A 70515-nucleotide genomic window follows, 5' to 3' on the forward strand; every position below is an offset into this window, starting at 1 on the left:
GCTCCAGGTAAAGCTGATCCAGTGGCTCAGTGTGTCTCTAAATCCGTGATTGATTTTCTTCCCCTGCTGTTCTGCCTTCTGTAGGATCAAGCCTGGTCCACCTCATGGCTGCCAGCACTCCTAGGATTACACGTTTTCCTCATTTATGTCCCGCCAGAAAGAGAGGGCATCTTTGTGCCAGGAATCGTAGCAAAAGCCCTAAGATTCACTCTGGTTAGGCCAGCCTGGGTCACATGCCTGCCCCTAACCAATCGCTGTGGCCAGGAGTTTGGTAAATGCTAGTTTGCTTATTTATTCTACATCATGGACTGTACCTTTTGAAAAATGGGCAGGATCAGCCTCCTTAGAATCACATAGATCCCTAAATGGAAACTGGGAGTGGGGAGTTCCTGGGGAGACAGCTGACACCTAGCCACTGCTATGACGTACCTGTGGTTTTAGCTTGCTAGGCTGAGACCAGCTATACCTGCTTCCTCTTTTCCAAATAGTCTTGCATTTTCCTTGCTGCAGCTATAATCTCTTTCCTCTTGTTCCAGTCTCAGAAGGAATGAGAGGGAAATCATTCTTCTTTAGGGACTATCTCTTTAGTCTCGTTTAGATGACAGTCCCCTTTCTTTACATCTCAGAGATGGATATCCTTCCTTCTCCTGTTTCCAAATTTTAGGTTTCTCCTTATTCCTGCTTCCCTGTCCCCCACCCTACTGCCTCTTTCACCGTGTAGAGTGAAAGATTTACTCCCTAGTCGTTTTATTAAATTCATTCTGTATCCACCAGGTGTCAGTCTCTTGTCATGTACGTGTCAGGACTTAGCCAGGATTGTGGGGCTTAGGCTATGTGTATGGAAGGGGGTAGCTGCACATATCAGGGAGCACCAGTAGGAAGGGAATCCAGGTATGTATTTGGAAAAAGCAGTAAACCAGCTGATATTACTTGAGGACCTACTGTGTCTTCTGCATAGGGTAGCTTCTGTCAGGGATTCTCAGTTTTCTTTCAGGGAGCCTTCACTCATTTGTTCATTTATTTCCACAATTGCAGATTTTTAAAAATTATAATATGTAATGTTTGATATCTATAAAGAATATATTTAAAATGGATAAATTATGAAGCATAATAATTAAATGACCTATCACCCAATTTGTACATTAAAACATTAGAAATACCATTGAATTTCTTGTGTTCTTCCCCTGTCCTATCCTTCTGCTTCTCCCTAGAGGTAACCACTATCCTTAATTTCGTGTTTATTAATTACCTGCCATATATATATATATATATATATATATATATCTTTCCATATATGTATATATTCTTTAAAAATGTATTGTTCAGTTTTGCTTTTTAGCTTTACAAAATTTTATTCCCTAATACTCCCCTGTGGTTTGCTTGTTTATTTCACTTAACATTATTTCTAAGATTCATCCATGTTGTTGTAGATAGCTATTATTTGTTCATTTTTATCCATGTAATATTTCAAGTGCATAAACCACAATTTACCCATCCACCTATCAGTGGACATTTGGGTTGTTCCCAGTTTTTTGCTGTTACAAATGATGCTGCTACTAATATTCTTGTACAGGTTAGTGCCTTTGTCTTTATTTTTATTTATTTATTTATTTTTTGGCCATGTTGGGTCTTCATTGCTACGTGCAGGCTTCCTCTAGTTGCAGTGAGCAGGGGCTACTCTTCGTTGCAGTGCACGGGCTTCTCATTGTGGTGGCGTTGAGGAGCATGGGCTCTAGGCACGCGGGCTTCAGTAGTTGTGGCACACGGCCTCAGTAGTTGTGGCTCACGGGCTCTAGAGCACAGCCTCAGTAGTTGTGGCGCATGGGCTTAGTTGCTCTGCGGCCTGTGGGATCTTCCTGGACCAGGGGTCAAACCTGTGTCCCCTGCATTGGCAGGCAGATTCTTAACCACTGTGCCACCAGGGAAGTCCCAGTGCCTTTGTTTTTAGTAAGATTTCTAAGATGGTTCCTTTGGTCTGTACACCCTCTGAGTTGGAGACTGTTCCCTCTTGTCTCATTCTCTAAAAGGGTTTACATCAGATTGAAATGAACTGTCCCTTGAAATTTTGATAAAACTTACTTGGTAAGTCCTCTGAACCTGGCATTTCTTTGTGGGAAATATTTTAACTATTGATTTAATTTCTTTAATAATTATAGGCTATTTGGGCTTTCTATTTCTTCTTGAGTCAATTTAGGTAAAATGTTTTTCTAGAATTTTGAGCGTTTTATGTCATTTTTTTTAAATGAAATTTATTCCATGTTCCTTTTTGCCTCTGCTCCCTGGGTAGTTGTGTCCTCCTTTTCATTTCTTCTGTTTACTTGCACCTTCTTTTTTCCCCCCTTGGCCAACTACACCAGACATTTATTTTACTTGTCTGATTTTAGCTGCCACTTTGGGTTTTGTTGATCTTCTGCCTTATATATTTGTTTTCCACTTCATTAATTATGAATCTTATCTATAGTATTTCCTTCTGCTTTCTTTAGATTTAATTTTAGGTTCTTTTACAACATCTTAATTTTAATCTTAATTTTTATCTAATTAATTTTCAAGCTGTCTTTTTTCTATTATAAATTTTAAAAGACCCACTTCCCTATATTCTCCAAATTTTTCTGTTTAAAGTATTTAAATTATTACTTAGTTCTAAGAATATTTAAATTACCTTTATGACTTTTTTGATTCATGATTTAGAAAAGTTTTATAAATTTCCAAAATCTGGATATTTAAAATTTTATCTTTTTGATACTGATTTTCAGTTTAATCACTTGTGCTTAGAAAATGTGGTCTCTATGATACCAATTCTTTGACGTTTGTTGGGAGTGTTATTTTATATTCTGTAACTTATCTTGGATGTCTAAATCTGTTGTTCTGTTTTCTGCTGACTCCTGCCCATGGCAGCTTATTTCCTTGTATATTTTGTATTTTAGTATTTTGAGCTCCTATTTTGAGCTCTTAATCTTAGATTAAGATTCCTTAATCTAAGGGAATCCAGTAGGCCTAAATTGGGTGTACTTTCCTCCAGAGAGGATATGCATTTGTTTCTGCCAGGAGACAAAGGGTGCTCCTTACCTGGGACTGTGTTAGCCCCTTCAAGAGTCCCAATTTGGGCTTCCCTGGTGGTGCAGTGGTTAAGAATTTGCCTGCCAATGCAGGGGACACGGGTTCGAGCCCTGGTCCGGGAAGATCCCACATGCTGCAGAACAACTAAGCCCACGAGCCACAACTACTGAGCCCGCGTGCCACAGCTACTGAAGCCCGTGCGCCTAGAGCCTGAGCTCCACAACAAGAGAAGCCACTGCTATAAGAAGCCTGCACACCACAACGAAGAGTAGCCCCTACTTGCCGCAACTACAAAAAGCCCACACGCAGCAACGGAGACCCAACGCAGCCAAAAATAAATAAAATAAAATAAAATCTATCTTTAAAAAAGAAAAAAGGTCCCCATTTAATTAAGGAGTCCCAGGTTTTCTCCCCTGCTTTGGCCAGGTCCGGGGCTTAGCCTCTGTTCACAATAATGATACTGGCATTTGTGCCCAGGGCAAGCCAGCTTCTCCTACTGCACGTTACTCATCCTTCATAAGGTTTCAGCTCAATGTTATTTTTCCTTCCTCTAGTGATCTCTTCTACTTTCTGATGAGGACAGCGATGTGCTAAACATTATGTTTGCTGGAATTTATCCAGGATCCAGTTGTATTCTAATGGGAGAGCCCTTTTTCTTCTCCGTGCTGCCAGAAGTAGGAGTCCATTACTGTGGTTTTGACATTTCCCTTCTTGTTTTTTAAAACCTAGGCACTTGTTGGAAGCTAGTTGACTTAGGCACTGTCTTCAAGTCAATAGTGATCATAGCACAGTGTGAGTTATGTTAGCAGTAAGCACAGAGAGGTATGGGAGCCCAGAGGAATAGCATATAGATCAGAAATGACTTCCTAGTAAAGGTGGGTAGGACCAGTCTAATTCATAAAGCAAGGACAGAACAACAGAAGACATGGTGAAAAGAACTAAATCATGATACTCATTCTGCTGCATAAGAGGTGTAAATTCAAAGAGATTGAGTAATTTGGGAAGCCTTCATGGAAAAGGTAGGCTTGAGTTAAGCCTTTAAGGTAAGTAGAGCTTAAACAGATAAAAAAGGAGGGCATTCCAGGAAAAGCACGGGTTTGGGGATAAGGGACGTGAGCAAAGACATGGCAGTACAACCCAGTAAAGACACCTGGCAGAAGGGATGTGTGTGAACAAGAGTGAGAAACTGGAAGAAGAACACACAACGATTGAATGAATGGTTGAAAGTTACCCATTGATTGAATGAATGAATGAATGAAAGGTATGAAGTTTGCATTAGAGGATGGAGGAACTGAAGTCAAATAGAACCAGCCAGGCAGCTGTTGCCATTATCCACGTGGGTGGAGATGAGGGACTGGACCAGGCTGCTGACATGTTAGAGATCATAGGCATATGGAAAAATAAACCACTGGTGCTAGAATAGATAGAAGCATCCAAGGAAATATTGCCCTCACCATGACTGGGTTTGGGGATGTATCCATTCACTTTGGGAGTCAAGACCACTGGGTGATTTTGAGATTTACATGAATATTAGGGGGCTTTTAAGTAGCCTATTTTAAATCTTTACCCTATTTTAAAAATCTAACATGAAACAAGTTAATCTTCTGTAGTTCAGGCAATCTTCAGTTTATTAGATGAAGTGCTAAACTAAGGTTTGGGGGACTGCCTACTGCTTCCTCCCTACCATTCCCTATTCTCTCCCCAATACCCTGTTCCCCACTCCCATTGTTGTCTTTTGTCATTGTAGCCGTATCGTAAATTGTTAGAGGTAATTTATAATTTACTAAAATTTGAAATAATCTTTTGCTATTAAACCAAGTCAAACTCAATATGTTTAGTCTATGGCCTCAAATAAATGAATTTATTGTTTATTTTTGTGGGTAACAATCAATTTTCTTAATAAAATCAAAGCAAATACCACATGCTAAAAGGAGGAATTAATGTCATTATATATTTGTCTAAGTATTTTGTCTCATGTTGTGGTTCATCAGTAGGCCTAAGTCCTTTGTCTAGGATCATCCTGGCTGGCTGCACCCTATGAGGTAAAGCTAATCTGAACATATATATATATATATAAAGTGCAGTATTTTTTAACATTTTTATTGGGGTATAATTGCTTTACAATGGTGTGCTAGCTTCCGCTTTATAACAAAGTGAATCAGCTATACATATACACATGTTCCCATATCTCTTCCCTCTTGCGTCTCCCTCCTTCCCACCCTGCAGTATTTCTTAAGAAATGTTCATGAAGAAGCATTTGCTTACTGGAAAGAGCATGAATTCAGTTCAAATCTTAGCTTTACCAGTTTCCATATGATTTTGAACACTTAGTCCAGTTTTTTCAAACAGGAATCAAAAATAGATCGCAACTCATTAGTGGGTTGTGAAACTGATTTAGCAGGGTGCAAAACAGTGTTTTTAAAAAGTGAAATAAAATAGAATAGAAAATATCAACATGCATTGACTATAGTAAGGGTAAGTATTGTTTCATGAAACCTTTATTTCAGTGAAGACATGTCTAAGTGTGCTTCAGTGGTCCTGATTATAAAATCTATTTCTTACTGTGGGTTGAAGTAAAACAGTTTCAAAAAACAATGACTTAACCATTCTGAAGCTCAGTCTCCATAAAATAAAATCTCTTTCACAGGGTTGTAAGGAATAAATGAGGTAACGTTTGTATTCATACACAGTAGGAGCCTACAAGCAGTAACTGCTAGTAGCTTCTTTTTCTTTTCTCTGAAAAAAAGCCTATAATATCTATGGTTCGGGAGAAAAATTACTCTTTATAATTTCTTTAACCATAGGGGTATTTAAAATATAACTGGAGCTGTATTATGACCTGGGTCCTCTAGTTTTACCAACTTTTGATGAAGAAGCCAACTTCTTTCCCCAGTTTGATGACATTTAAATAAATAAATGACATTACTTGACGCTGTTGGTACTTTCCTGCTCTCACACCCCAAGGTGCCACATGCGTACATGCTTTCGCACCAGAGTAAGAGGCTTCACGTGCATACAGGACAGTATGGGGTTCCTATAGAGTCGCCATGTACATGGGTCATCCACGTACAACCATCTATACCTGTAGCAGCTCCCTGGGACCTAAGATAGAGGTAAGTGGTGTTTTATTCTATCGAAAGAGAATCTAGAAAATAGTTTCAGTGTGGTGAGAATATTATAAATGTTATGCTTTTAAATTAAATATGGGAAACAGAATAGCATTCAGTTTTATAATCTGACAATTAAGGAGCAGGAGAAAAGAAAAGCAAACAGGAAGGGAGGGGAATAATTTAGTCAAAACATTTGTTTGTAAATATTTTATTAATTCATTTAAGAAAGATAACTATTTTCCCAGAACAACTACGACAACAAACAATCAGACAATTGTCCCTGTTCTGCATTTTTGGAAATCTAATGCTTGACTGGATTCTCGTATCTGCTTCTGCATTCAATCTGTTGCTGTATCAACAAACATAAACATTTTTTCCTGTGGTAGAAACTAAGGATACAGCTAGGATACAAAGATAAATCCTCTCCTGCCTTGAGGAGCTCAGACTAGAGGAGGTTGGAGATCCAGAAATAGAGGGAAACAAAGAAAATTCCAAAAGAAGGCAGAAAGACAAAGTCATAAAGAGATGCACCGAAATTTACACATAAGAGCCCTTAGAGCTATGAACACAGAAAACTTGAAACAAAATTTCTACCTAATAATACTGTGTGTGTGTGTGTATATGGGGTGGGGGTGGGTCTCAGTTAATAAAGGACTTACAACTGCTGTAGCTACAAAAAGTTCCTACTTAGTTTGAACAGAGATGTTACTGGAAAATAAACTTCCTACTATAAAAAGTAAGCTTGTCACATCTCTTTTTACAGTGTTTCAAAAAGCCGTCTTACAGCCCTTGGGATCCCTATCCCTTGAGGGGATGGATGTGTGACATTTTAAACTCTAGGGTAAACCAGGGTCATCACCTCTCCATACTTGCCAGACAGCCGACTGGGAGTTGCCCAAGAGCTGCTTGGCCTAACAGATGGACTGGTGATTCCCCACTCCAGACGAGCGGTGACAAATTTAAACTATCTTTGGCACTCTTGGCCTCTTTCTCTGCTCATCTTTCCTTACTGTACTCCTGATTTAACCTAGCTTATCAACTTGCCCTCCCATGATATGGGCAAATTCCCTTCAGGATGCTCGCTCCTCTTTTTTCTTTGGCTGGATCATTTCTAGCAACTCTTCTTTGAGCTGGCTCACAGTATTTCTGAGAAACCTTTCACTCATTCATTCATTCATCATATGCAGAGTGGCCTTCTGTATTAATTAACAATATGTTCCTTCAGCAATCAGGTACCCCATTTGTTCTACTTTTGTACATACTGCACGTTTTACATAGGTATTTTCAAGCTATTAATCTTTATTCTGCCTCCCGAACACTGAAGCAGTGATCCTCTTTCCTTTTGTCATCTATCCTATATTATTGTCCCAATAATAGAAATATAGTACTATGTATAGTAGTAACCTGTACTCTCTTTTAATCCTCACAAAATCCTGTAAAGTGTTAATATTCTTGGATCCACTTTGCAGACACAGAAACGGAGGTTCACAGAGGTTAAATCAGTCATTCCAAATCAAACAGCCTTTAAGTGGCAGGGAAGGTGGCATCCAGGATCTGGGCTCAAACAACTAGCCCCAATGTAGAATATTAAGTAAGGCCCTGTGAGGGTTGGGACAGAGGTTCTGACGTAAAGGGTTCCTAGTCAATAAAGCTATCTAATAAATACACAAAAGCAACACCAGAAGTCCATTTGCGGGGCGTATTTTTTATTTGTTTAGTTTTATATGGTTTTGTTTCGTTTGGAAGGAGTGATTATGCCCTCCAAGCTTTTTTCATTTCACTCACCTCTCCCGACCTGGCCCTGTCCAGCCCCTCCCTGGCTGGATCGAGGTCCGGAGGCTGGAGGCCGAAGGCTGCCCAGGCAGGTGGTGACCTCGGAGGCAGAACCGCCACCTCGAGTCGCGCCGCTAACGGCGAAAGACTGACGCTTTTGGACCGCGCCATTCCCCCCAAGCGATAAGGGGCGTAATCTTGGCATCGTCCTTAAAGATGAGTAGAAAAAGGATAGTGAAGGTGACTATTTTCCCCGCCTGCCCTTTGTCTTTCTGCTGTCCAGCTGGATCCCCAGCGTCCATCCCCTGACCTGATTTACTTAAGGAAGTCGTGTGGAATAACGGAGGGGGAAAGCCATTGATTGCAATTACGGTAACTCGGTTGCTAAGCCGAACGGGCTCATTTACATATAATTTGCATGTTCCTGTGCTTTCTGAAGTACGCGATAAGTCTGCACTCCTCTAACAGGGCACCCACGCCCGCCTGCCACACTGCCGCTCTCTGCTCTAGCTCGGGAGCCCCTTCCCCTTATCCAGCAAATTTTACTTCCCTTTCGGCTTCCTTAGCCTCGCAAACGCTGCCTCTTAAGTCCGCCTCCCAAAGGTTGGCCCCTCCTCCCACCCGTAAGCTCCTCTCCCCGTCTTCTCCTCCCTCCCGAGCTGCCAAATATCTCTTCCCCGCCCCCTTCTCTATTTCTGAACAGGCATGTTCCAGGCAGCTCACCCGACTCCCTACATTACTATGGGATCAGTAGGGTCCTGAGCGTCGGAGAAGCAAGAAAGCATAGCCCACGAAGAAGGGCCTGAACTCAGAAGAAAATCGAGATCTGCTGGGGATTTTTCTTTTTTTTTTTGGTCTTGGTTGTGCGAGGGAGGAAGAAAAAGTTGTGAGGCCCGGTCGAAAGTGAGGCAGCGCGAAGGCCCCCTCAGGCGGCGCCGAGGGCAGCCCCGGCAGCCGGGGCCTGGTGCAGCCGCCGCGGCCGCTGTCAGGGAAGCGCAGGCGGCCAATGGAACCCGGGAGCCGCCGCTGCTGCTGAGGCGGCGGTGTCGGCAGCCCGACCCCGACCGCCCGCACCCCCTCCGCCGGGGTCCCCCGGAGGTGAGCTCCTCCTACCCCGTGAGTGCTCCCTGCCCTGTGTGTGAAGGGGTCCCTCTCCCACCCTGTCCCGCACAGCGTCCCCCGCCCCCACACCTGGGTTTGACTACAAAACTGCCCTCCCGGTGGCAGCTGCACCCTGGGTTCCTTCTCCACCCTTTCTTCCCAAGCCTGGGGTCCTCCTCTGCTTTTTGGCTTCCTCTTCTGTTTAGCTCCTCCCTCTGCCCGGGGATTCCCCCCTCCCTCACTCTTATCCCTGTTGCCGCCGTCCCGAATTATTTTAAGTCGTCAACCCTTTCCACATCACGACGCCTTTTATAATGTCCATCCATGCTGTCTTTCCTCGTTGTCTGTGCTCCAGCCCCGAATCTTTCCATGGCCTCTGCCTTTACCCCTTTTCCTATTTTGTCCCTTTCCTCCGATGTCTCTATGCCACCCCAGCACTGGGTTCCCCTTTCCCTGATCTAAAGATTGTGGCCCTCTCTTCCTCTGCTGCTTCTGATTCCGTTACCCCACTGCCACCCACCCACCCAGCTCCTGGCTTCCAAGAATTGTCTGTTCCCTTCTCCTGAAGGGATCTAGGCTCTCCCCATCATTCCCAAAGTACTACTTACATTCTCCTTTGACCTTAAGCCTTACCCTTCTTCTCTGGAGTGCTTTATGATTCCTGTAACTTTCTTTAACTTCCCTCTACCCTTCCTCAATTACCCCAACCTCTGTAGAGGAGAGATCTGACAGTGCCCCTTCCCATTCAGGATTTCCAACTTCAACACCTCCCTCGAGTTTCAAGGGTTTTGCTGATCCTTGTGACACTTGGTTCTGTTTTCCCTATGATCTTTACGTGTTCTCTGTCATACTCTTTACCTTTACATACCACTTATTTCTGGATCAGCTAAACCTTGAGCTAAGAAGAAAATGTGTTGGGAGGAAGGGGAGCCTCAGCTGTCTCAGGCTTTTCTCTGGACAGTAGGGTGTTTCTGAAGGATGGAGCAAGTTTAAAAGAAGTTCCCATCAGATTACACTTTGTTGGAGGAACGAACAGTCCTGCATGGAAACTGAATGAGGCTGTGAGAAATTTTGTTTTGGATTATTTAATTTTAGGCTTGTCTTAAAGGGATCACAAATTCAGTCTCCTCCCACTCCTAAGAGGAATCAGTTTACTGTCTGTGGCTTCGCTAGAATGGTTTTGGTTGATTCCTTAAGAGTTTAGGCCTGGAGTGGGGTTGGTCAGGGGGTAACTGGGAAAAGGAACATGAGACAATGGAAAGAGCTTGTATATTCAGAATCAGGACTCCTGAGTTCAGCATGTGACTTCTTCACTTGACCTTTAGAATGACTTTTTTTGGGAAAATGGTCCACTGTATAGGCATCAGTGCAGTAATAGGCTTATAGCAGGATGTGGGTTGGGGGAAAAAATTAGACTTAATTATTTGTTTACAAAACATTCTGGGTTCCTCAGACACAAGGTATTTATGAGTAGTGATTTAGTTGTTCTGAGAATTTCCTTTCATTCTGGTCTCTCTGTTGGGCCTTTCTAGTCTTACAACCATGGGAGTAAATCAGTTTGAAAGACAAGCTCCAGGCCAGCTTCTTTCATCTGCCTTGCTTTTTTCCCCCACTGCTGTAAGTTGCTGACCACCTTTGCTGTCCCTCTTGTACTTGAGCCATAACTCCAGATTCTGTAGATGGAAAGTATGTTTGTGGGAAAGTCCTTTGAAGAAACTGGCTGGAAAAGAAAACTTGGAGTGAGTTAGGCCTTAGGAAACTAGTTGCTTCCTTGTATGCCATGTCTCTTGGCCTGCGATAGCGAAGAGAGCATATGAAGTTCCATTCATCTTCCTACTCTACGCCTGTTTGAAAGTCATCATGCTGCCTCATCCCACTTCTCCCTTTGTCTCCCTCCTCGTTAGCCAGTGTCCAATCTCATAATTCCCCTTTTTAGGAGCAGCTTCACTCCTTGGAAGCACCCCCAAAGAGAAGTCATATTTCCCCTAGTTTCCCTGCTTCCTTCTCAGCGCTGGGTCCACACTGCACAAGAACATGTTTGTTGAATGCCATCTAAAGCAGCAAATTGAGATTCTTTGATTTGGGGAAGAAGTTTGAGAGGGACCTCTCAGTAACTGGCATGAGACAAGAGAGGGCCTAGTTCAAGTGCATTTGGAGCTTGCAGCAGGAAGGAACAATTCAGAGAGAGGTGAGTGTACAGGTTGCTTTCTTTGCCATCTGTCTGTTACAGCAGGGGCTCCCAGAGCTGGCTTGGGCTGTCTGGCTGGAATCTGCTTATACCAGCCCTATAGTCCTGAACAGAATTCTCAGCCTGATTCAATATTGACTTAACTACCCAGAGACCACTGCTCTCCCTACCCTCCTGTTGGTAGCTTGAGAATGCCCTCTCCCCTGATGCCACCCTGCCTTGGGGCCTTGGGTAAGTGTTTACCTGGTTCCTGGTAGGGCTTGAGCCTGTTTGACTGCTCGGCTCTTTGTTTCTACAGGGAGAAGTTTGTACTCAATCTCCGTGTTTACCGTTAAGGTTAAGGGGGAAAGATGAGCTCAGACCTCCTTAAAGAAAGGTTTGAGTTAAACCTTGAGACATGAAGAGGAAATTCTCAACCACAGAACAGGCAGCTTAGGATGATTAGGAGTCTCTTTAGAAGAGCAACTTCTTTTAAAAATTACTACTAAAGGACTTCCCTGGTGGCGCAATGGTTGAGAGTCCGCCTGCCGATGCATGGGACGCAGGTTCGTGCCCCGGTCTGGGAGGATCCCACATGCCCCAGAGCGGCTGGGCCCGTGAGCCATGGCCTCTGGGCCTGCACATCCGGAGCCTGTGATCCGCAAGGGGAGAGGCCACAACAGTGAGAGGCCCGCGTACCGCAAAAAAAAAAAAAAAAAAAAAAATTACTACTAAAGGCATACATGCATTTGAACAAATCCAATTGTACTTAAAGAGTTTATGATGAAAATCAATACTCCCTTTCCCTTCATCCCTACTCCTAGAGTTAATGTCTTAATTATTTCAGTGTTTCTCTCTGACAGTTATTGCCATAGCCTTAGATAAAATGCTTGTGCCTTTGTTTCTTGGTTTATTAATTGTTACAAAAGAAGATTGCACTTTAGAAGATTCACACCTCTTGCTTATATATTTTCATTTTTATTTCTACCGGAAGCCTGTGTAACTTTTTTTTTTTTTGGCTGCGTTGGGTCTTCGTTGCTGCGCTCAGGCTTTCTCTAGTTGCAGTGAGTGGGGGCTACTCTTGCGGTGCGCAGGCTTCTCATCACGGTGGCTTCTCTTGTTGCAGAGCACGGGCTCTAGGCGTGCGGGCTTCAGTAGTTGTGGCACTTAGGCTCAGTAAGTAGTTGTGGTTCATGTGCTCTAGAGTGCAGGCTCAGTAGTTGTGGTGCACAGGCATAGTTGCTCCGTGGCATGTGGGATCTTCCCGGACCAGGGCTCGAACCGGTGCCCCTGCATTGGCAGGCGGATTCTTAACCACTGCACCACTGGGGAAGTCCCCTGTGTAACTTTAAATAACATATTTGAATCTTCTGTTCTTTCCATTAACTTTTAATAACCTCTCTTAACTCTGCCTTGTAGGATGAAGATATTGGCTCCACTGCTCTTTTTTCCAATTCACACGATCCATCTCAAAGGGGTCTTTTTTTTTTTTTTTCCCAAAGGGATCTTTTAAAAGGAAGTGGAAAATTGAGCTCACCTATCCGCTTGGAGGCAGAGTACTAAATTAGATGATCTCTTAAGGGTCATTCTATGAAAATACAGAAACATATAAAAATGTGAGGATTGATCTGAAGCAATTGTATTTATCTAGTTCATGGAAAAAGATTTTAAGAAGGGAATGGTGATTAACTGAGTGAGGAAATTGATTTGGGGCTCCTTATATCCTGTGCCACCAGAGAACAATCCACCAAGTCCTTTAACGGAGGCCATGGGGGGTTGTTTGCCTAGAATCTTTTGAGGTGATGAGAGGCGGGAAGCCATGTTAAGTGATAGCATTCCCTCCCCCCCGGAGCCTTCTGCAGACATTTACTTAAATGCTCAGTCACAGAACACATGCATACGTACCCTTTCTATACTGTTTCACTGCTGCTGTTCTCTGCTTTGCCCTGAACAACCCTCTGATGCTCAGCTGAAGATTCCCTGCATTGCCCAGACATAACGTGTGGAGCCAGTCGGTTTTCAACATGCCCCCCACACCCCCCAACACACACCCCTTTCCTGGAAGCCAGCTGCTAGTCTGGGGTGGGTTGGCCTCTTCAGTTCCCTTCCAGTCTCCCTGGAAGGCCAGTTGAGGCTCCCAATGTGAAATGTGGAGCCTCAGTTGTCTGAATGTCCTTGAGAGCCATAGGAGTCATTTGATCCTAGAGGTCTGGATTTCCTTCTCTTGTGTTTTTCTTGTTCTCTGACTTATAAGGGGAAAGGTGGTGAATACAGAAACTGTTTCTTCCTTTTTCACTTTCTAGTCCTTTCACTCTCTTTAGAATAGTTACTTATCAAAGCTATATTTTCTTTGCATTTGAAAATGAATGAATTGATGTTGAGGACCATCTCTGGATTTAGGTTTGGGAGAATCCATTTCTTATTTCTTATTGCCTAAATTGCTAAATTTCCTTCAACTTCTCCTTTTCCCCATGACTTGCTTCAGATGCAGGCAGTTCCTGAGGCTCAGAAAGGCCAGGAGGGAGGCCTAGCTCCAGTTTGGTAGTTTCTAGGGGCAGAGCTGCCTATACCCGAGAGGAGTTTGGTTTTCCTCCTTCTCTTGACATTGTCTGTTCCCTGGATAGTAGAGGCTGCCAAATTGGGGACCTGTTCTATTCAGCGGGAAGTCCCCTGAATACTGTGATGTGGGATTTCTAACTGAGCCCTGGAATAAAAGAAATGATGGTCTCCTTTCCTTCCTTCCTGGTGCCAGTAATAATCCCAATTGTGACCATTTCCAAATCTTCTGTGTTTCCTAGTGAAGTCTGAGATGCTGTTTGTGGAGAATGTCTGAACTTCATTTCCCTTGCAACTTTTGAAAAGTGGATTTTTAGGAGCTTTTGGTGACTTGGAAGTCTCTGGAGTAGAGGAAAAGAGAAAAATGTGCCAAGCATGGAGAGATTGAGAAAAAAGAGTTGGTTGTATAAAGTGATTGAGGCTGTTGTGTGAGTTTCTAAGCAGACCTAAAAGGTAGTGGTCCCAGTTGAATTTGAGTGACCCTCTGGTGCAGAGTGTCCTACAAAGGTGCGGCAGGGAATGACTAAAGCTTCCTTCTTATTATTCCTGTGCAACCCATAGTTGCGAGTAGAGACAGATCCGCACAGGCAGCCATGCTGGTTCTACTGCTCAGAGGGCACTGCCTAATTTGGGAGAGAGCATAGTGAAAGAGTTGCCACCTTTTTGCTGATCCCAAGCTCAAAACTGCATCAGAGAAATTACATTTGGGGATGAACTTGCTTGACAGAGTTAGGAGAAAGATAAACCAAAGTAGCCATTTTTGATGCTTTCTGAGAACTTGAGTTCCCCATCTGTCTTCCTGCAAAACTTTAGTGGTTGACTGCTGGGAGTCAGGGAGCTGTACTATATAATGTTGGGCAAATGAAGGTAACCTTGAGTCTTAACATTTCAGAGGTGCAAGAAGAGGCACTGGAAGAGTGGCAGTGGAAACCCGGGCTTTGCAGAGTGACTAGAAAATCTGTATCTTGAGCCTTCTTCCACTTACCCAAAGTATAAGCAACCAGGTTCACTAGTGTCAAAGCTGATGCCACTATCAGTTGGAAATTACCTGCATTCCAGCTCCACAGTTGCTTCTGCCTTTCTCTTGCTCATGCTCTTGAGTGTGTCTTAGATTCACTCTATTTGTATTTTTGTGAAAAGGCCTCTGAGTCCATTGCTGACTACAGCCAGACTCCAGAGCTGGGTTGATCTGACATTAACAGTGTGCCTCTCCCAGTCCTTGCTTTGAAATTTCCTCCTCTTCTGCACTGATTCTCCTGATTTGGATTTGGTGAGGCTCTGAAGAATCATTCTAGAACGGCAATGGCTTTTATCAACAGTGTTCTCTCGCTGACTTTCCTTCTGAGAGTCCCTCCAGAGAGGGATTCTTGGTTATGTGATTCCTGCCCCTCCCTGTTCTTTGGACTTTCTAGACACATGAGTCCCAGCCTGATATCTTTTTGCCTTCTCACAGCCCCTTCAGTTCTTGGGGTGTGTGTATGAGAATGGGGAAAGTAGTGTTGGGATAATTGTTTTGGAAGCGTCTCAAGTAATGAGTATTAACTGCAATTCACTTCCCTTATAAACAACATGTGTGTGTGTGCACACGCATTGTTTACTAACCTTTTAGGTGATTAGGATTCAACTAGCATTTGTTAAGTACTACTGTGCGCCAGGGACTCTGTTAGATCCCTTTACACACATAAAGTTATTTATTCTACACAGCAACAATAAGAAGTAGATATGTTTTTCCCATTTTGCAATTGAGGAAACTGAAACTTAGAAGATAATGTGGTTTGTATAAGTTTACACATCTCATAATGGCAGAGCCAGGATTTTGAGCCTCAGCCTATTTGACTCCAAGTTCAGGAGTTTTTCCACTCTCCTTCAGCTGCCACAGCACTTGAGAAAGGGAGAATGATGTCATGAAGTCAGACGAACAGAGAAATGGCACAGTTCAGCAGGGATGATGGTGGTTTTAGAGCTTTTTCTTCTCAGTGAAGCCTGGTATGGTATTTCTTGGGAACTTTGAGTCTAAAAGGGAAGGTAAGAAATTATCTGTAACTAGAAAAATACATGAAGATTTTAACACTAAATAAAGGTGAGATGTTCAGAATCAGTGTATGGAGTATTATATGAGTAAGAAAATACAGTTCAAAGAGGAAAAGGAAAAGGTTATTGGCAGGCATTTAAAGGGAGATATGGAGATAGAAAAGCATTTGAAGAGTTGGGGACAAGGGAATTAAAACCAGAATTGCTTCCCAGTCTACCTGAAGAATTTGTAAACCTATATGAACAAAACACATATAAAGCAGCATTCTGCAAATACAAGTTAAGAATAAAGGCTAAGCTGAGTAACTAAGTGCAGAAGGAATGAAGAGTAATGTAGCAATCAGAAGTGGAGGGAGGTAGTCAGGGAAAGCTTCCTGGGAGGAGAGGACTTTTCATCTGATTTTGAATGAGTCCAGGAAGACATAAAGAGAGGAGGTGCCAGGGAAGGTTTCATGGCGAAGGGAAGACCTGAGGATGGCACCACTAACCAGTGTGTGTACGTGTCTCCCTTTCTGTTCCTTTCTCCCTCCCTCCTTCCTTCCGTAGCCTGGAAGCTCGAAGTCTGGCTGTGGCCATGGGGGACACGGTAGTGGAGCCTGCCCCGCTGAAGCCAACTTCTGAGCCCACTCCTGGCCCATCAGGGAACAATGGGGGCTCCTTGCTAAGTGTCATCACGGAGGGGGTCGGGGAACTATCAGTGATTGACCCTGAGGTGGCCCAGAAGGCCTGCCAGGAGGTGCTGGAGAAAGTCAAGCTTTTGCATGGAGGCGTGGCCATCTCTAGCAGAGGCACCCCACTGGAGTTGGTCAATGGGGATGGTGTGGACAGTGAGATCCGTTGCCTGGACGATCCACCCTCTCAGATAAGGGAGGAGGAAGATGAGATGGGGGCCACAGTGGCCTCGGGCACAGCCAAGGGAGCAAGAAGGCGGCGGCAGAACAACTCAGCCAAACAGTCTTGGCTGCTGAGGCTGTTTGAGTCGAAACTATTTGACATCTCCATGGCCATTTCATACCTGTATAACTCCAAGGAGCCTGGAGTGCAAGCGTACATCGGCAACCGGCTCTTCTGCTTTCGTAATGAGGACGTGGACTTCTATTTGCCCCAGTTGCTTAACATGTACATTCACATGGATGAGGACGTGGGTGATGCCATCAAGCCCTACATCGTCCACCGTTGCCGCCAGAGCATTAACTTTTCTCTCCAGTGTGCCCTGTTGCTGGGGGCCTACTCTTCAGACATGCACATTTCCACTCAACGACACTCCCGCGGGACCAAGCTCCGGAAGCTAATCCTCTCAGATGAGCTGAAGCCAGCTCACCGAAAGAGGGAGCTGCCCTCCTTGAGCCCAGCCCCTGACACAGGGCTGTCTCCCTCTAAAAGGACTCACCAGCGCTCTAAGTCAGATGCCACCGCCAGCATAAGTCTCAGCAGCAACCTGAAACGAACAGCCAGCAATCCTAAAGTGGAGAATGAGGATGAGGTAAAATTCCCGGGAGGGACAGGGGTAAGCAAGGTGGCATGGAGCCAGGATGTCTGACATAGGGTTCCTCTGTCCTTTTCTCTCCGTCCCTCTGTTTCATTTCACTGATAAAAGCATGGAATGTTAGAATGGAAAAAGACCTTAGAATTCATGTATTCCAGCTGCCTCATTTTACAAAGGAAGAACTTGGAGACCCAGAGAGATAAAGTGACTTTCCTCAGGTCCTATAGCTAACAGCAAGGCTGACACTCCTGACACTGTCCAATGTGTTTTTACTAAACTGCACTTCCATTCTCTTACTGAGAACTGTGGCAGAGACCCTCCCCAGCCTGACTTGAAACCTGGGATATCTACCAGGACCTCTCAGAGCAGCAACCATGGGGGAGGAGAAGGGACCCTGTGTGTGAATTTTGTGTGTGCTGCGGGAGGGGAGATGTTAAGTAGAACCTCAGCTTCATTCTCCTAGCCACTCCTCCTCATAATTCCTCTCCCCCACTCCCTGAAGATCCTGCTGTTTGTTGACAGAAGGGTGAGGTTCATTCCCTATCATTGAGGCATCTGCAGAATGCCCTCCCACCCGCCTTTCCTTGGGGGAAAGGATGTCTTGCTTGTTTTTTTCCCATATCATTTGGGAGAAGCACAAAAGGAAGAGGGAAGCAGTCCTGGTAATAGAGTAAATCTTGGGCATACCCAGTGTCTAGTCAAGGACCTGAAACCTAAAGAAGAGAAAGCAGCAGTCAGGGTATCCCATTTAGGATATAGAGCAGGGATGAGATAAGCACATGAGTAGGTTATACCCACCTTTCATTCCATATCTGGACAGATAGCAGGGGAAGTTGCCCAGTGGACAACCAGTAGTATCAGTGACCTGATGTCCCAGCCAGACAATGGTGCCCCAGTCCCCACCCCCGACTCACCACCAGCCACGCTCCCATCCTGGCTGCCAGCCTAGCCTAGAAAAGAAGGGAGAAAAGAACGAGGAATTTGCGTTGTTGGAAAATGCATATAGTTGTGCTGGCGTCTGCCTCTGTGGGGCACATAACCCACCCACGTTTTTGATACAATGGGACTTCTTTCAACTAGAGAGGTCAGAGTGACTAGGGAAGGGAAAAGGCAAGAGCAGGGGAGACTACAGAGCCTGGTCTCTCTGGAAATTCGGTATTTTATTATGAGAATAATAGTGAAGCTAAAGGAACTAACATTTATTGAGCACTTACTACGTGCCAAGCGTCATGTCAAATACTTTACATTTAATCCTCACAACAACCCTAAGAGACAGGTATTATTTTTACTATTGAGGAAACAGCTTAGAGCGGTTAGATGATTTGCCCCAGGTCTCTCAACCAGTGCATATCAGACCAGGCCTCAGCTGTCAGAGTCCATATGGGGAAGAACAGCCTAGGCCTTAGCCATGAAGGTTTCCACATCCATGCACAGGCAGAGCCCAAGTGTTCTCAGAACCAGAATAGACCATTTTCATTTCTCGTTGAGCTTGGCAGGGCAGCCCAGGGTCATGAAGGGAGGCTGTTGCACAGCAAGAAGAGTCATCCAGAGCCGGTGGGACTAAGGTCGTGAAGTGTTTGGGAGCTCCTCCTCTTGGGGCATCAGAGGGAGCCTGTATCAGTATGAGTGGGAGCAGCTGCAATTGAATCCCTTGGTGCCTCTTGGCTTTTCTCTGCAGGCATTTTGTAGTTCTCATCTTAGGACCAGAAAAACTGAGGCCTCTGGCTTTTCTTACTCTGTGTTGGTCCTCAGTCCCTCTTGCATCTAACTCCTGCCTAGGATGGGATTTGGGGTGATGCTGAGACACAGTTATTCTGTGAGTGCTTAAATCCTCTAGGTTGGCTTCTCCAGCTGCCATTCTTCCCAACCTGGCTCCTTTATCTTGGGTCAATAGATCCAGGAAAGGAAGGAGATACCACGTCCCCAGGCACTCCCATGTTATCTGATGCTGGCAGAAAGAGACATCTGAATCCACTGTGTCTCCTCAGGAAATGTGAGAGTGAGAGTCACCAGGAGTCTAAGCATTGGAGTCTTCAGCACAGAGGTCTCTCCAAACCCCTTTGGCATTTTGAGGATACATCTTTCAAGGCCTTTGTCTCCCAAATACCAAGGGAATTGTTTTTCTTTCTATCTAATACTCCTTCTCCCCATCATGCAACATTTATTCACTCAACATGTAGCTCTTGAGCTTGTATACTGTGTGGAGCCCTGCACTAGAGGCAGTGGAGGATGTAGGATAAAATGCTGTCCTTCACTCCAGGAACTTACAAGGGAGTATGGAGATCGCATTAACTAGGAAACTGTTTACTTTGTGGCTCTTGATTTTGTATCCTGAAACTTTACTGAATTTATTAGTTCTAACAGTTTCTTGGTGGAGCTTGTGACTCTCTTGAAATGTTGATTCCTGCATATGAGGAGGAAGTATACAGCTTCCTAAAACAAAACATAATTATCTCAGGTCTGAGCAGAGACTCCAGAAGGAGAGACACACCGCTCCCCATCTCTTGCTTTCCTATGGGTTCGGAGTTTAATCCTACTTTCCTGCCACCCGTAGGGAAGCTCAGGAGGGTGAAGAGAGGCCTCAAAGAAAAGGCCCAGGTGCTCATACAAGTCTCTTCCTGCCTGGGGTATCCCTACAGAGTTCTTCTCTGCCCAGATCTCACAGAAGGTTGTTTTCTTTTAATGAGGAATCCTTTACACTCTCCCCTACATTCAGAGGGCTCTAGCACTGATTCCTTCCATCTCCCACCATTCTCCACCCTTCCAAGCCCACTCCTTCAAAGCAGTTTCTATCAGCCTAGTCAGGGAGCTCTGTTCAGGCAGTTTTGCAGTTGTAACCAAATGGTAAATATTCTGGCATAGGGTTGGGGGTGCAGGGGGCAGTAATTTAGCTGCTAGCCCCACACCCCACATAATGACACTTGTAGATCAGCTTTGTCTTCTCAGGGCTATAACCTTTGTACAGAGAAATATGCTGCGTATCACACTGTAAGCCCCAGCAGGCCTTTCAGCCTAATAGAGTGTGATGTCAGCTTCTTGGCCTCAAGCTTTTCTCCTTGGAGCTGACTCAGTTTGAGTGACTCAAGCCTACAGAGTAGGAGAGAGGAGCAGGTCATGATATAACTCCCTTCCCCCAAGGCTGTTAATGAGTCAGGACCGTCCTGTCTGTAGGAGAGTCAGCTGGAGCGTGGCTCATGGAACCAATATCCTGCCTGCTGTTCCTTCCCCACCCAGCTCATGAGTAAAAATTGAACCAGTAAGTCACCATAGCCTCTAGCATCCTCGCCTCAATTCTCCCTCCCACCCCTGCCCAAAGCAGTTGTTGCCTTGGGATAGTGTTCAGCTTGGCTTCTGCCTCAGAGTGCCCCTCTCCCTAGGTTCTTCAAAGAAAGACCTGACTAGAGGACCTCCAGCTAGAATAGAACTTAAACCGTGGAATTGAATTAAGTAGTTGCTTGAAACGCGGATTGCAGAGTAGCTCAGTGACCACTGCCCACCTGCCCTGGGAGTTCCTTGGACTTTGTCTCTCAAGTCCAGGCTGCACATTTGTGTACATGTATTGCCCCTTGCTGCACATTTGTGTACACGTATTGCCCCTTCTTCCTGCTCTGGGAGACCTTCGTGGACAACGCAGGATGGGCCTGTGCACGAGCTGCAGCAGAGCCGCTGAATGAGCTTCAGTACCAGCCCTTTCCCCTGTTTTGCTTACAGACACCAGTAAGACATAGGAATGGGGTGAGGTTTTAGCTAAATCCCCTGGGCTGGGACTAGGACAGCTGCTGCTGCTCAGCTACTCAGCTTTCTCAGATGGATTCAGCTGGTACCTGGCTCCCCAACTTATGTGAAAAAAATTGTAATTTATTGAGTATCATGTGAAATACCCTGATAGGAAGCCTACAGAAGTTTGGTAGGTAAGAAAGTTATTCATCCTTAACTCCCAGCAGCATCTAGCCCAGAAGTTTCATGCTCATGGGTCCATGGTATCCCTTGTCACATGATTGAAGGTTGGGATTAGGTTTCCCAGGGTGATAATGAGGCTGATTAGAGAGGAGATGTACCTGGCACTGAAAGTTTAGCTCTTCTGCTTCCTCCTTGACGTTTCCAAGAAGCTGGAGGAACATGGGATTTCCAGCGTGGGGACCATGAAGCTTGTTAAATTCAGTCTCTCGATGGTGGTCTCCATGGAGAAGGGGTTGGTTGAGAGCATGTGAGTGGATGAAGAGAAAGCAGGGAAGCTTGGCAGCGCGGTTACCTCCCTGAGGGATCCAGCTTTAGGATTTGTCCCAGAAGGAAGACTTGTGCAGGCAAGAATAGAAGGGAAGAAAGTGAAAAGCAGAGGACAGTGTCTCTTCACCCCTTCTGACCTCAAGGTTTGCACTAGCTTTCCAGCATCTTCCACAAGTGTCAAGATTCTGGGCAAGTGGCATTTGTGGGTTGATTTTCTTTCATTAAAGTGGAAAGGTAGAGAGCTACACAAGAGAAGCAGTTATGATCCAAGTTGGAGCTAAATTCTTTGCCTTTGTCTCTCTCCCTTCCCTCCCCGCCCCCTTCTTCTCCCCTTGCCCTCCGGCCCTTTCCCAGGAGCTCTCCTCCAGCACCGAGAGTATTGATATTTCATTCAGTTCCGTAAGTGGGGCCAGGCTGGGACTGGGTGGCAGGCTCCCCCCATGGCCGCATTTCCTCTCCGTCCCCAGGTCTTCTGAGTCCCCAGGCCAAGGCTGGAGTTAAAAGGTGCCTTTTCTTCCTGGGACATCAGCTCCTCCCTCCCAGACCTGGAGGAGCCCCCTGCTGTTTATTGCCAGTGCTCTGAGCCCAGGCTGAGTGGGGCTCAGCTGATCCTTCTCCCAGAGACAGCTGGGATGCAAGTGCAACTCAGCCCCCAGTTCCTGAGTCTCTAGAGCAAACAGCTGGGAGAGAGGTAGAATTTATCCCTGGATTGGAGCCAAAAACTGCTTGGCAGGAAACCCTGAGGATCCTGTTTCTCCCACCCAGAACCCTTTCCCCGTGGCTTGTGCCATCAGACCATCAAATACTTATTCAGTGTCTTCCAAATGCTAGGCCCTGTGCTGGGTGAGCTGACCCGAAAAGCAAACAGGATTTGGCCTGAAGGAAAGTTTTGCCTCCCCACAGCCAGTTTTCTTTTCAACTTCAACCACATTTCTTCCAGGTCTGAGTTCTTCCCTTTCCCAGCTCACTGCCCACGATGTTCCTTAATCCTCATTCTCCTTTCTTGTTCCCTCTGAACTAACCCCTGACCCTCTGGTCCCACAGGGTCTTGGACCTTGTTGCTGGGCAGAGACGTGAGAGGAAATGCTGGACCCTCTGGGAGTTTGGATGATTTTTTTACACTTTATTTTTGATTTATCTACCCAATCAGTTTGTTCTGTGCTGATCCCCTTTCAGTCATGATTGTGGCAGTGCCTCTCTCTCAAGGCCTGGGGTCATATTTCCAACATGCTGATGTGACTTAGGGGCCCCTGACCCAAATGCTGAATTGAGGATGGGAAGGAATTCTGTTGTTTCTAATCTGTGATAACTATGAATTGTTTGGGGTGGAGGGTCCTTGGGACCATGACCATTTGCCACCTGAGTGGATGGATTAGGAGATAAGGATGAACGAAGGAGTGAGTCTCCAAATTTCCTTTTCCTTTCTTTCTCTTTCTCTATTAAGCCCCTGGGATATTTCCAGGGACCGCAGAGGTCTAGTTCTATTGTCTTCCTTTCTTTATCTCTGTTCAACCCTGCCTCCCAAAGCATTCCTGACTGATTCAGACACCCTGTTTTTCATTATTGTATGGGGACCTGAGCCAGCCCCCTGTGGGTTAGAGGCTGAGAGATGAGCTGTCCCTTTGAACCCTGGCTCTGTGCACATGCAGAGGTGGGCATGGTACTGCCCAGCTTTCAAAAGAAGTTCTTTTTTGCAGTGTGAGGGAGTGAGGGTAGAAATTCTCACTCAGGAAACTAAGCAAGACACACAGAGAGGGAGAGAAGCCTGGTGAGTGAAATACTACTGTTTCTATAAGTGGATGAGATAACTGTTCTTATCTAGGTGAGGAGAGATGGAACGGGGTGGCTATCCTGATAAAATGCCCCTTACGGTAGAAGGACTTAGGGTGGGAAAAGAGCCCTTCTTCCTGTCTAGCTGAGTCCATCTTTTTCCCCATCCCCACCTTACTCCCCAGACTTTGCCCTTTCTGAGAATGAAGTGTCCAACGTGAGCAGCCAGTTTCAAGGAGGGAGCTAATATGGGGAGCCTAGTCCCTGAGAGGTAGGGGAAGAGGATCCAAGGAGGATTCACTGAAAAAGACAGGTCTTCAGGGCCATCATCAGGGGCTGAAAGGAGCTATTGTTTTCTCCACCCACCTGCCCACCCGTACCTCCCTCCATCTGCTTTTTCTTTCCCCATTGATCATTCCCTCATTAGTGCAAAGTCAGCTCATCCTTCCCTCATCCCCTGCATGTGCATTGACCGTTTGTGAGAGATTGTGGGGTGGACAGGGGGATGCCGTTGAAAGTATCAAAAGTCACTTATGGATTGAGTCCTCCTTTGAAAGGGGAAATACTGACTCGCCGTTCCCCTCCTTAGCCTTGTGGGCCCTGGCGGAGACCCAGCCCAAGCATCCAGGTGGGGAGAGGGACAGCCTCATTCTTGAGATGGGTGAAGCACTTCAGGTTTAAGCAGCATTTCTCTCTGGGTCCCTGGCTAACCTCTCTGGATGTCATCCCCCCACCCATCTTGAAGCCTTGGGACAGTTGCTCAGAAACTCAAGTCCAAGAGAAGAGGGGTGCACCTCGTGACCTGGATTCACACATCTGCCCCCTTACCCTCAAGAAATAGCCTGTGGAGAAGGACTGTGCTGGCTTTTCCACCTGTTCCCAATTCAAGTTGACAGGGGTGGGTGGGATCTCCTACAAGGGCCTAAAGGTAGCTCCTTCCCTGGAGTTCTAGAGACACTGAGACTCCTGCCCTGCATGGCCAGGAGTGACTGGGCCACTTTTTTCTATGGTTTCTTCACCATCTTTTACTTCACCCCAACCCCCTGTAGCCCGTCAGACTGGCTCCCGAGCGAGAATTCATCAAGTCCCTGATGGCGATTGGCAAGCGGCTGGCCACGCTCCCCACCAAGGAACAGAAAACACAGCGGCTGATCTCAGAGCTCTCCCTGCTCAACCATAAGCTTCCTGCCCGAGTCTGGCTGCCCACTGCTGCCTTTGACCACCACGTGGTCCGCGTGCCCCATACCCAGGCTGTTGTCCTCAACTCTAAGGACAAGGTAGGTGGGCTCTGGCCCAAACCATACCCCTCATCTGACTCTACTCCTGTCGTTGTCCAGGGTGTGTGTATGTGCCCAGGGGTGCCCCACCAGCATCCTAGACTCCCTCCGTAGCCCACGTGCACGTGTCAGCCTTGACTTCACCTGAGTACTGTTGTGATTCCGAGGGCCCTCCTGTCCCCCTTCTTGGGCTTTGTTTTTCTGGATCAAAGAGGCCTGATCTTTTCAGCTTGCCTCTTGCCATGTCTCAGGAGAGAGCTGCTCTCCTCCCCTCCTCACAGTCCTTTTGGTAGCTTTTCTCCAGCCCTTCTATAACTCTTAGGCTTTCCAGGTACAGCAACAATGAGAGTAGAGAAATCTTTGTTTCTAAGACCTTTTCTGATCACAGTGGGCAGGGAGAAGGAGAGAATTAGCTAAATTAGTCTGCTGGTTGAAATGAGCACTAATGGTTCAAATTTTTTTCCCAGAAGACGTATTGAAGATTAGAATCCTGCTTGGAACGGTGCCCAACTTTTTCCCAGTCTTTTTGTCTGTTTTTAGGACAAGCCCACAGAGGCATTCAGGCCTCTCTGAATGGGTGGTAATTGATGGTTTGGAATGGTTTTGCCAGGGTGCTTCATCTATACATTTTGAAGCTCAGCTGAAACATTTTAAAGACCTGCGTACTCTCTCAGCCAAATTCTTTTTTTTTTAAGACAGTGATGTTAACAGTTTTATTTTAAAGTATCAATATTTGCATGACACCAGAAAGTATATACTTTGGCAACTAACTTCCCGTGAAAAATTTTAGCTGTCAACTTAAAACTGAGGGGATACATGATTTTTCAAAATACTTTTAGGAAGTACATAAGCAGAATAGTGTGTGGACCACTGCTTTACGAGACTGTGTCCTGATCAGTTTGGAGGACACCTCTTGTAGTAGAGCCACCTGGGGAAGGTGGATGCCTTTTTAAAAATGCAGATTCCTGGGCTCCAGCCCCAGACTGAGTTACTAGATTTGGGTTGGGCCCCAAGTAAGTCAGCTTTCAACATGCACCCCAGGTGGTTCTCATGCAAACCAACATTTAAGAAGCACTTCAGGGGAAGAAACTAGTATTTTACAGTAGTTCAGCCATGGCTGAAGAGGGAAACACCTCAGGTATGTTTTTAATTAAGGAGAGAACTGAAAGACACTAAGAATTGGAGCTCACAAAGTAGCAGCACCCATAGGATAAGTTCCTGCCCTAAATATGGCATTCCTGGTGTCAGGGACTGATGGACTCAGGTTGGAGCAGTAGTGGGCAGCAGGAAGAACCGTGTTAGCAGAGTTGAGGTTTGGGGGGAACAGTGGTGGAGGTAAGCTGCAAATACTGTTCTCACTTACCCGCAGGCTCCCTACCTGATCTATGTGGAAGTCCTCGAATGTGAAAACTTCGACACCACCAACGTCCCCGCCCGGATCCCGGAGAACCGAATTCGTAGCACCCGGTCTGTAGAGAACCTGCCCGAATGCGGCATCACCCACGAGCAGCGGGCAGGCAGCTTCAGCACTGTGCCCAACTATGACAACGATGATGAGGCCTGGTCGGTGGATGACATAGGCGAGCTGCAGGTGGAGGTGAGGGAGCTCCAAGGGCACAGCACCTATTCTGGAACTTTCAATGTATTTGAGACAACACAACACACCCTGAGGCAGGCTGAAGCAAGTACCCAAATGAGTGCCATAGGTAGTGACAGGTGTGAGAGGGGACAGCTCTGAACAGCTCTGGTCTGGAACAGATTCAGGTGGAGCTCATTTTCCTGCAAGAAGAATTTAGGCTTACTGTAAGAAGGAACTTCTAAGCCCAGGGGAGTGTGAAAATTTTAATCAAAATGTACGTTGAACACCTGCGATATAAAGTTGTCTTAGGAACGCAGAGAAGAATCATTCATACATTCATTCATTCAAGAAATGTTTATGGAGGGCCTTTGTGCCAGCCCTGAGTGCTGTGTGCTAGTAAACAAGGCTTGGCCCCTGCCTGCAAGGGGCTTATGACCTAATAGGAGAGAGAACAAGGCCAGTCAGCAGGTAGATGTAGTGTGGTGTGATCCAGGTTGTGCTGGAGAGGATGGGGTATCATGGGAGCACCTGAGAGTGGAGGTAGCACTTATTCCAGACTTGGGATTGGACACGCCCCGAAAGATTTCTTGGAGGAAATAATATCTCAGCTGAGGCCTGAAGGTAGGTAGGAATTAGCTGTACAGAGTATTCCAGGCAGAGGAGACAGCAAGTGCAAAGACTGGAAGACATGAGAGAGCTTGGCCCATTTTAAGAATAGAAAGAAATTTTGTGTGGCTGTGATGTGTGGTCATGAGATGAGGAGGTGGTGAAGAATGAGGCTGGAGAGGCCGTCATGGGCCAGATTGTAAGAAGGATCCTGTAAGCTGTGGAAAGAAACTTGGATTTTGTTCTGGGGTTGTAGGGATCCAGAGCAGGATTTTATTAGAGCTGTAGCACAGCCGGATTTCACTTTGTGGAAAGGCAGACTCTCCACTTGAGCTTACAGTCCAAATGGGGAGGCTGGATGCAGACATTTAAGAAAAAAATCTATGTATAAGATACACAACAAGGCAGTGTGCAGTAAGTGATCAATGGGGTTAAGGAGAAATGCACTTGTACAAAGGAAAGAGTAAAGAAGGGACTTGATATGGCCCTGGGGTCTGGTAGAATATTTTATAGTTAGAGAGAGATGGGGAGATAAGACTGAATGACTTAGGTTGAAGAAATTGCTCAGAGGAACCTAGCCTGGAGAGGGTCTTTTCTGGACCCTAAGGGAGAATGCATCCCTGGCCTTGGGGAGCTCTCAATATAAGGCTGAAAGTTCAGCTTTCTGTGATGGTCATGGCAGTGGTTTGCAAGCTTGAGTGCGTTAGAAGTCTTCTGGAGAACTTGTTAGAAATTCAGACTTCCAGATCCCATTCCCAGTAATTCTAATTCAGATTGATGGTGGGATTTGGGAATCTACGTTTTAGCAGCATTCCAGGTAATTCTGATGGAGGTAGTTGACACATTGAAAAACACTGCTAGAGGATCTGTGTATGGGGGGGCCTAGGCAGTTTGGGGTCCAAGTGGTCAGGATGGTGCATAACCAGGGGAGGCTTTTTGGAGCAGGGTTTGGAAGGGAGGGCTGATCGTGTCTTGGAGATGGCAGCACGCAGGGTGATCTGAGGAGGAGGTGAAAGAGGCAACCCCTGTGCTCAGCGCTTCTGACCTGCAGTCCCCTGCTCTCCCCAGCTCCCTGAAGTGCACACCAACAGCTGTGACAACATCTCCCAGTTCTCCGTGGACAGCATCACCAGCCAGGAGAGCAAGGAGCCTGTGTTCATTGCAGCAGGCGACATCCGGTATGGCCAGACCATGTTGCCCGTCATTTTTCATCCCTCTCTTAGGCACTGCCTTCCTCTTTGTCCCCTTCCTCTCTGTCAGCCTGTAGCTTTCCCTCTTCTCTCTCCTTACTCTGTCCATGTCCTGAGACCGCCAAACTTGAGGCATTGAAGGTGTGGGCTGAGAAATTACCGAGCTACTACAGAAAGAAGTTACATTTTAAAAGGACTCCAAAGGAATGAAAGCACCAGAGGAAGGAATTACAACAGCGTTTCCCAGAGTGGGTCTGAGGACACACGTGTCAGAATCCAGGGAGAGGGAGGAGGTCTTGTTGGAAATGCAGATGCGGGAGCCACACCTGTTCTGAATGCAGAATCTTGGTAGGAGAATGGGCAGGGCCTGGTAATCTGCATTGAACATGATTACAAACCACCAGGTTAGCAAAAAGATATCAGTGGTGTGTTTCCTTCCATGAGTCTCTCTCAGCCCAGGTTTCTATCTCTGTGTGCCCAGAATCAAGGAAACAGTGCAGGAAATGCTGGCATAGACAGGGACATGAGGATCTGGGGTATCTCCTCCAAGCAAATGATATAGTTTCTTCCTGCTAGACGGCGCCTTTCGGAGCAGCTGGCTCACACCCCCACAGCCTTCAAACGAGACCCAGAAGACCCTTCTGCAGTTGCTCTCAAAGAGCCCTGGCAGGAGAAAGTGCGGTGAGTTGGGTGGGGTCCACCATCCATACTGTCTCTCAGCCCAACACCCGCCGGCAAAATCCATCAGGCCCCCAGGCAGCGGTCTGAGTCCTTACCTTGTGAGGAGTTTGATTTGGATTTTTTTTTTTTTTTTTTTTTTTGCGATACGCGGGCCTCTCACTGCTGTGGCCTCTCCCGTTGTGGAGCACAGGCTCCAGACGTGCAGGCCCAGCGGCCATGGCTCACGGACCCAGCCGCTCCGCGGCATGTGGGATCTTCCCGGGCCGGGGCACGAACCCATGTGCCCTGCATCGGCAGGCGGACTCTCAACCACTGCACCACCAGGGAAGCCCTGATTTGGATTTTTGATAGAAGCCGTGTCTCTGTCCTCAACCTGGCATCACCCTTTGACACCTTTCTGCTTCTCTTCACAGGCGCATTAGAGAGGGCTCCCCCTATGGCCATCTCCCCAATTGGCGGCTCCTGTCAGTCATTGTCAAGTGTGGGGATGACCTTCGGCAGGAGCTGCTGGCCTTCCAGGTGTTGAAGCAACTACAGGTAAGAGAAGGGAGGGAGAAAGAAGGGAAACTCAGCCCACGTGCAGCCCACCTGAGGTGATCACGCAGGTCCTTCTGCAGGGAGCTCCACTGGAGACCATCTTCCTGCCCAGGTCTGAGTTAGATTTACGTTAAACTAAGCTGGTGCTCCTACCAGGAAGTACAGCCCCGGGAGCAGCTCCACAGCGACCTCTTGTGGCCCTTTTGTGACTGGCACCTGTTCTAATCACTGATGGGAACTCCCAACTGATTTGCAGCAAGTGGGTTGCAGTGGGCTGAGATGTCAATCCCTGACCCCCAGGTTAGTTGCCTACAAGCAACTTCACCTGTTTAATCAGTTCTTTATATAATTATTTTCATTTTCTGGAGAAACTTTCTCTGACCCTAAATCCTTTTTGGTCTTTATCCCTGTTCTTTCAACTTGGGTTAATAGATCCCACTCACCCAGCTTGGGAGGTAACAGCGAGGTTTCCTCTTCTCCCTCCCTTTTTTGGATATCTCTCTGTGAGATACCTTTTCCTACATGCCTCCCTGTGTCTTGTCACACACCCTGGACTTCCTTTCAAAACTTCCTGGTTCTGGGCTTCCCTGGTGGCAAAGTGGTTGAGAGTCCGCCTGCCGATGCAGGGCACACGGGTTCGTGCCCCGGTCTGAGAAGATCCCATATGCCGCGGAGCGGCTGGGCCCATGAGCCATGGCCGCTGAGCCTGCACGTCCAGAGCCTGTGCTCCACAACGGGAGAGGCCACAACAGTGAGAGGCCCGCGTAACACACACACACACACACAAAAACTTCCTGGTTCTCAGTGGGATCAGGGGGTTTTACTCACTTGGTGGCCTAGAATTCAAGGCCACTAAAGATGGGAACTGTCCAAGGTTGGGGACAGAGGGGATTTTAGCCTCCTACCCCCATTTAGAGAGAGTCACAATGCCTCTGTGTTTCCTCACAGTCCATTTGGGAACAGGAGCGAGTCCCCCTGTGGATCAAGCCATACAAGATTCTTGTGATTTCGGCCGACAGTGGCATGATTGAACCAGTGGTCAATGCTGTGTCTATCCACCAGGTGAAGAAACAGTCACAGCTCTCCTTGCTCGATTACTTCCTGCAGGAGCATGGCAGTTACACTACTGAGGCATTCCTCAGTGCCCAGCGCAATTTTGTGCAGAGTTGTGCTGGCTACTGCTTGGTCTGCTACCTGCTGCAAGTCAAGGACAGGTAGGTGAATTCCTGTCCCTCGTCCTAACCTTTTCTTCAGGGTTCCCTCTGTCCCTTCATTTATTCGTCATGACCTTCCATTGCCAAAATGTAAAGATGAAACAAACAACATATTTTAAGCAGAGACAGACACGTTCATGTGTCATTAAGGCTAGGAGGCAGACTGACAAGTACCAGGGTAAGGGCCAAAGAAGTGAAGGATTTATGGGAGGAGCAAGGGTTTGAGCAAGCAGGGTTTTGAAGGACGAATGAGAATGAGGACAGAGAGAGCTGTGGGGGAAGGATGTCCCAGGCAGAGGAGACCGCTCGAGGTCATTAAAGCTTGGGCCACACTGCATGGCACAGTAGTAGCAGTGATGTCAGATAAGTTGAGGCCAGATTAGTGGGGCCTTCATTATGAGGCTGAGGAGTTTTATTCTGCAGGCAGAGGGAATGCCATGATCCAGTCTGTGTTGAGTGAATGTGCCCTTTGGCACTGTGGATGAGGTTGGATGTAAGTGGGCCTTTGCAGTGAAGCTAGAGGTAGTGAGGCCTGGCCTGAGGGCAGTGGTGGTGACTGATGGCAGAAAGGAGCAGATGGATGTGAGACACATGGTGGACACAGAGTTGAAACTCCCAGCCCTAAATGCTCCTCCTTGTTCCAACATATGATTTCCAAAACTCTTACATATCTGTTGTTTTGCCCAGAGCTGTCGTTTCTCTCGATATCATGTGACCTTTATGAAGCTCAGCTTCGCATGTAGATGAACAACATACCGTATAAAGATAATTACACCCTTGAGGCTCTGCCTTTTAAGACAGTCTCCAGACAGTGACTCAGGGTCAATACCTAGAATGCTCCTGTGAGTTGTGCCTCTCCGAGGGCATAGGGCAGCTGTCCTGGGAAAGCACTAATTCAGTGGCCTGTGCTTCCAGTGATACGGCAGCACCTTAAGATCAGCTAAACAGAAACGCTTATCAGAAATCTACCATCTATTAAGTGCCTATGATGGCCTAACATTCTTTTTTTTTTAATTGAAGTATAGTTGATTTGCAATATTATGTTAGTTTCAGGTGTATAGCAAAGTGATTCAGGTATACACACACACACACACACACACACACACACACACACATTCTTTTTCAGATTCTTTTCCATTATAGGTTTATACAAGATATTGACTACACTTCCCTGTGCTATACAGTAAATCCTTGTTTATTTTATTATTATTATTTTTTAATTAATTTTATTATTTAGCTGCATTGGGTCCTCATTGCTGCGTGCGGGCTTTCTTTTAGTTGCAGCGAGCAGGGGCTACTCTTTACTGCGGTGTGTGGGCTTCTCAATGCGGTGGCTTCTCTTGTTGCAGAGCATGGGCTCTAGGTGCGTGGGCTTCAGTAGTTGTGGCACGGGGGCTCAGTAGTTGTGGCAGGCAGGCTCTAGAGCACAGGCTCAGTAGTTGTGGCGCACGGGCTTAGTTGCTTCCGCAGCATGTGGGATCTTCCCGGACCAGGGCTCGAACACGTATCCCCTACATTGGCAGGTGGATTTTTTTTTTTTTTTGCGGTACGCGGGCCTCTCACTGTTGTGGCCTCTCCCATTGCGGAGCACAGGCTCCGGACGCGCAGGCTCAGTGGCCATGGCTCACGGGCCCAGCCGCTCCACGGCATGTGGGATCTTCCCGGACCAGGGCACGAACCTGTGTCCCCTGCATCGGCAGGCGGACTCTCAACCACTGCACCACCAGGAAGCCCGGCAGGCGGATTCTTAACCACTGCACCACCAGGGAAGCCCCTGTTTATTTTATGTATGGTAGTGTGTATCTGTTAATCCCATACTCCTAATTTATTGCCCCCTTCCCCTTTGGTAATCATAAATTTGTTTTCTGTGTCTGTGAGTCTGTTTCTGTTTTGTGAATAAGTTCATTTGTATTAGTTTTTTAGATTCCACGTAGAAGTGATACCACATAATATTTGTCTTTCTGACTGACTTCATTTAGTATGATGATCTCTAGGTCCATCCCTGTTGCTGCAGATGGCATTATTTCATTCTTTTTTGTGGCTGAGTGATATTCCAGTGTGTGTGTGTGTGTGTGTGTGTGTGTGTGTATACACACATACACACCACATCGTAAATAATGCTGCAGTGAACATTGAGGTGCATGTATCTTTTCTTTTTATTTATTTATTTATTTATTTATTTTTGGCTGCGTTGGGCCTTCGTTGCTGAGTGTGGGCTTTCTCTAGTTGCTGCAAGCGAGGGCTACTCTTCGTTGCGGTGCATGGGCTTCTCACTGCGGTGGCTTCTCTTGTTGTGGAGCATGGGGTCTAGGCATGTGAGTTTAAGTAGTTGTGGCTCACCACCTCTAGAGCTCAGGCTCAGTAGTTGTGGCGCACGGGCTTAGTTGCTCTGCGGCATGTGGGATCTTCCCGGACTAGGGCTTGAACCCGTGTCCCATGCATTGGCAGCCAGATTCTTAACCACTGCACAACCAGGGAAGTCCAGTGCATGTATCTTTTCTAATTAGAGTTTTTGTCTTTTCCAGATACAGCCCAGGAGGGGGATTGCTGGATCATATGATAACTCTAATTTTAGGGGTTTTTTTTTATAGTTTTATTTTATTTTATTATTTACTTATTTTTGGCTGCGTTGGGTCTTCTTTGCTGCACACGGGCTTTCTCTAGTTGTGGTGAGTGGGGGCTGCTCTTCGCTGCGGTGCACGTGCTTCTCATTGTGGTGGCTTCTCTTTGTTGTGGAACACGGCCTCTAGGGTGTGCGGACTTCAGTAGTTGTGGCACACAGGCTCAGTAGTTGTGGCGTGCAGGGTCAGTAGTTGTGGTGCACAGGCTTAGTTGCTCTGCGGCCTGTGGGATCTTCCTGGACCAGGGATTGAACCCGTGTCCCCTGCTTTGGCAGGCAGATTCTTAACCACTGTGCCACCAGGGAAGTCCTAATTTTAGTTTTTTAAGGAGCCTCCATACTGTTTTCCATAGTGGCTCCACCAGTTTACATTCCCTTTTCTCCACACCCTCTCCAGCATTTATTATTTGTAGACTTTTTGATGATGGCCATTCTGACCGGTGTGAGGTGATACCTCATTGTAGTTTTGATTTGCATTTCTCTAATGATTAGCAGTGTTGAGCATCTTTTCACAGGCCTGTTTGGCCTGACATTCTTATGTTGAAACCAGATGAAAATGCTGTCAGACAGGTGTTTCCTCAGGAGGGAAATAAGGGTCAGGGAACTTTCAGAACCTGTGCTCCTTCCACCCTGCCAGCCTTACAGATAAAGCCAGCAGAGGCTTTGCATTTGAGGACTGAGGGAAACGTCATTATTTATAAGGAATCTGGTTGCAAGCTTTAGACTGTCCCTAAAGAGTCAGCATTTGGAACCCAGGGCCCAGAAAGCCTGGAGCCTGAACCCTTGGGTTGAGTAAGTGGAGGCAGAGAAGCAGGTGCTAGTCAGGCCTCTGGGCTTTTCCTTAGGAGACTAATATATTTGGAAGATGGGAGTCCATCCTTTAAAAGGGGGAGAGGGGGACAGGCAGCTGGTAAACCTTTCATAACTCAAAAAAGAGTAGATGTGGTCAAGTAATGAATGGACTCATCCACTGGAGAAAAGTGGCAGCAGTGAGGGGGCCCCAAGGTGGAAGCAGTTGAAGGTCTCCTTAACTGCTTCAGAATGAGTCCCCCGTAGCTTTGCGGCTGGAGCTAACTCCACTTAAGGAGAGAGAGAAACTGCCTCTCACTGGCCTGGGACCTTGGACAAGTAAGTCAGTTTTCCTCTCAGGGCCTCTGTTTTCTCACCTCTCACCTGTAAAATGAGAATCTGGACTAGGACATCTAGAACTTTCTGGCTTTCAAGATTGTGTGTGTTGCTAAATTTGTCATGCTTTCCCAGAGGGGGAAGGACTCAGGTGGGACTGGGTTCTCCCTCTGTCCCTCCTTTTGGCCAGTCAGACCAACCCCAGAGAAGATGGCTTCAGACCGTGAGCTCTTAGCCTAACAAAGCCTCTGTTGACACTGAGGAGGTCCGTTATGGGCCAGGCCTCACATGCTTTGCATGTTAATTGTTCCTCTTTCGACTGGCCATTCATGTGGGAATCACAGAGACCTAGGATTTATCTGCCTTTAACTGTTCTTCCAGCAGCTAGCCTGTAGGAATTGCCTCCTGAGAATTTTTTTACATAAGTGGTTTTACCAGATAGTTAAAACTGAAGCCCCAGACTATTTCACATTTAAACTTCACTCAGCCTGGGATCTCTGCTCCCTTCCGGTGGGGTGGGGCTTCTGATCTGCAATGGGCCGATAGGAATTACAAACAGAACACAGGTAACTAGGTTGTGACTGGAGGCCTCCCCCTAAGCCAAGTGCTTGGCCTCTGTAAAGGCTGGTTGGAGGGCACAGGCCTTCTTTCCTGGCTTCCCAGTTCTCTGCTAGATTGGGATTGGCTTGGGTGCTTAGAATCACAATTACTGGGAAATTTGGATAATCTTAACCTATTTGATTAAGCTGTTAAGGATAGCGAATGAGACCCCACAGCCTTTGTTAGCAGTTTACTTTTCTGATTTCCTTTCTTCTCACTGCTAGCTTTGGCTTCTAGAAGGTTGGACCCAGAGTTATAGGCAGCAGGAAACATGGCAGGGCCCTTGCCTGGTGTCATGTGGCCAGTGTGTTGCAGCTTGAAGCTCCCACCTCAGTGGGACTTACTACTGCCTCTTCCTCTCCTCTGCCCCCTCCTCAGACACAATGGGAATATCCTGTTGGACGCAGAAGGCCACATCATCCACATCGACTTTGGCTTCATCCTGTCCAGCTCACCCCGAAACCTGGGCTTTGAGACATCAGCCTTTAAGCTGACCACAGAGTTTGTAGACGTGAGTCAGGAAGGAGAGATGTCTCACTGTGTTCTTTCTGTCGTGGGATGGGAAGCTGATGGGCTCCCCCCAAATGGGGACAAACAGAACAGAAATGGCAATAAGTCAGGGTGAGGTTGGATGTCCTGGGAGGCTTCCTGCTTGATAAGAGTTGGGGAAGTAACGGAGTTTGGCACGTTTGCCCAAGGGAGGGAGTTCTGACACTGAGCCCCTTTGCGCACACAGCTCTCTCCTCTCCTCCCAGGTGATGGGCGGCCTGGATGGCGACATGTTCAACTACTACAAGATGCTGATGCTGCAGGGGCTGATTGCTGCTCGGAAACACATGGATAAGGTGGTGCAGATCGTGGAGATCATGCAGCAAGGTGGGGCTAGGGAGAAGCCAGGCGTTTGGCGATAGGGCAGTACCCATAGTGCCCTGCGAGTCCCACTTACGTTGGGGCCCTGGGGCATGGAACCTCCAGAAAGTTGATTACACCTCAAGACTGGGGGCAGGGCCTCCCAGAGGGTTTCCGGCTCTGATCTGTGCCCTGTTTCACCTTCGGCACATTCCTCCTGATTCCTGACAGACCTAGTCCTGGGGGTGGGAGGGCGAGGCAGCAGAAACTACCTCCTAGGTGCATTCAGGGAAAGAACAGTCCCATCTCCAGCCTCCTGGTCCCTTCTCATCTCCCCACCCCTTGCTTAACTTTCATCACTCGGCTCTTCACCAACTCAGGTGTTTGCAGTCATTGGCCTTTGACCTCTGATTGCCCTCTCCTCAGACCTCTTCCCTGTCCCGACACTCAGCCCTTCTGCTCTGAGCCGAGACGGGTTCCTCTCTCATCTTTATGTACTTTCACTGCTGTTTCCTCACGGCCTTGCCATCTAGTCTTTTGTCCAGGATCCCTGGGCCCTCGTCCCCATTCCCTCAAGGCTGTGGTGTCCACCCGGTCTGAGCTGCCAGTATCCTCCTCCCCATCCCTGCCCCCACCCCACAGGCTGTCGCTGTTGCTCAGGAGCATCCCCATCTGGCCCCGTGATGACGGTGGCCCAGGTCATCTGTGAGTGTCAGACGTAGCATAGGCAGAGGCCTGCAAGCAGATAAGTGCCCAGTTCAGGGCCCATTCCCTAGATGTTTCCCAGCCTTCCCTCTGGGTCCTAAGGCTGCTCCCTCCGCCCTTACTGGGGGAGATGTGTTGACCCTCTACCCTCGTTCCCTCACCTAGAGGGGCTTAGGATTGTGGGATAAAGAAGGGCTCAAGAAGGGCCTCCTGCCAATTCTCCCTTCTCTGCCCAAGCAGAACTGCATCCACACTGTCAGGGATCTCTCTGAGGTGGGAGGGAAGGGGCACCTTAGATAGCCCGGCTCTGCACTGGCTGTGGCGGCTGTTAGCACTGCCGCTCCCTCGTTTCCATCCGTGACCCTCTTCCCTTGCTGCTGCCCCCAGGTTCTCAGCTTCCTTGCTTCCATGGCTCCAGTACCATCCGCAACCTCAAGGAGAGGTTCCACATGAGCATGACTGAGGAGCAGCTCCAGCTGCTGGTGGAGCAGATGGTGGACGGCAGCATGCGGTCTATCACCACCAAACTCTACGATGGTTTCCAGTACCTCACCAACGGCATCATGTGACATCCTCCTTCTCAGGCCCCGGAGCAGTGGGGGATTCAGGGGACCCTCCCTGGGAAGGCCCTTGTCAGAGAAACCCTAAACCAGGAAGCCCAATCCACCCAGCCATCCACCAAGGGAAATGGAAGGCAAGAAATACAGAGGATCATGTGGTAACTGTAGAGCTTGCCGGGGGATTGGGAGAACCAGCCGTGGGGTCCAGACTTGCTGGGGCTTCCCTGCCACCCCCCACCAGCTGTGTCAGTATTACCACCTGACAGACTCCAGGGCTCACTGCTCTCCAGAGAACAGAAGTGATAAATGTGAGGGACACTGGGGCCTTTCTTCTCCTCACTAGGGTTCGAGAGGTTCTTTCCGCAGGCCATCCTCTTAATGTGTCCTGGGTCCCAGGAAGGAGAAAAGAGTAGGTTCTTGGTACTAAGGACTTGATCCTGTGGTTGGCCTTTGGCCATGCTGCTGCCCAACTCTGTCACCTCCCAGGGACTGACCCCTAGCCCGAGTTCCCCTTGGTAGGTGGGCTTTGGCATAGGGTCCTGCACTTGCTGAGGTTCCCCATCCCAGGAGTGAGGAAGGGAAGAATCACAGCCCCTCCAGTCTGAGGGTATTGGCCTAGCCGTGGGGAATTCCTTGACCTTATCCTTTCCCCACACCCAGGGAAATAGCTCTCAATTTTTTATTTTTAATTTTTGTTTGAAATAAAGTCCTTAGTTAGCCATCTGTGTCATTTCTGAGTTGTATTTTTTTTCAGGGGTAGGGAGTGAACAGATGCCTCTGTCCAGGATACAAAAGGCGCCACACAGAACGAAGTGGAGGAAGATTGCTTTTTCCCTGCCTGTCTCAGTCAATACCACCACTTCCCTGAAGAAGGGCCTTCCCAGCTTTGTCACTCACCCCCTCCCAGACACGTCCACATTGTCTAAGTCACATAAAAAGAGGAGCTTGAATGGGGATTAAACCACGAGCAGTTTTAATGGTCTGGTTTTCTCCTTCCCCTTTCCCCCACTGTTAGTATTATTATTACTACAAGAATAAAGGATTCCTGAGAGCCTGTCCCCTCCTCTCCCTGGGACCACCCCTAGACAGGACTCGTCTCCACCAACCTCCCCCCACCCCGCCCCGGATTTCTGGGGGAAAAAAAAAAAAAAGATAAGTGAAAGGCACTGCAGGGGTGGAGGGCTTGAGTGCCAGGGAGTCTCGGGGGGGCACTAGGGTGAGGCCAGGGCTGCCATCTGTGCCCACAGGGGTTAAGGAGAGTGCCCCTGACCACCCCAGCATTGGGCCTTCCCGTCCTCCCACCCTCCCCGTCCCACATGGGGGGGGGGGGGCTGCAGCAAGAAAATAATTAGTGTTGGGCTCAGAAAGAAGGAATGGAGGACCCACTCTACTAGGACCCAAGGGCCAAACCCAAGGCAGGAACCTCAAATAACTACCATTCTCAAAAGCTTGTCCTTGGGGGTTAGTGGGACAGGAGTTGAACAAAACATGAATTCTAATGGAACTCCCCAGCCCAGGGACCAGGCAGCAGCAGTGACCCAGGCTCCCAAGGAAGAGGGAGGGGCTAGTGAGTCCAGGCCTGGGCCCTAGTTGTCCCCACTGCCCCCTTGCCGAGCCCTGATGAACGCCATGCCGTGTGTGCGGAAATGGGTCTTGAGGTTGAGAGGGCTGTCACAGCTCTTGCCACAGACCTTACATGTCAGTGGGCCTCCAGAAGCTGGCAAGGGTGAATCTCCCCCCTCTGGGTCAGACCTGGAAGGAGGGGCAGTTTCTTCCTCCCCATCCCCGAGGCCCAGGGCACTGGCACTCCCCACACCCCGTTTCTTCTTGTGGCTGATGAAACGGTGCCGGCTGAGGGAGCCAGGGGAGGCGAAACACAAGCCGCAGTCGAGGCACTGCTGGGCACCGCCATCCACCCTCAACCCGGCCATGAGGCTCTGCTCCGCTGAGCTGCTGCTCCGGTAGCGCAGGGGGCCGTGGCCTCCCGCCCCGGGGCCGCCCCTGGGGGACTTGGCTGGAGGTGTCGTGCTGTCAGGCTCCTCACTGCAAGAGTCAGAGGACTGGCGGCGTTTCCGTCCTGGCCCCTGGAGAAGAGAGTGAAGAAACCGGGCCTCCCGTCACCCCCCACCGTCCCTGGCACCCCTGCCCAGCTTCCTGAGGCCTCGGCTATAACCGCGCAGGCTCCTGCTCCCACAGCCCTCATGCAGCAGGGTGGGCCTCTGCCTACCTGGGCTCTGGCACCAGGGCCCCGAGCCAGGGCGTTCCCCCGGCCAGGGGACTGGGCCCCGAGCGGCAAGCCGTGCCGGACCTGGACGTGTTTCTCCAGGATCAGGCGGCTGCTGAAGGTGCGTTTTCCCTCTGTGCAATACCTAAAGGGGAGAGCGGGCGGGGTGGGCTCCAGCGCCACAGCCCAAAGACCAAGGCTCGTGGCTTGAGCAGAGGGAGGCCTCAACCGTCAGTCCACTCAGACCTAAGAGGCAGGTGGGAAGGTACTTTGGGGAACCAGGGTTGGGGGCACCCTGCCGGACAGAAAAGAGGAAGGGGGCCAGGGGGTAAGGGTTACCTGCATGGGTAAACTCGCTTGATACCCTCGTGATTGACCCTGACGTGGCGCCTCAGGCTGGGGGCGGAGCAGAAGGAGCGCTCACACAGGCGGCAGGGAAACTTCTTCACTGACTAGGAGAGCAGGGGTTGGGGGTCTCAGCCAGGATCCATGCAGCACCCCATCTCCACTGCCACACAGGTCAATCCCAATGCTGCCCCTCCAGCCCATCTTGCTCCCCAGGGGCACCCCACTCACCTTGCCATGCTCCTTCTTCATGTGACCCACATACTCGTCACGCTCAGGGAACCAGGAGTGACAAAGGCCACAGGTCCAGCCTCCAGGGCCCCCACCCCCGCCCTTGACGCCTTTGCTCCCCAGTTCTCGCCGGGGCCGTTTGGTTGGGCGAGGAGGCTCAGGGGAGCTGGGCAGTTCTTCCTCTTCTGAGGATGAAGAAGACTCCTCAGTAGGGGCAGCTGCTCCTCCCCGAGACACAGCCAGCTCCTCAGGCTCAGTCTTGGGGGTCAGAAGGGCACCCCCGGCCCCTTTCCCAGGAGTCTCCTCCCCCGAGCGCCCAGACTGATGTGTGTTCTGTGAGGAGACAAGGGGGGATGGCTGGTGTGGGGGAGGACCTGGCTTTGCCAGAGTCCTGGCTCCTCCCCTGCTCCCACTTCCGGAGGGGTCCCCGGTCAACACAGCTGGGCAACCCCGCCTCCATCCCTCGACCCCTGTACCTTGAGATGTTCCAGCATGGTCCTTTTTTGGGCAAAAAGCAGAGGACAAGATGGGCACTTAAAGACGCTGACACGCTGGGGCAGCAAGTGCTGGTCGAAGTGCGAGGAGAGGAGGGGTTTGTGAGTGAAGACTGTGTCACACATGGCGCACTTGTAGATCATCCTGGGCGGGTGGAGAAGACAGTGCAGACGTCCTGCCCCATTGAGGCCCAACCCCCTCCACCCGCCCCTCCTCACGCTCCCTCCCCAGGTCTCACTTGGCCTGCTGCGTGTGGAAGCTAGGATGCTGGGTGTAGAGGTGGGCGTGGGCGCTGGGTGCAGACTTGAAGGCCATGGGGCAGATGGGGCACTTGTGGAAAACCTCGCAGTGTGACGTCTGGATGTGGGACTTGATGGAGTTCACACCCCCAAACACCACTGCACAGCTGGGGCACCTTGGGGAGTAAGTAGGAGGCACCGTGGTGAGCTGCGGGCATCTCCACGGCCACCTCCAACCCCACACTCATTCACAGGGGCTGGGTGGACTCTAAGGAGTTAATCAGCGGTGGAACCCAGGCAACTGGAGGACAGAGGGAGCTGCAGCACCCAGTTCCCCAAGGGAGGCCTGCAGGGCAGAAAGGCAGAGCTGATGCTCCGGAGGGGGCCCCGCCTGCTCCCTCTCCGTGGGGAACGAAGGGAAGGCAGAGAGCGCCCTGGCTGCGTTTGCTAACACACTGGGGCTGAGTGATTCAACAGGAGAGATGGGGCTCACCTCTGTGAGGCCATCTGAAAGGCTGGTCCCAGGAGCCACGAGACCACCAAGTACAGGAGGAAAAGTGTTGAGGGACTATGGGGAGGAGAGATGGGAGGCACCTGTATCCTACGCGGCGAGAGAAATGCAGACAGGCCTCCCGGAGGTGGGTCTGAAAATTGGCTTGGAGAAAGTTGCCTCCACACTCAGGGCAGACGTGGGGAGGTCGGTTCTTATGCATGCGCTGGTGGGCGCTGAAGCTGCAGCGATTGGGGAGCATCATGGGGCAAGTTGGGCACACCTGTCGAGGGAGTTGAAACCAGGTGAGTCTGTGAGGAGTGGCCTGTCCCCCATTCCTTCTCCTAACCAAGCCCCCACACCTGCCTAGATCCTGTCCCCATGGCATCTGGCTGTCCCCATCCCAGGGAGGGGCTGGGAAAAGTAACTCACATTGCTGGTGGCGCCAGAGGCGGGGGGCCCGAGCTGCTGGAAGTGGGCAGCCATGCCGGCCTTGTCCCGGCACTGCTCCTTGCACTCCAGGCAGCGGAAGCAGGTGTAAGCAGAGGTGGCAGGGGCGGCAGGTGGCTCGGCTGAGAGTGGCAGCACAGGGGCCTCAGCGGCAACTGCAGTTACGGCGGAGGAGGTGACGGCCCCGTCACCCTTGCCCAAGGCAGGCAAGGCTGGAGGTCCGAGGGCAGGTGGGACAGCCAGCAGGGGCGTGATGTCCGGCTGCCCCACCATCTGGTCCAGGGCCACCGGCCTCATGACCAGGTGTGAGCACTGCATGACGAGCCCCTTGTCCTTGTGCTCACGGGCATGCAGCAGCAGGCTGCACTTGTTGAAGAAGACTAGGCGGCGGGCACAGTGGTTGCAGGTGACCTCGATGCGCATGCTCCGGCGGTCATAGTGTCGCGCCAGGCTCTTCTCCAACGAGAAGGCGTCCCCACACTCGAGGCAGCGGTAGCCCGTGGGCGGCAGGGCCAGCCCGGCCTCAGCCGGTGGACTCAGGTTTGGCCGGTAGGCAGGCAGCAGGTTCTTGCTGTTGAGGATCTTGTTGAAGGCCTCCACCAGGCTGGACTGGGTCCGTGAGATCACCGTGCCACCCCCTGCCCCCGGCCCGGTGGCCGGCTTAGAGGGCTGCACCATCACCACCGAGGCACCGTTCACCTTCTGCCCCCCGGCCCCCAGCCCTGCCCTCCCCTCAGCCTTGGGCAGCGCTTGGGGCACCAGACCCAGCACATTCTTAGCCATCGTCTTAGGGCTGGGGGCAGTGCCTCCAGGCAGAACCACGGCTTTGCGGGCCACACTGGCTGCCATCAGCATGGCAGTGCTTGCGTTCTGGATGGTGGCCACGGGCAGCACGGTGCCCTTTAGCCTTGTGCCATCACCCAGCTGGACACTCACCACCTTTGGACCCTCAGGGGTCGGGGTTGCGGGGGACAGCTTGAGGAGGCTAGCCTCTGCCAGGAAGCCCCCTTCAGGCAAGGGGGCAGGGGGATCAGGGTCTGAGGGGACCCGGGTTACAGTCCTTGTGATATTCCCGCAGGATGTTTTAATGGTCTTAATCCGTACCTTGAGGGGCCTAGAGGAGCTGGAGGAGGCAGGGGAGTCATTGCTGTCCTCATCTGCAGCCTCGGCTCCACTAGAGGGACTCTGGGGACTTCCCGGGGGAGACTTGTCCACTGGTCCCTCATCCTCTTCTTCCTTTAGGGGCTGAGAGCTGGGCACTTTAGGGGAGGCAAGAGGGCTCTGGTGCCCTGGAGACTTCTTGAAGAAGGACACCCCTGCAACCCGGGAAGGGGAGACACTGGCAGGGACGACTGTGGCCTCAGGGCTAGAGCCTGAGCCTGGGAGGCTCTGGGGATGAAGAGGGCTGCAGCTTTCCTGCTTCAAGGCCCCCAGCAGTGGGGGAGAACCAGGGGGCAGCAGGGCTGGGCCATTCTCCCGGGCCAGCTCAAAGGGAGAGGAGAAAGGAGGTGGGGTCATGGCCCCTTCCCGAGGTGGGGAGGGCGCAGAGGGAGGAAGGGGATCAGGGTGCTCCCCTGGCTCAGGCCCAAAATGAGCAAAGAGGTCCAGGGGAGCTTTGCCTTCCATGGATTTTTCTTTCCAGGTACCCCCACTGGGAGGAGCTGGAGAGTGTGGGGTTCCTGGAAGGGATGGCTCAGGGCCCCCAAAACCATTTTGCATCAGACGAGGTCCCACAGACCCTTCCTTAGTCACTCCCCCAGCCCGGGCCCCTTCCCCTCCTGAACTCCCAGCCAGGGACTCCGACTGCTCAGGACACACAGTGTTCTTGACAATGACGCTGACTGCTGAGACGTCTGGCAGTGGCATGCCATGGTCAGAGGCCTGGGCGGGCAAGCCAGGGCCATCCCCGGCAGCTGCTGCTGTTGCTTCTCCAGATTCACCTCCTATAATGGGTTCTGGCTTCCCTGGGCCTCCTGGCCCCTCATTTTCTTCTGGCCCAGAGTGTATGGCTTCATTTGCATCAATGTCGGGGATGTCAAAGGCAGCAAGGAGGTCATCAAAATCAGGGGTCTTCATGTCCCCCATGGCAACAGGTCCCAGACCTGAGGAAAACAGGAAAAAGAGAGACAAACTGAGACCTCTGGAAGCAGGAACGCTGGACCTCCTCCCTCAAGACCTCCAAATTCATCCACTCTCAGAACCCACACACACTCTGACTTGGGTACACCTCCACCATAGTGCAAATCCTAGAGAGCTGGTGGAGGCACCTGTTTTACCAAACCCTAAAATTGAAAGGAATGTAGTATGCACTTTCCAGGGAGGACACCAAAATCCAGAGAAAGCAAAGGAAAAGAGACTTCTCAGAAATACAGACAAAAGGGACTTCCCTGGTGGTCCAGTGGTAAAGAATCCACCTTCCAACGCAGGGGACGCGGGTTTGATCCCTGGTCAGGGAACTAAGATCCCACATGCCGTGGGGGCAACTAAGCCCGCGCGCCACAAATACTGAACTTGTACGCCTCAACTAGAGAGCCTGCAGGCCGCAAACTGCAGAGCCCACGTTTTCTGGAACCCGCGCACCACAACTACAGAGCCCACGCACCCTGGAGCCTGCGTGCCACAACTAGAGAGAAGCCCACACACTGCAACGAAAGATACATGCCTCAACGAAGATCCCACATGCCGCAACTAAGACCTGACGCAGCCAAAAATAAATAAAATAAATAAATCTTAAAAAAAAAATACAGATAAGAGATAAGGGAGTAGAGACTGAGGGAGTTCAGTGAGCATCTTAGTTGAAACCACTTCAACCCCTCCTGTGCCCAGCACAGGATCAATTAGTCAATACTACTATTAAGGAGGAGGATGTACGTGATGCTCTAAGTTTAAGGGCTCATTCATGGCAGCATGGGATCCATTCATATTCTTCATGGATCTTCTGGGGGTCCACAGAGATCTGAAAGGCCATGTGTACAAAGGGGCATGTGACTTAAGACAAGATGTAAGAACTGATTCTAGTTCCAGCCTTATCAGTGGCCTGCTGTACAAGCAAGTTACTCTACCGCCTTACTTTTGCTGTCTGAAAGAGCGGACAAGTAATCTATATATATCATAGGGTTGTTCTGAGCATGACATGAATCACAAACATGAGAGCCAGAACCCAGAGTATGATTTATTATTACAGCTAGGACAACAAGGATATGCCAGGCCGAAGAGAAGCTGGGAGGGAATAAGCACTGGAAATCTAGGGCTGGGGTCAGAGACAAGAGTCAGGGGTCATGTAAGCTCAAGTCTGGGCCACTTGGGGTCATTACTGGCACCTGGAGATCTAGCTTGGTTAACAGGGCAAAGTGGGCTCAGGGAAGTTACCCAAGAGACCAAGATGGAAAGAATAAGACACAGGAACAGAAAGAGACAAAGAGAAGAAACGGGAAAACCATAACAGCAGTCTGGTCACAAGGGCCCCAGCCTAGGCCTCTCCTGTCACAAACACCTGCTGCTCGCTCACCTACCTTCCCAAGAGTGCCTGGCCCCCTCCTAGCCAACCCCTCCTCCTTCCCTCCCTCCCTCCTTCCCCATCTTGCTCTCTCAGGGCTGAAACTCCAGGGCATGAGCTTATCCAGCACAGCTGCCTCAACCGGGAAAAGCCAGGCCCCTCACCCCTGTCATTTCTGCTCTGAGCTCCTCACCCCAGTTTATCCCCAACTCACACTCCTCACCCTTTTCATTTTCCCTTGGCAACAGTGGCCCAGGAAGTCTCACCCAACCCCCATTTGTCCCAGTACAAAAAAAAAAAAAGGTCCCACAAGACTTATGTGGCACTAAACCAACAAGGCCAGCCTAGAGCTTGTGGGGGACCCAGGTGTGTTCCTTACCCATTTCTCCCCACAAGTGTTTCTATACCTAGGAAGAAGCAACTGAAAAAGTCTCTTTCCCTCCACATTCCCTGCCCTCAAGGCAAGCCATTTCCCAGGGCCAATTCTCTCACCTCTTTCCAGCCTTTAGACTGTAACTGGAGATAGTCCCAGCAGGTGGCAGCTGGCATTGCTGGGACCAAGATGGGGGTGGAGGGAGAGGGTACCAACTAGAGGAAGAACGAAAGGGGAGTGCTCCTCTCATCCCCCTCTACTTAATTTACAGGATCTGGGTTTAAACAAAGCCCTCCACCCCTTGCCTCTGCCCAGCTGGATCGCTAGGGCCCTCCCCTGGCCGGCTCCCTCCCGACCGCGAGAGACCAGAGCTACCTTCCGCTCAGGCCCTCAGAAAAGTGGGCTGGTGGAGCACAGATCAGTGGGGACTATGAGAAAACATCTGCAAACTTGCCTCCCCCAAGCAACTCCCCTTTGGCGTCCAAGTGACTTAGAGGTCATCGGAGAGCCAGGAGCAGACAGTAGATCAAGAAGCGCAGCTCAAGGCCGAAGAGGCTTCCCCGCCCCACGGCTCAGGCCTTTCTGCGGCTGCTGCGCCCTGTCTCTTGGGCTCCAGCCCCCCTCCTTCCCCCTGTTCTTCCCTAAAAGCCAAAGGAAGGGGCTGAACAGGAAGAGGGTGAACTGGCCTGGGTCGGGTGGGGGCTCCGCGTCCCTTTCCCTGGCCCGGGGCCTGCTGCGCACAGGAGGGCGAGGGGCCGGCGGCCGGGGGCGATTAGGCTGCCGCCAAGCTGGGCAGCGGCCGGAATTAAGCCCCTGCCATCTGCCGAGGACCGGCGCGGGGAGCATGTCCAGGGTTGCGGAAAGGGGGCGGGGTGTACATGGGAGAAGCCAGAGGGGAAATTGAGGCGCGCCGCGCTTTTCTAGCTCTCACCAGCGTGCTAAGGGAAGGACGGGCCTTGGCCAGGCCAGGCCCTCGGGGAGCTGCCGCGCAGCACCTCCCGGCCCAAGACTACACCGGAGCAGGGAAGTGTAGAGAGTAGTGGGGAGGGGACAGTTTTTGCCAGACTCGCAGCTCTCCAGCCGGGGTCCGTCCCAACTCCGACCTCCTCCCCTCCCTCCCTGCGCAGCCTCCTCCCCCCGAGGGCTCCCGAGGCTCTCTCAAGACTGGGGAGGAATCGGAAGGCACGCCGCGGCCTGGGGCACGAGCCTGGGTCCCGTCCGGGCCCGGACGCTGACCCGTGCCCAGTCGGGGTGCAGGCTCCGCTCCGGCCTGGCCCAGTTCCCCCGCCCCCACCCCCGGACACGGACACCATTTTAGGTCGCGACATCCCGCAGCTTCCAGTCCCCGGGCCGCGCTTCGGACGCCTCTCGGGCTGGGGGCGCCAGGAGTTGGGGACCCCGACGCCCCTCCACGTTTACCCTGCTAGGGGCTGTGCTTTCAACAGGCTAGGAGTTTCGCCCACGTGCCCCAAGGAATGGGGGCGACGTCGGGGCCCCGGTAGAAGCCATCCTGGGGAGCGGCGCGGAGAGGGGGTAGTTGACCAAGTGGGGGAGGGGTGGGGGTATTTACCCGCCCCCCCAGGGGGCGGGGCCAAAGGCGGGTATTTACCCCAGGCACGCTTACTTGTTCCGCTCCCAGTGCGGGCCGAGACCCGGCGGTCTCTTCCCTGCTCCAGTCGCTGCCGCCGCCGCCGCCGCCGCCGCCGCCCTCCCCACGACCGCCGCTACTTCCTGCTTCTCTCCCGTTCAGCCTCCCCCTCCCTCAGCTCCCTTCGCGTTCCAGGTCTGGGCTGCCCGCTTTCGCACTCGCCATTGGCCAATACCCCCGTCGTTCAGTACTGCGCCCCGCCCAGCTCCGTACTGGGTTGGCCTTAAGTACTGCCGCTCGGAAACAGCTACGCACAGGCTTCCCAGCCTCATTGGGCAAGAAGCCTAGTCCTTCTGGAGAAGCTTCTTCCCATTGGTTGCGCCGGGGCCCACTGCCCCATCTGTGCATCTCAAAAATGATTGGCCTCCGCCACTGTCGTTTAAAAAGAAGCCAGTCTGATTCCCTGTTTTCCTACAGGAGGATGTGACTATCCCAGGTGTGTCTCCGCCCCCTCACTCCCTATTGGCCGCGATCCCTGAAGCCTGCAGTTCACTTATGCAAATTTAGAGAACTCTCTGCTTCTATTTGTTGGGCAGGTTGAGGAGAACCGCGTTGGCCCCGAGTGGAGCCCGGATGTGTTGATCCGTTTGCGGTGTTTTCTCAAGCTAAACCCCAATGTCAGTCATGCCATGCAGCAGTCACAGAATGGGACGTCACCGAAAGCACCACGTCATCTGGTTGACCATTTCCTCGTGGTTTTCCCACTGTCTAAATCGTCATATAATCTGAATGGATGGGGTCCTCGCACGGGTTAGCTCCTGGGCGATGCCGTCACCCACTGCTCCTCCCTCTGCAGGAGGGCTTGTAGCGGGGGCGGGATTTGGAGTGTGGAAGGCACCGGCACCTGAAGCCTGGGACGGGCTTGCAGACCGGAAGTAGGGGAGAGGTGACGTTAGCGTGCTGGCGTGGCCTGAGCTATTTCCAAAGGGATCTTAAAGCGGCATTGTGGAACGCTTCCTAAGCACGGGGATGGGGGAGGGGGAAACCCGCCCCGTGTCCATTACCCATTTAAGAGTTCTCCTTTCCCTGCCCCCAGCACGGGGGTAGGGGGTGGAGTCGAGGCCGGTTTTCCCGCGCTTTGTTGCCCCGCCCCCTGGAGGCGGGGGAAGGGGAGGGGATGCTAGGAAATTGAGTTACCTTGATACTCTAATCCGCAAGCGCTTGCAGAGTTCGTCTGCAAATCCATCGTGCCAGCTCTCGCACACCCTAGCCGGCCGGCGAGCCTGCACACCCTGCCTTGCCCACAGCCGGTGACAACCTGGATGTTGTTATTAAGGTGGATCTGTTACCCTGTCCAGGACCCCTGGACCCCGGACACTCTGGCGCGCCCTGAGAGTTTACGTGGGTAATAGCGACTGTATTGAGGTGTGAATCAGAACCTCTGGATGGGAATGTTGGGGCCACCACTTACCACATGGTTCCATCGGACAAGTCGTTCAACCTCCCCGAACCAGTTTTCTCATGGATACAATTGGGATCATAATGCCCACCAGACATGATTGTGAGGATTTCAAGCGTTTAGAATGTAAAAGTGCTTTGTAAAGCGATGGGCAAATGGGATTGTGCCCCCCTTTCCGGCGCCGTCTTTCTCAAGGTTGCCTGCAATTGCTCCAGCTCAGGGCGCCTCGTCCACCTCTAAACAACTAACTAGAATCGCATACTGGATGTAGCCAACCGGCATTCCATTCTCATCTCCTTCTCTGAGTCTTCCTGTATGGAGCCATAATTACTACTCATATACACGCACTATGTGTGGGACCTATTATGAGAATTTATGTATAGTAACTCATTTAATCGTTACCAAAACCCTGTGAGGGAAGTGCTATTATTAGCTCCATTTTACTGAGCAGGAAACTGGCACAGACAGGTTCGGTTAGGTCACTTGCCCAAGGTCGAAGGCAGTGAAGTTGAAATTCTTAAGAGTGCAGACAGCTAAACACTTTTTCACATATTCCCTTGCCAGGAGGGTTCTGGATAGGTTTGTTCTTCAATTAGATACACTAATTGTATTTAAGAAATATTTTAGTTCAACTAATACTTCTTGAGCACCGTCTATAAGACACTGTTGTGGGCACTGGGGATACAGCGGTGAACAGAACAGACAAGAATCCCTGTCCTTATGATACATACATTCCTGTGGACAAGACCATAAATATGATAAGTGAAAAATATACAGAACCATGTAAGAAATTGCCCAGGAGAAAAATAAAGCAGGGCTATCAAGCCATGAAAAGACATGGAAGAACTTTAAATGCACATTGCTAAGTGAAAGAAGCTAATCTGAAAGGGCTATATACTGTATGATTCCAACTATGTGACATTCTGGAAAAGGCAAAACTATGGAAGCAATAAAAAGATCAGTAGTTGCTAAGGTTTTGGGTGGAGCGAGGGATGAATGGGTGGAGTATAGGGGATTTTTAGTGTAGTAAAACTATTCTTGGGATTTCCCTGGTGGTGCAGTGGTTAAGAATCCACCTGCCAATGCAGGGTACACGGGTTCCATCCCTGGTCCAGGAAGATACCACATGCCACGGAGCAACTAAGCCCACGTGCCACAACTACTGGGCCCGCGCACCTAGAGCCTGTGGTCCACAAGAGTAACCACTGCAGTGAGAAGCCCGCGCACCGCAATGAAGAGTAGCCCCCGCTCATAACTAGGAAAAGCGTGCAGCAGCAAAAACCCAAGGCAGCCAAAAATAAATTAATTTAAAAAAAAAACTATTCTTTGTGACACTGTAATAGTTGTTACATGACATTATACATTTGTCAAAAGCACTAACGTAAGATATGGACTTTAGTTAATAATATACCAATATTGATTCATTAATTGTAACAAAAGTACCACTAATACAAGATGTTAATAACAGGAGAAACTAGGGGAAAGGAAGCATATGGAAACTCTCTGTAATTTCTGCTCAACTTTTCTATAACCTAAAACTGCTCTAAGAAATAAAGCCCATTAATTTTTTTTAAATGTGAAAAAGCAAAGCAGGGAAGGCGGACAAGACATGTGAGGAGGGGTGCAATTTTAGATAGGGTAGACAGTGAAGGCCTTTCTGAGAAGGTGGCATTTAAGTAAAGGCTGAAAAGTTGTGAATGAGCCATGCAGGTATCTGGAACAAGAACATACCAGGAAGAGGGAACAACTACAAGGTTTTGAGGTGGGAGCGTTTTCCAAAGAGGTAAGGGGGTGGGAGGAGTGGATCAGATCATGGGATGCTTTGGGGGTTAATGGAAGGACTTTGGCTTTCTCTCAAAGTAAGATGGGAAGGTGACAAATAACATGGTGGCCTGACTTACCCTTTTTTTTTTAAATAAATAAATTTATTTATTTATTTATTTTTGGCTGTGTTGGGTCTTCGTTGCTTTGCATGGGCTCTCTCTAGTTGTGGCGAGAGGGGGCTACTCTTCATTGCGGTGCGGTGCGTGGGCTTCTCATTGCAGTGGCCTCTCCTGTTGCAGAGCACGGGCTCTAGGGATGTGGGCTCAGCAGTTGTGTCACGCAGGCTCAGTAGTTGCGGCTCGCGGGCTCCAGAGCGCAGGCTCAGTAGTTGTGTCACAAGGGCTTAGTTGCTCCGTGGCATGTGGGATCTTCCTGGACCACGGATGGAACCCATGTTGTGTCCCCTGCATTGGCAGGCGGATTCTTAACCACTGCGCCACCAGGGAAGTCTCCTCACTTACCTTTTAAAAGGGTAGGATGTGGGGTACAAGAAAAAGAAACTCAAAAATTTGGGGCCTGAGGAAGTAGAAGAATGATGTTACCATTTCCTCAGCTGGGAAGACTGCAGGAGAAGCAGGTTCTGGGGTAAGTTCAGCAGCTCAACATATATATATATTCATATATATATATATATATATATATATATATTTATACTTGAGAGATATAAATTTGAGTGTCATCAGTTTTAGAAAGTATTTAAAATCTGGGTCTTTACACTAACAATGAAATATCAGAAAGAGAAAGTAAAAAAAAAATCCCTTTTAAAGTCACATCAAAAAAAATAGGGCTTCCCTGGTGGCGCAGTGGTTGAGAGTCCACCTGCTGATGCAGGGGACACGGGTTCGTGCCCCAGTCCGGGAGGATCCCACATGCCGTGGAGCGGCTGGGCCCGTGAGCCATGGCCGCTAAGCCTGCGCATCCGGAGCCTGTGCTCCGCAACGGGAGAGGCCACAACAGTGAAAGGCCACGTACCGCAAAAAAAAATAAAAATAAAATACTTAAGAATAAACGTGACCAAGGAGGTGAAAGACTTATATGCTGAGAACCATAAAACATTAATAAAGGAAACTGAAGATGATTCAGAGAAATGGAAAGATATCCCATGCTCTTGATTGGAATAATTAATATTGTTAAAATGGCCATACTACCCAAAGCAATCTACAGACTTAATGCAATCCCTATCAAATTAAGCATGACATTTTTCACAGAACTAGAACAAACAATCCTAAAATGTATATGGAACCATAAAAGATCCAGAATTGCCAAAGCAATCCTGAGGAAAAAGAAAAGAGCTGGAGGCATAACCCTCCCGGATTTCAGACAATACTACAAAATTACAGTAATCAAAACAGCATGGTATTGGCACAAAAACAGACATATATATCAAAGGAACAGAATAGAGAGCCCAGCAACAAACCCACATACCCACGGTCAATTAATCTTCCACAAAGGAGGCAAGAGTATACAATATGCAACACCACCTTCTCTTCAGCAAGTGGTGTTGGGAAAGCTGGACAGCTGCATGTATATCAGTGAAGTTAGAACATACCCTCACACCATACACAAAAATAAACTCAAAATGGCTTAAAGACTTAAATATAACACATGACACCATAAAAATCCTAGAAGAGAACAGAGGCAAAACATTCTCTGTCATAAATCTTACCAGTGTTTTCTTAGGTCAGTCTCCTAAGGCAGTAGAAATAAAAGCAAAAATAAACAAATGGGACCTAATCAAACGTATAAGCTTTTGCACAGCAAAGGAAACCATAAACAAAATGAAAAGACAACCTACAGACTGGGAGAAAATATTCGCAAATGATGCAACTGATAAGGGTTTAATTTCCAAAATATACAAATAGCTCATACAACTCAATAACAAAAAAACAAACAACCCAATCCAAAAAATGGACAGAGACCTAAATAGACATTTCTCCAAAGAAAACATACAGATGGCCAACAGGCACTTGAAAAGATGCTCAACATTGCTAATTACAGAAATGCAAATCAAAGCTATAATGAGGTACCACCTCACACTGGTCAGAATAGCTGTCACTAAAAAGTCTACAGGGACTTCCCTGGTGGCACAGTGGATAAGATTCCACGCTCCCAATGCAGGGGGCCTGGGTTCGATCCCTGGTCAGGGAACTAGATCCCACATGCATGTCGCAACTAAGAATTCGCATGCCACAACAAAGGAGCCCATGTGCTGCAACTAAGGAGCCGGCGATTCATGACTAAGACCTGGCACAACCAAAATAAATAAATAAATAAAAATTTTTAAAATGTTTACAAATAACAAATGGAGAGGGTGCAAAAAAAAGGGAACCCTCCTACACTGTTGGTCGGAATGTAAACTGGTGCAGCCACTATGGAAAACAGTATGGAGGTTCCTCAAAAATCTAAAAATAGAGTTGCCATATGATCCAGCAATCTCACTTCCAGACATATATCCAGACAAAACTATAATTTGAAAAGATACATGCACTCCAGGGTTCATAGCAGCACTATTTAAAATAGCCAAGATATGGAAGTAACCTAAATGTCCATCGAAAGATAAATGGATAGAGAAGATGTGATATTAAAAAAACGAAGATGTGGTATATATATATATATATGTATGTGTATATATATATATATATATATAATGAAATAATGCCATTTGCAGCAACCCGGATGGACCTAGAGATTATCATACTAAGTGAAGTGCCAAAAAGAGAAAGACAAATACCATATGATATCACTTATATGTGGAATCTAAAATATGCTAGAAATGAACTTATTTACAAAACAGAAACAGACTCACAGACATAGAAAACAAAGTTATGGTTACCAAAGGGGAAAGGGAGTGGGGGAGGGATAAATCTGAAGTTTGGGATTAGAAGATACAAACTATTATATACAAAGTAGATAAACAACAAGAATTTACTGTATAGCACAAGGAACCATATTCAGTATCCTGTAGTAAACCATAATGGAAAAGAATATGACAAAGAATATATATATAATATAAATACTATATATATATAGTATATATATATATAACTGAAGCACTCTGCTTCAGTTATATTCAGAATATGACAAAGAATATATATATAATATAAATACTACATATATAGTATATATATAATATAAATACTATATATATAGTGTATGTGTGTGTATATATATATATATATATATATATATATATATATATATATATAACTGAAGCACTTTGCTGTACACCAGAAACTAACATAACATTGTAAATCAACCATACTTTAATAAAAAAATAAAATAAAATCTGGGTCAGAGTGGATGAGATTACCAAGGGAATGTAGAGAAAAAGTCCAAGGACTGAGCCATGGGGAACTCTAAAGTTTAAAGGTCAGGGAGGTGAACAGAATCAGTAAAGGAGACTGAGAAAGATCAAAGACGAAGGAGGGAACCAGGAGAGGATTGTGTCCTTGAAGTCAAATAAAGAATGTTTCAAGGAGGAGGAAAGAATAATGACCTGTCAGATGCCACTAGAAGATCAAATAAGGTGAAGCCTGAGAACTGACCAATGAATTAAGCCAAATGGAGGTCATGGGTGATCATGATAAGAACAGATTAGGTGGATTGAGGGCAACAAAAACTTGCCTGTAGTGGGTTCAAAAGAATGGAGTAGGGCTTCCCTGGTGGCGCAGTAGTTGAGAGTCCACCTGCCGATGCAGGGGACACGGGTTCGTGCCCCGGTCCGGGAAGATCCCACATGCCGCGGAGCGGCTGGGCCCGTGAGCCATGGCCGCTGAGCCTGCGCGTCCGGAGCCTGTGCTCCGCAACGGGAGAGGCCACAACAGTGAGAGGCCCGCGTACCGCAAAAAAACAGGAGAATTATTTGAAAATCTGTTTAAGGAAGGGTGTATCCCTGGTCCACACAGCAATTTGACTGCTCCTTCTCCACCACAGCAGAAACCTGGAAGTTTATGCTCCAGAGAGGGCAGGAATATTATTCTAAAAACAGGAGGACTGAAAGAACATTTACCTCCTATATTCTGAGAACCCCAGCCCTTTCCCCCAGCTCAGTACCCAGAACACTAGCAATCAGAACTATAGTCTCCAAGTAGGAGACTGGAATAGGTTTGCTTTGGAGAATCTGATCTAATGATACTTACACTGGGGGTTTCCCCAGGAAAAGACCTGGCCAGGTCATCCTACAGAGAACCTTACAGCTAACAGCTCCCCAAAAAGGCTCAAAAATATTGTCTCCCACACACCCTGAGAAAGTAAAACGGACCTGTGACTGAGACAGTGCAATTCTGGCCTGCCATTCATCAAGCTGGGATAATAGACGCAGAAAGCCAGTAACGTTAACAAGAAACACTATTTTTCCCAAGCTATGTAGCAGTAAAATTCATAACGACCCCTTTCTGTGACTACTGCTTTCTTACTCACTGAAAAAATTGTTCTCTAAAATCATAAACTATAAGAAACATTGCTCTTTGAAAGGATATCAGTAAGAATGAATCATTCTTCTTTTGCCTGAAGGATCCAAGTCACATTGAGACAGAGAAGCAGCCTTGATTTACAGCCCAGGTGCAGAGCTTTAAACAAGGGATTTCTGGACACAGTGTTCTACATCGATGTTACTTCATAGTCCAGAGCTGATATTAACCTCTTTACACAGATCCCTATTTACTTTGAACCTCTAAGAACTCTGCTTCATTTAAATTTCACCTAAGCTTCACCCTTGCCCCCAATCTTGCAGCACACATATCTTTTCCACTGTTTCATTAGATCTCATATTTCGCTCGGTCTGTGATCTCGCTCACTGCCACAGGCCAATAAGCCCATCCTGGCCGTTAGCTGGTTGGGCTAGAACAACTCTCTCAAAGTAAACTGGAGGCTTTGGTCCACCAAAGCAAGAGTAAACCAAGAAGGAAGTCCAGTGGAATATGGGAAATAGGATGCAACACAGAGAAGAAGCCAGGAGAATCCCCAGCACGAGATCACAGGCGAGGTCACAGGGGAAAGGGCAAAGAGGCCAGAGAGGCTCCAGTAAAGAATCCCCAGGATGAGAGTGAAGGGAGATCACAGGAGAAAGTAAGATTGACTGATGCTTTCAGAGGAGATCTAGGCAGTTGGAGAAGAGTTTGGGGTCAATTAGTAATAGCTAGAGAACAAAAAGCATTTCAAGGAAGAGAAAGTATCATATTGACTCATCTATGAATATTATTTGCATATTCAAAATAATGTAAATTATGAATAGTCCTTTAACCAAAATTGTTACATAATTATACGGGGAAAATGGGGGAGGGAGGAGGAGGATTGAAACAGCTGAGTCTTTATCTTCCATTTTAGAAATCAGTGCATAATACTATTAAGTAAAAAATCAAGTAGTCACTATATGTTATATAGAGACATGATAAGAGATAATTAATAAAATAGCAGGTACAAGATTTGAAGGTGGTTGCTTCTAGGTAGGAGGGAATGGGGAGTGTGGGCCAGGAGGTGTTGTTTACAGGTATTATAACTGTTTAACTCCAAATTATGTGCATGTATAACTAAAAACAAAAACAAAACTAAAATAGGAAAAGATAGAACTAAAATCTTGAGCATAACTGCATATTGGTTGGAAGGGATTGATTAAAGTTATTCTAATGTTTTTGTTTTGATATATTAATTGATTTTTTTTTTTTTTCCACACAGTGCTGCATGCGGGATCTTAGCTCCCCGACCAGGGATTGAACCTGTGCACCCTGCAGTGGAGGCGCGGAATCCTAACCACTGGACAGCCAAGGAATTCCCTTAATTAATTTTGATTGTTAAATGTTCATGTTAAAATTTTTAATTTAAATATTAATGGAACCAGAGCGTGTAATTTCCAAACATGTAAGAAGAAAAAAAAGAATAAGGGGTGAGAAACTTCAAATGGTCCAAAAGAAGACAAGAAAGGGGAAAAATAAATAAGAGAAAAATCTGGACAGATGAAAAGCACCCAATTTTTTTTGTAGAAATGAATCCAGTGATAACATAATCACAATCAATATAAATGGAGTAAATTCTCCAGTCAAAATACATAGTTTGTTAGACTAAATAAAAATTAATATCCAGCTATATGTCAATTACAAGAGGTACAACTAAAACGTAAGAAAAAAGGTTAAAAGTAAAAGAACAGAAAACATATATGTGCCAGGCAAATACTAAACAAACAAAAAAAACCCTGTGTAGATATATTAATATTAGATAAAATAAAATTTATGACTAAAAGTATGAACTAGGGATAAAGAGACCTGCCACATTGATATAAGTTTTAATTCACCACGAAGACATAATTATAAACCTATATTTCTTAATGATACAGCTTCAAATTTATAAAGGAAAACTGTCAGAACTCCCAGGAGAAATTGACAAATCCACTACAATTGTGGGAAATTTTAACATATTTCCCTCAGTTAATTGATGGATCAAGAAAAAAAGTGTTTTTCAGTAAGGAGATTTGAAAGACACAGTTAAAGGTTTGGCATATTGAACTTATCTAAAACCCTGCAGCCAATAATTGGGAGCACATATTCTTTTCTTGTACACGTACAACATTTTTAACAGATTTATTGAGGTATAACTGACATATAATAAGCTGCACGTATTTTAAATGTACAATATGATAAGTTTTGATTTAGTATACATCCATAAAACCATCACCACCATCAAGATAATGAACATACTCATCAACCCCAAAAGTTTACTCATGCCCCTGTTATCTTGGGTGGCAGCATAACCCGCTTAAATATTACATATACCACCTCTTGCAGCTAATTGTGACCATGTGACTACATTCTAACTATGTATGTAAACATAAAAAAGATGTGAGTAGTGTTTGCTGGATGGATCTATGAGAAAACTCCTTGAAGGAAGGTCAGACATCTGGCATATACTCTCTTTAATTCTTTAGTCCTTTTTTCCCATCTCCCCTCTTTCTGTTTCCTGTCTAGAGCGATGATTGAAGGATCTTGTGATCTGGAGGCACACTGAGGATGGAAGCCACAGGCTAAGGATTGTAGAGAGACAGTTACAGGGAGTCTGAGAACCTGATGAATCCCTGAGGACACTACATCAGCCCTGAGCTGTCTACACCCAGACTTTATCACCTGTCAGGAAAAACTAACTTCCATCTAGTTTAAGTCTCTGCTATTTCCAGTCTCTGTAACAGACATAAATGCAATCCAAGTTGATACATAGTTGGTACTAGAAGTGGGGTAGTGTCTTAACAGTATCTAGAATGTGGCATTAGCTTAGGGGAAGTTTGTTGGGCAAGTGTGTAGGGAGGATCCACTCCTTTGCAGCCTGGAAAGCTGGCAACCCTCAGTATTTGCAAAACCACTTGGTCAAATGGTTGCTCATTGTATCTTAGAAAGCCATTAAGAAGGGCTTCCCTGGTGGCACAGTGGTTAAGAATTCACCTGCCATTGCAGGGGACACAGGTTCAAATGGAAGCAGTTCAGAATGGTAGCTGCTAAATAGTCACCCTGCCAGGATCTAACACTGTGGACCCAATCCTTTCTCAAGCACCTTCTGTTGAGAGGTCTGTGCCTACCCAGTGCAAGACTCCCAGCAAAGACCAGATTAACAATGTTATCTTCCCCTTCAAACCCTGGGGAGTAATTAGGGAAGATGGTCAGAGCACAGAAACCAACATGCAGAATATGAGTTTTTAGGCCTAATATGATGTGTAAGATCTTTGGCCATAGTAACTCATGCTTAAGAATTGACTGGAAGCTTACTAGTTATTTTAGGAAGCTATGTTAACAAAAACATACACACAAAACCCATATCTGGCCTGCAACAGCTACGGCTGTAAGCTAAAACATCCTGAACCTCCTACACAGAAGTGGCTCCCTCTAGAGGTGCTGCCAAAGCTGTGTAGCCCTTAGAGAGGGTGTCACCCACAGGGGCCTGTTCAGATGGGCCATGAGGGATGATGGACAAGAAACAACCTCCCTGAGGACAGAGCAAGGGACCATGGGAAACAGTGAGGATTTTCCTAGGGGGCAGAACCAGGGGAAGCCAGATAGACCAACCAAGGAACTTACTCCTGTGTTGGGGCAGGTGGTCCTTGACCCCCAGATTTGATATACACTGTTGTTCTGGTTATCTATTGCCACCTCAAACTTTAGTGGATTAAAATAACAATTATTTGTTGGGACCTAATCAAACTTATAAGCTTTTGCACAGCAAAGGAAACCATTAAAAAAAAAAGACAACCTACAGAATGGGAGAGAGTATTTGCAAATGATGCGACGAACAAGGGCTTAATCTCCAAAATATACAAATAGCTTATATAACTCAACAACAAAAAAACAAATAGGGGCTTCCCTGGTGGCGCAGTGGTTGAGAGTCCGCCTGCCGGTGCAGGGGACATGGGTTTGTGCCCCGGTCCGGGAGGATCCCTCATGCCGCGGAGCGGCTGGGCCCGTGAGCCATGGCCGCTGAGCCTGCGCGTCCAGAGCCTGTGCTCCGCAATGGGAGAGGCCACAACAGTGAGAGGCCCGCGTACCGCAAAAAAAACAAAAACAAAAACAAATAACTGGGGCTTCCCTGATGGCACAGTGGTTGGGAGTCCGCCTGCCAAAGCAGGGGACACGGGTTCGAGCCCTGGTCCAGGAGGATCCCACATGCCGCAGAGCAACTAGGCCCGTGCGCCACAACTACTGGGGCCTGAGTGCCTGGAGCCCATGCTCTGCAACAAGAGAAGCCACCACAATGAGAAGCCCACACACCACAACGAAGAGTAGCCCCTACTCGAGGCAGCTAGAGAAAGCCAGCGCGCAGCAACAAAGACCAAATGCAGCCAAAAATAAAATAAATAAAACAAACAAACAACACAATCGAAAAATGGGCAGAAGATCTTAATAGACATTTCTCCAAAGAAGACATACAGATGGCCAGTAGGCACATGAAACGATGCTCAACGTCACTAATTATTAGAGAAATGCAAATCAGAGCTACAATGAGGTACCACCTCACACTGGTAAGAATTGCCATCATTATTTATTTATTTATTTTTGGCTGCGTTGGGTCTTTGTTGCTGCACGCGGGCAGCGAGCGGGGGGCTACTCTTGTTGCAGTGCGCAGGCTTCTCATTGCGGTGGCTTCTCTTGTTGCGGAGCATGGGCTCTAGGCGTGCGGGCTTCAGTAGTTGTGGCACTTAGGCTCAGTAGTTGTGGCTTGCGGGCTCTAGAGCGCAGTCTCAGTAGTTGTGGCTCACGGGCTTAGCTGCTCCATGGCATGTGGGATCTTCCCGGACCAGGGCTCGAACCCGTGTCGCCTACATGAACAGGCGGATTCTCAACCACTGTGCCACCAGGGAAGAGAATGGCCATCATTAAAAAGCCTACAAGGGACTTCCCTAGTGGCTCAGTGGTTAAGAATCTGCCTGCCAATGCAAGGGACACAGGTTTGAGCCCTGGTCCGGGAAAACACCACATGCCATGGAGCAACTAAGCCCGTGCGCCACAACTACTGAGCCTGCGTGCCACGACTACTGAAGCCTGTGCACCTAGAGCCCGTGCTCCGCAACAAGAGAAGCCACCCCAAAGAGAAGCCCTCGCACTGCAACAAAGAGTAGCCCCTGCTTGCCGCAACTAGAGAAAGCCTGCACGCGGCAACGAAAACCCAACACAGCCAAAAATAAATAAATTAAATAAATAAATAAACAGTCTACAGATAACAAATACTGGAGAGGGTGTGAAGAAAAGGGAACCCTCCTACACTGTTGGTGGAAATGTAATTTGGTGCAGCCATTATGGAAAACAGTATGGAGGTTCCTCAGAAAACTAAAAATAGAATTACCATGTGATCCAGCAATCCCACTCCTGAGCATATACCTGAACAAGACTTGAATTCAAAAAGATACATGCACCCCTATGATGATAGCAGCATTATTCACAATAGCCAAGACATGGAAACAACCTAAATATCCACCGACAGGAATGGATAAAGAAGATGTGGTACATGTATACAATGAAATACTCCTCAGCCATAAGAAAGAACAAAATAATGCCATTTGCAGCAACATGGATACAACTAAAGATTATCATACTAAGTGAAGTAAGTCAGAAAGTGAAAGACAAATACCATATCATATCACTTACGTGTGGAATCTAAAATACGGCACAAATGAACCTATCTATAAAACAGGAACAGACTCACAGACATAGAGGTCAGACTTGTTGCCAAGGTGGGGAGGGAGGGAGGGAGAGGGATGGGCTGGGAATTTGGGGTTAGTAGATGCAAGCTGTTACATTTTTAAAAATTTTATTTAATTAATTTTTTAATTTTTGGCTGTGTTGGGTCTTCCTTGCTGCGTGCGGTTTTTCTCTAGTTGTGGTGAGCAGGGGCTACTCTTTGTTGCAGAGCACGGGCTCTAGGTGCATGGGCTTCAGTAGTTGTGGCTCGCAGGCTTCAGAGCGCAGGCTCAGTAGCTGTTGCACACGGGCTTAGTTGCTCCGCAGCATGTGGGATCTCCCCAGACCAGGGCTCGAACCCATGTCCCCTGCATTGGCAGGGGGATTCTTAACCACTGCACCACCAGGGAAGCTCGCAAACTATTACATTTAGAATGGATAAACAACAAGGTCCTACTGTATAGTACAGGGAACTACATCCAATCTCCTGGGATAAACCATAATGGAAAAGAATATTTAAAAAAAAGAATGTCTGTATGTATAAAACTGAGCCACTTTGCTGTTCAGCAGAGACTGGCACAACATTGTAAACCAACTATACTTCAATTTTTAAAAATAACAATTATTTGTTATGCCCACAGTTCCTTTGGCTCCAAAGGGCTTCGTTGGGCACTCTGGCTCAGGGTATCTCATGTGATTATAGTTACACAGCTGAAGCTGGAGCAGCTAGGGGCTGACTGGGCATCTCACTTTCTTCATATATTCTTGGAGCTTCTCAGTGGCTCTCTGTCTAGGCAAATTTGGGCTTCCTCACAAGATGGTGGCCTCAGGGCAGTTGGAGTGCTAACTTAGGGGGTCCCAGCATAAGTGCTCCAGCAAACGAGGCAGAAGCTGCATTCCCTTTCAGGACCTAGCCTCAGAGGCTATAGAGCATTACTTCCTCTATGCTCTACTGGTCAAGCAGCCACTGGCACATCCAGGTTCAAGGGATGAGAACATACACAAGCCACCCAATGGTCAATAGATTAGTGACTAGTGACTGCTGGGTGTTTCCTAGGCGTTCCTTTTCTGAATGAGAGTTTTGCTTGTGGTTGACTTTTCCTGTTCCCCATTGTATATCAGGTGTGTTGGGGGCTGACAGTTTGTCTTTGGTTTATAGTTTGCTGGACCACAAAGAGCCACGTGAGGAACTGACAGATTTTGAGTAGCTGAAGGGACGTACTGATGCACAGTTTGGTAGTTATCTATCTAAACTCCATTCTCCTCTTCTTCCTCAATAAAACAATTCTTATATTTCCCACATTCCCTTGCATCTAAGAGTGGTCATGTGAGAAAATTCTGGCCAATGAGATGTCAGCCAAAGTTGTTGGATGAGACATCCAAGAAGGCTTTTTAAAAGGGGGCAAAAAAATTGATATTGATCCTCTTCTGCCCTTTCCCCTTTCCTCCTGATTTCTGTCTGGAATGCAGATATGAAAGCTGGAGCTCCATTCAGTCACCTTGGACCATGAGTTAACCTTAAGAATGAAAACCACAGTCTGAGAATGGTGATACAGAGAGATAGAATGGTGACAGAGATAAAGAGGTAGAGAATGGTGATAGAGATAGATGGGCTCTGTTGATGATGGAGCTACTGTGAACCACTTCCCCATGGACATTTTTTACACGAGAAAAATAAAACTCCAGTCTTATTTCCGGTCTCCATTATTAGCAGCTAAATGCAGTTTTTACCTTAGACAGTATGTCTTCCTCACTTGATTATCCAAAGCAGGGGCACCTTTGGTTTCACTCATTATTTTTATTCCCTGAAACTTACATAGAATCTGGCACAGAGTAGGCACTCAGTAAATGCTGACTGAATGAATGCCTAGCGCTTTAAGTTATAGCTGATTTATTTAACTGTCTGGGTTTGGTAAGGTGCAAAGAATCTCCCCCCACTCTATCCTGCCATCAACAGCTGCCTTCAACCCTGCTCTGTCAGCAGACTTCCCCACCCTGGAACACATCTCTCAAGTATACCTCATGGTTTTCTTGTCATTTTCATGGAATACAAGTCTTGAACAGTCCAGTTTTAAAATTTCAATCTTATATTCAATTCCCAGGTCACACACCCCCAGCTGAGGTTGGACCCACAGCCCAGAGACCTGAAATGGCAAAAGATGGGGGGTACCTTTATCTTCGCCCTTCTTCCACCCTCCCTCCACTTCCTGCCTCTGGCTTCTAGAGGGCTGGAATGGTGGGAGAAAGGAAAAAGGTAATTTGATATGACTAGGGCTGTTAGAACCTTCTGTATGACAGATGCCTAAGTTCTGGCTTTCTCTTGGGGGGCGGTATTTGAGGAGACTCACGGAGGCTCCACACTGCATAGTCCTTGATGTCTGCAGTGCATCTCCAACTGACATCTTGCACAGTACCCTGAGCTTCTAGCCCACAGTACCTTGCCATTAGAGTCTTCTTGCCCTGCAGGGGTCTCTCTTGGACAGGGTCCCATCTAGATGGTTAAAGCCCAGGTACTTTCCATGATGTCCTCTTGGCCCATGAGAAACTCCCACATCCTTCCCATGCCAGGTGCTGGAAGTACAGGCTACTCTTCAGCACTGCTGTCCCAGGGCCAGGCTCCAGTCAATGTCTAATATGCCCCATTCACCAAACTGTCCGCATATACTCATCTCTATGTTCATATGCATCTCCCAAATGCCAGTAAACTCATGTCAGTTTTTCCAAAACTCTCTCACAGTGCTTTGCGTGAGCTCTGTAGCAGCACTAGGACAATAATTCCATTACACAAGAATCATCCAGCCAAGGACTGAGTTTCCTGCAAACACCTGCAATCTCTTGGTACTCTCCTTACTTGGTCTGTAGCCTCTGCTCACCTATCTAAGAATGAGGAAGGGGAAACAATAATGCATTACAGAACAGACCAAAAACCCTATCTCCATAACTCTCCATTCCCTTGTCAATATTCTCATTTATAGAGGCTGAAGATGATGATAAGGGACCATCATTGTTAGAGGAGTTGTTCTCTTTTGTCTGTCCAGTAAAGTCTTTCTCTACAATGTGGAGTACCTACATGCTCTTCTCTCCTTGAGGACTCAGCTCAAACTCTAAGACAACAAGAAAAATCTCTTTGAACATCACGTTACACATGCACAACCAAATTTAATTTTTACAACCACGTCTTGAGTTAGAGAAAAAAGGTAATTAAGACTTAAGGAGGTAGGAACTTCTGGTTAAACATGGTGGATTGAGCACACACATTTATCTCTGCTTCATCCAGAAACCACATCAAAATGAGAGTAAGGAAATTTAAAAACATAAAGGAGAAGATGAGAAATGTAATACTGAAAAATGGAAGGTCATATGTGTAAAGTTTTAAATCCTTAAGTTTGAATATTTTCCATTCTACTCATGAGGTAGGGAGTGGAAAACCAAACAGGAATAAAATAATAGGAGTCTTAGAACTTGTAAAGACTTTAAAGATTAAAAGTTCTTTGTCCTCTGGAAGCAGGGGCAAGGGGACTGAAAATTCCTTTTTGGGGATAATGATTGGCCCAGGAGACAAAGTTTACACGAGGTAGAAGACTGATCTCTCCCTCACCCACCACACAGTGAGTCACCCCCAGCTGACCATCTCTGGCACCTCCACAGGGCTTCCAGTCAGCTCTCTTGGACCTCACGCTTAAGTTGGAACAGACAGCCAAGGCTTGCCAGAGAGTTGAAGGCAGCCTCAAACATAAAAGTCAGAAGCCAAAAGAAAAGGAACCTGGAGGGTAATGAAGGGAGCAGAAGAAAATGTCCAAAAAACTGCAATTAATATCTTCAGAAATCAAGAGAAAATATTGCACCCATGATAAAAGAAAGGATGCTATTTTTAAAAGGAACATTCAGAAAATAATAAAGACTTGTGCTCGCTTTGGCAGCACATATACTAAAGTTGGAACAGTACAGAGAAGATTAGCATGGCCCCTGCACAAGGATGACACGTAAATTCGTGAAGTGTTCCAAATTTTTTTTTTTTTAAAGGAAGAGGAAGTGAGGCAAGCGGACCCAAGGCCTGGGGTTGGCTGATGGTATGGAATAGTTGCCATTTCTCACTAGCTGATGGCATTTTATTTTATTTTATTTTATTTATTTTTTTGGCTGCGTTTGGTCTTCGCTGCTGTGCGCGGGCTTTCTCTAGTTGCGGCGAGCGGGGGCTACTCTTCGTTGTGGTGCGTGGGCTTCTCACTGCAGTGGCTTCTCTTGTTGCGGAGTACAGGCTCTAGGCACACGGACTTCAGTAGTTATGGCACGTGGGCTCAGTAGTTGTGGTGCACGGGCTTACTTGCTCCACGGCATATGGGATCTTCTGGAACCAGGGATCAAACCTGTGTCCCCTGCATTGGCAGGCGGATTCTTAACCACTGCACCACCAGGGAAGTACCTGTTCCATATCTTTTGTATAACTGATTCACCTTGCTGTACACCTGAAACTAACACAACACTGTAAATCAACTATACTCCAATAAAAATTTTTTTAAAAAGAAAATAATAAAGGCTTCTTGGAAATTAAAAATAAGAAGTGAGGAACTTCCCTGGCAGTCCAGTGGTTAACACTCCACCCTTCCACTGCAGGTGGTATGGGTTCGATACCTGGTCAGGGAACTAAGATCCCATATGTCCATCCAGCCAAAAATAAATAAATAAATAAATTAAATAAATAAAAATAAAAATATGAAAGTGTACGGAATTCCCTGGCGGTCCAGTGGTTAAGACGTGGCACTCTCACTGCCGTGGGCTGAGCTCGATTCCTGATCAGGTAACTAAGATTCCCACAAGCTGCGTGGCATGGGCGAAAAAAATGAAGGAAAAATAAAGGAAAAAATGGAAGTAGAAGTTAGTAATTTAATAAAAAAGATTCTAAGATAAAGTTGAAGAAATATCCTGGAGAGTAGAATAAAAATACAAAGAAATAGAAAATATGAAATAAATGTAAGAAAATAAGAGGTTCAGTCTAGGAGACAGGATATCTGGGTAAAAGGAGTTTTAGAAAGAGAGAAGAAATAGTCAGTGGGAAAATTATTAAAGAAATAATTCAATAACAATTTCCTGCACTGAAGGACATGAGTCTCCAGATTGAAAGGGCCCATTAAATGCCTAGCACATTAAATTTAAAAAAACAAAGAAACAAAAATTAAAAAAAATCAAACACCCAAGAGTTTTTCATCATGGAATTTTAGAGTAAATATTAAGAGCAACTTCTAAAGTCTTCCAGAGAGAAAATCAGGTTGTATACAAAAGATACTCAGCTGCATGTTCAGAATGGCATTGGATTTAATAATATTCCAAAAAACTAGAAAACAACAGGGCAATGCCCTCAAAATTCTAAACAAACGTTATTTTTAATATAAAATTGTATACTCCGCCAAGATGTTTTCAGGCATGCAAAGACAGGAAATTTGCTTTCTGGGCTCCCTTCCTCAGGAAGCTAGTGGATGATGAATTCCACTAACACAGAGCATGAAACCAGGGAAAATCAGAACATGGTATCTAGGAGACAGAGGATCCACACAGAAGAGAAACAAAGGGATTCCCTGGATGACGGTGTAGGGAAGAGCCAGGACAACTTTGCAGCAGGCCTCATGCAACCAGCCAGATTGCAACAGAAGGCCATCACATGTGGTCATCAGGCTACCTACTTTGTTTGACCAATTTGAGAGGTTTACACTTCTAACAGAGGGAATGCAAATGAAACAAAGAAACAAAAGAGCCCAAGGCAATTATAAATTCTGGGAGAAACAAAACTGTGCATAGGAGTCAAATTTAATAGTGGCTTAATAGTGAACAGAGTTTGCATAGTCATAATTATACAAACAGTAAATACCAATTTATCCAAAAATCATTGTCTACTATTGGAAGAGGGGATGAGTGTTGCATGTGGAGTAAAGAGCTAAATCCCAATCTTCTATCATAAAAAGTGTACTAAGTGAACTAAGGATTTTATTGATTTTATTACCAAAATTTGCAAAGCAACATTTCCTAAAAGCAGTAGGTTGGAGAGGTTTATTTTGTTTCTGATGAGCTATAGGTTTAGGGTTTTTTTCTCAAAAAACTGCAGATGGGCTTCCCTAGCGGTCCAGTGGTTAAGACTCTGCCCTTCCAATGCAGGGGGCATGTGTTCAAATTCTGTTTGGGGAACTAAGATCCTACATGCTGTAGCAGTATGGCCAAAAAAAATTAAATAAATAAAATGCGCAAAAAATGCTGAAATTTCCTACATCAGTTATAGAATTTCATGGAGATCTCTCTCTACATACATTAAAAGCAGCTATTAGAATTGTATAGGGAATTCCCTGGTGGTCCAGCGGTTACGACTCCACACTTTCACTGCCAAGGGCCTGGGTTCAATTCCTGGTCAGGAAAATAAGATCCAGGAAGCCTTGCAGCCAAAAACAAAAGGAAGTGTATAAATTGTCATTCATCTCTCACACAATATGAAAACAGTGTTATCTCTGAAACAGCTTAAGTCGGTTTTACTTGTGATGGTGATTAAAAATGCAGATTAGGGCTTCCCTGGTGGCGCAGTGGTTGAGAGTCCGCCTGCCGATGCAGGGGACACGGGTTCATGCCCCGGTCCGGAAAGATCCCACATGCTGCGGAGCGGCTGGGCCCACGAGCCATGGCTGCTGAGCCTGTGCGTCCAGAGCCTGTGCTCCGCAACGGGAGAGGCCACAACAGTGAGAGGCCCGCGTACCGCAAAAAAAAAAATTCAGATTAGTTACCCCACCCAAGATGTACTGACCCAGTATATCTCTGAGAACCAGAAGTGACATATGACTGCATCCCCCAATGATCGTTAGGTGTCCTAATGGAATCTATTAGAAAAACACATCTTGGATTACTCTAATGTGTTTTCACATTATAATAATTTATTTTGCATCAAATTTGTCCTCTCAGGATAGGAAGTTACTTTCCTCATAACTCTGAGGTGCATAAAGTGTTGATTCTATCAATATTTCAAACAATACCTCATTCTGTTGTTTCATCATTATAGTCTTAACTCATTTGTCATATAGCTCTGATTTCTCTATCCTGACATCAGATAATGGCCTTGTGTTTTATTCATATTTTAACTCCATTCCATTCTCAGGAAGGTCAGTAAAAGAATATCTCACGGGACTTCCCCGGTGGCGCAGTGGTTAAGAATCTGCCTGCCAATGCAGGGGACACAGGTTCGAGCCCTGGTCTGGGAAGATCTCACATGCCACAGAGCAACTAAGCCCATGTGCCACAACTACTGAGCCTGTGCTCTAGAGCCCGCGCACCACAACTACTGAGTACACGTGCTGCAACTACTGAAGCCCATGTGCCTAGAGCCTGTGCTCTGCAACAAAGAGAAGCCACCGCAATGAGAAGCCCACGCACCACTACGAAGAGTAACCCCTGCTCGCCGCAACTAGAGAAAGCCTGCACGCAGTAATGAAGACCCAACGCAGCCAAAAATAAATAAATAAATAAATTTATTTAAAAAAAAGAATATCTCACAAGTATTGTCAAAATATGACATTGTAATATAAAATAAAATCTGAGGAAAAATATATTTTATAAAACTATATGAAAATTGACCAAACAAGGAAACAATAAAGACTAAAAAATAATGAGCTAATTGCCAATTTAAGAAGTTAAAAAAAAAACAGCAGAGTAAACCCAAAGAAAATGGGAGCATATAATAGAATTCCAGGCTGATGTTTATTTTCCATCAAGACTTTACGTACAATTCCAATGTGGTTTTGTATCTATTGTTGCCAATTAGAAGCCTGTTGTCCAACCTTCTTTTTTCTTTTCTTTTCTTTTCTTCTTTCCTTCCTTCCTTCCTTCCTTTTCTTTCTTTCATAGATTATATTTTCATGGCTCTAATGTGTGTAGGGGGATGATAAGAGAGGATGAATTTGGGGTATTTTGAGGTTAAAAGGACAGGACTTCAACATTGCTTGGCAGTAAGGATGCAAGAAAAGAGAAAAACAAAAGATGATTCACCCCCTTAGAGAAAAACAAAAACAAGAACAGGCAAGGGCATGGGGAAGAAGATGGGTTGGGTGTTGTGGGACACTTAATTAAAAATTCCTGTATCTGGATGGCTCTATGGATTTGAAACTCTGGAATGCATTTCGACCTATAGGCTGAAGCTACAAATGCAGACATCAGCAGCATAAAAATATGACGGATGTTGGAGATCCAGAGAATGAGATGTTGGGGATGTTGAGAGAGAGAGGGCATAGAGTGAGAAGTAAGAAAGCCCAGGATGGAACTCCCAAGGAATACTAATGTTTAAGGAAAAAGCAGAGAAAGAGAAGCCTGAAAAGAAAGTTGAAATAGAGGGGCCAAAAAATGGGGGTGGAGAGTGGAGAGAGTGCCATCACTGAAACCAGGAGAAGAAACAAGTTTCAAGAAGAAAATGCTTAACAGGGCCAAATGCTACGGAGAGAGCAAGCAAGATAAGGGTTAGAGTCGATAAGGAGGAAGTCACTGGTGACCTTGGGAAGAGGTTTCTTCAGCGATGCAGGAGGTGGAGGAAGAGCGATTGTAACAGGCTGAGGGGTGAGCAGAAGGTTTGGAGGTGGAGAAGACTTCTCTTTGGAATAGCGGAGATGTGAAAAAGAAAGAGACTGGGGGAATTCGCTGGCAGTCCAGTGGTTAGGACTCCATGCTTTCACTGCCGAGGGCCCGGGTTCAATCCCTGGTCAGGGAATTAAGATCCCACAAGCCTCACAGCATGGCAAGAAAAAAAAAAAGAGAGAGACAGGGTGGTGGCTGAAAGAAGGAGTGGGGGATTTGATTGTCTCTTTTTAAACATTTTTTATTGGAGTATAGTTGATTTACAACGTTGTGTTAGTTTCAGGGGTACAGCAAAGTGAATCAGTTATACATATACATATATCCACTCTTTTTTTTTTTTAAAGATTCTTTTCCCATATAGGCCATTACAGAGTATTGAGTAGAGTTCCCTGTGCTATACAGCAGGTTCTTATTTGTTATCTATTCTATATATAGTAGTGTGTATATGTCAATCTCAGTCTCCCAATTTATCCCTCCCCACCCATCCCCTGGTAACCATGTTTGTTTTCTACATCCGTGAGTCTACTTCTGTTCTGTAAATAAGTTCAGTTGTACCCTTTTTTTTAGATTCCACATATAAATGATATCTTATGATATTTGTCTTTCTGTGTCTGACTTACTTCACTCAGTATGACAATCTCTAGGACCATCCATGTTGCTGCAAATGGCATTATTTTGTTCTTTTTTATGGCTGAGTAATATTCCATTGTATATGTACCACATCTTCTTTATCCATTCCTCTACTGATGGACATTCAGGTTGCTTCCACGTCCTGGTTATTATAAATAGTGCTGCAATGAACATTGGGGTGCATGTGTCTTTTTGAATTATGGTTTTCTCTAGTATATGCCCAGGAGTGGGATTGCTGGATCATATGGCAGTTCTATTCATAGTTTTTTAAGGAAACTCCCTACTCTTCTCCATAGTGGCTGTACCAATTACATTCCCACCAACAGTGTAGGAGGGTTCCCTTTTCTCCACACCCTCTCTGGCATTTATTATTTGTAGATTTTTTGATGATGGCCATTCTGACCAGTGTGAGGTGATACTTCATTGTTGTTTTGATTTGCATTTCTCTTATAATTAGTGATGAAGAGCATCTTTTCAAGTGCTTTTGACCATCTGTATGTCTTCTTTGGAGAAATGTCTATTTAGATCTTCTGCTCATTTTTTAATTGGGTAATTTGTTTTTTCGATACTGAGCTGCATGAGCTGTTTGTATATTTTGGAGATTAATCCTTTGTCGGTTGCTTCATTTGCAAATATTTTCTCCCATTCTGAGGGTTGTCTTTTTGTTTTGTTTATGATTTCCTTTGCTATACAAAATGTTTTAAGTTTAATTAGATCCCATTTATTTATTTTTGTTTTTATTTTCATTACTCTAGGAGGTGGGTCAAAAAAGATCTTGTTAAAGAGTGTTCTGCCTAGGTTTTCCTCTAAGAGTTTTATAATGTTTGGCTTTACATTTAGGTCTTTAATCCATTTTGAGTTTATTTTTGTGTACTGTGTTAGGAAGTGTTCTAATTTCATTCTTTTACATGTAGCTGTCCAGTTTTCCCAGAACCACTTATTGAAGAGACTGTCTTTTCTCCATTGTATATTCTTGCCTCCTTTGTCATAGATTAGGTTACCATAGGTGTGTGGCTTTATCTCTGGGCTTTCTATCCTGTTCCATTGATCTATATTTCTGTTTTTGTGCCAGTACCATACTGTTTTGATTACTGTAGCTTTGTAGTA

The 70515-nt window shown here is 47.2% G+C and overlaps 2 protein-coding genes across 3 annotated transcripts; one reads left to right on the forward strand and one right to left on the reverse strand.

Annotated features, from left to right (window-relative positions):
• The first annotated feature begins 8921 nt into the window (after positions 1 to 8921).
• Positions 8922 to 37542, forward strand: PI4KB (phosphatidylinositol 4-kinase beta). Of its 2 annotated transcripts, XM_082832401.1 has the most exons (11): positions 8935 to 9038; positions 16342 to 17278; positions 24328 to 24555; positions 25925 to 26152; positions 27809 to 27918; positions 28507 to 28611; positions 29025 to 29148; positions 30097 to 30362; positions 35086 to 35218; positions 35463 to 35583; positions 36649 to 37542. In XM_082832401.1, the coding sequence occupies exons 2-11, from the start codon at positions 16370 to 16372 to the stop codon at positions 36828 to 36830; spliced, it is 2406 nt and encodes an 801-aa protein (XP_082688527.1). In that variant the 5' UTR covers positions 8935 to 9038; positions 16342 to 16369; the 3' UTR covers positions 36831 to 37542. The 2 variants fall into 2 exon arrangements, with proteins under 2 accessions (XP_082688528.1, XP_082688527.1); XM_082832402.1 differs by lacking the exon at positions 16342 to 17278 and having other exon boundaries at positions 8922 to 9038.
• A 233-nt stretch (positions 37543 to 37775) lies between these two features.
• ZNF687 (zinc finger protein 687) lies at positions 37776 to 46875 on the reverse strand. The gene is made up of 9 exons (XM_082834170.1): positions 46789 to 46875; positions 41278 to 43397; positions 40950 to 41128; positions 40355 to 40531; positions 40098 to 40260; positions 39622 to 39954; positions 39385 to 39497; positions 39049 to 39190; positions 37776 to 38905 (listed from the first exon to the last, which is right to left on the reverse strand). Exons 2-9 carry the CDS (start codon positions 43378 to 43380, stop codon positions 38408 to 38410), a joined length of 3708 nt encoding a protein of 1235 aa, XP_082690296.1. The 5' UTR covers positions 43381 to 43397; positions 46789 to 46875; the 3' UTR covers positions 37776 to 38407.
• Positions 46876 to 70515: the final 23640 nt, after the last annotated feature.

Source organism: Leucopleurus acutus (assembly GCF_964270905.1).
Source record: "Leucopleurus acutus genome assembly, chromosome: 2".
Classification (NCBI taxonomy): Eukaryota; Metazoa; Chordata; class Mammalia; order Artiodactyla; family Delphinidae; genus Leucopleurus; species Leucopleurus acutus.

Excerpts from the sequence above, each read along its gene's own strand:
- PI4KB (XM_082832401.1), top strand. The coding sequence starts at position 16,370 with ATGGGGGACACGGTAGTGGAGCCTGCCCCGCTGAAGCCAACTTCTGAG. Across the intron at positions 28,612-29,024 it reads CCCTGGCAGGAGAAAGTGCG|GCGCATTAGAGAGGGCTCCC; the intron begins GTGAGTTGGGTG and ends TTCTCTTCACAG. Across the intron at positions 35,219-35,462 it reads TGACCACAGAGTTTGTAGAC|GTGATGGGCGGCCTGGATGG; the intron begins GTGAGTCAGGAA and ends CTCTCCTCCCAG.
- ZNF687 (XM_082834170.1), bottom strand. The coding sequence starts at position 43,380 with ATGGGGGACATGAAGACCCCTGATTTTGATGACCTCCTTGCTGCCTTT. Across the intron at positions 40,261-40,354 it reads TTCCACACGCAGCAGGCCAA|GATGATCTACAAGTGCGCCA; the intron begins GTGAGACCTGGG and ends CCACCCGCCCAG. Across the intron at positions 39,498-39,621 it reads TGAAGAAGGAGCATGGCAAG|TCAGTGAAGAAGTTTCCCTG; the intron begins GTGAGTGGGGTG and ends CTGCTCTCCTAG.